We start from the raw sequence: 61,020 nt of genomic DNA, 5'->3' as shown, positions 1-61,020 counted from the left end.
AAGTAGAGGGTTACAGGTAGAGGGTTACAGTTGGTGGGAGAACAACCACACATCTGAAGCATCCAGCTCTGGGACCAGGGACACTCGGAGAAAGGACACAGGGAGTATTCCACCTACAAGGTCCTCACACATCCACCTCCAAGGAACATTCTACCAAAAATCCTTGGACATGCACCTAAAATGTTGGTTTAACCGAGTATTCCATCCAAAATCCTCAAAGTGACCTGAGGGGCTTGTTAAAAGGAATATTCACCTAAAACCTCAAATATAGACCCGAAAGGGTGGTTTAGAAAGGATCCTTCAATCTAGACCAAAAAAGTTAGTATGGAGGAATATTCCACCGGAAATGTAGACGTGAGAAGTTGGTTTGAAAGACTATACCATCCTAAACATCCTTAAATGTAGACTAAAAGATGGTTTGGAAGAAAAGTCCACCTAAAATCCTCCAATGTAGACCTAAAAGGTGAATTTAATGGTATATTCCACATAAAATTCACTACTGTAGACCTTGGAGGTTAGTCTGATGGTATATTCCACCCAACATCCTTCAATGTAGACCAAAAAATCTTGGTGTAAAGGAGTATTCCACCTTAAATGTAGTGCTAAAGGAGGGTTTGGAGTAATATTCTTCCAATGTTGACCTAAAAGGTTTATCTGATGGTATATTCTACCCAACATCTTGGAACATTTACCTAAAAGGTTGGTTTAATGGTATATTCCTAGAAGAACCCTTGAACATTGGGCTTAATGGTATATTCCACCCAAAATACTTGTACATATACCAAGAAGTCAGTGTAAAGGAAATGTAGACCTAAAAGGATTGTTTAAAGGAATATCTAAACGATTATTTTCATTATTTAATAATCTGTTATCAGTCAGAACCCTGGCAAACTTATTTTCATCAGTTTTTTTAGTGGAAGTCACAAATAAAGGAGCTCTTGGTTTTTCCCAGCGTTACTGAGTCCAAAGCTGCTGTTTCAACACAGATACGTTCACATGCATCCACAAACCTCTCAGCACTCAAACACCCACAGACAGGAGGCCGGCTGGACCGAGGCTCGGCGGCGTCCTCAGACCCACGAGTCGGGGAGTCTGTGAACTTGTTGGTCCGGTTTGAAGGCCTCTGTGTGGTCCAGTAGAAGTCCACGTAGTCGGTGTTGCCTTTGAACCGCAGCGACTGGCCGCCATCAGGTGGACCGGCTCGTCCTCGTAGGGCTCCTCCTGTAGCCTTGAGGGAACCACAGGAACATTCAGTAGCTGTTGGAGTTCTTCCTGTCAGGCTCGTGGTAGAACGGCTCTGAAGAATCTTGTACTTGTCTTATCTGGAACAATCTAACAGCCTAAACTGTTAACAGCAGTGTAAAGAAGCAAACACACAGGCATAGATTAGGACTCAAACTAGATTTATTTTAGAAAACAAATCAACTTTGAGGCATTTGTTCACACGTGGCTGAATAGGAGGCCGTCCAATCAGATTTGAGGTCTTCACTCTGTAGGTTGTTTGTTGGGTGAGACTCTTGGACCTCCATCAGCTGACATGGATGTTTGATGGTCTTCTTCTCTAGTGCCAGATGATTCATCCATGAATTCAGCAGCTACAGACTGAAATGAAGCTCATGCTGCCGTTATTGAATTCCTGTTCCAGATCAAATGTTCAGAGCTCACCTTGAATGCAGCCGTCTGCTGTCTGATAGTTTTTCTCATTGTAGTCTTCAATAAAGTCTTTTTCCTCATGTCAGGATGTGGTGAGACTCTTTCTCAGTCTCTGCAGACATCCCTCATTGTGCATCTCCAGAGAAGAAACAGAAAAACTGGTCACTGCTTCAGCATCACAAACGTTCTCCAGCATTTAGAGTGTTTTAGGAATTCATTCATTGTGTTGTGAACTTTGAAGGAGCAGAAACTTTACAGCTGCCAAAGATATGAGCTCCAATTCTGGATGTTTTAGGAAATCAAGTTCATCAAATGAACACTTGATTATTGCTGATAACGCTCATTAAATTACTGAAGAAATCCAACATAAAAACCTATAAACTCTCAGGCAGCTTTTGTTAAAGTTTGTCTGTAATTCTATCATCATGTTCTGGAACCAGGACTCTGCAGAAGTTCCTTCAATCAGATACTTGTGTGTTTCTATTTAAGGCCTCAGGTTTGAACGTACAGCAGAGGATTAGAAAGGAGTGATTTTAATGTTTAAATCAGTCCAGTAAATGTTTGGCGTGAAAATTATTAAAATTTTGATTTAGATAGATTTGTGTCAAATAATATTGTAGAGTCTCACTTAAATATATCCAAATGAGTTCAGTGTATTTACATTTTATAGAATATTTGATTTCTTAATCTCAATACTGGAGGGTCTGACCCTAAATATTATAATAATGATGTCAATTTAAATAATATTTTAGTGCAGAGTCATAAACTTTAATCAGCTAAACTTACATAATAAATATCACTGTACAATCTTAACCTGAACATTCATATTATTGAGGTAAATTTACATAAATCATGATATTCTAGAGTCTGAACTGGAATATTTCTAACACTAATCTTTTTGTATTGTGCTGATAAACAACAATAACCCGACTTTCAGATAATATTTATTGTCTGTGATTGTGAGACTAAATTCCTCCACATTCTGGAACTGGACTGCATTTCCCAAAATGGAAACATGGACAGAATTTAACACTCATGTATCCATGGCAACGCTAACGTTTCTGCTTCTTACCAAAGTTCACAACACAAGTAAAGATTTTAATGTAAAACTTCAGGGATGACTGCTAACCATAAGTATTCTGATCAATACTTCATGATCAATATCAGGACAGATGTTACAACTCCAGCTGTTGCATTAGACTGCATTTATTCACAGAGAAATTAAAACATCACATTCCTCATAAAAACTAGATGGGACTTTTATTAAATAAAGTGTTGGTGAATAAACAGTGTAAAAAGTGCAAAGCAGCTCCATTAAATCAGGAGATGTGAGACTTCCACAGCATGGATCACCATCTGCTGTGTTGATTCATAGCTGAATGTCACAATGAACTGAGATAGAAAAGCTGCTTTGAGCTGCAACATTACGGTCTGACAATCCAACACCATCACAGTTTTCATCTGGTTGTTTTGCTCCAACATGCTGTGAAGTTCAGTTTTTACCTGAATCAATACAGAGATTCTATTTCCAACCTAAGACTGGAATAAAAATTAGAATGTTATGAGGTTATTAATGCAACTAAATCCTTTCAGATGGAAGGATTTACTTCTAAGTTCTAATTCAAGTTTCAGTTGGAGCACATTGCATTCACAAAGAAAAACAGCTAAACCTTCATAGCAACATTTAATAAACCTAAAGCTTCCCTGTTGGCTCATTGGTGGAGTTTGTTACTGAGCATCTGAACCTTAAATCCAGTGAGACGACCATCTTCAGTCGAGGCCAGTCAGAGAACTTCAAGACCTTCCATCAGCTGGACCAGATGTGGCATCATCTCCCTCTGAACATCTGGATGACAGGAGAAAAGACAGAAATCAAACACAGATCACAGAAATACAATTTATTCACTTTCATCATTTTATGAAAGCAGCATGAACTTCATTAAAACTTGACAATATCAGTAATGAAAGTAAATGTTTTTATCTCGTGTTGAATCTAAATTTAAAGTCAATTTTAATGACAGTTTATCCTGAGAGGAGTGAGAATGGAGCTTTTCTTTCCTTTTTAGAATATTCCCTCAAAATATTCTGTTTATTATTGGCTGTAGAAGCATTTTTCTTTACTTATTTTTAAATACCTCAGACTGATGCACTTTGCTGGTTTGCAGATAATTTCATGTACAATGACAATAAAGATCTTCTATTATAACATATTTTGCTAAAACAAGAACTGCAAACCTTCTCAACCATCTCTCAGGCAGCAAAATTCCAACTGCGACCAAGAATTATCTGATGTAGTTATTATTATAATCTTTACTGAACCAGCCCTGGAATTAATAAAAATCTGTATATGGATATGATTTTCTCTGATGGAACCACTATGGAAGCCGTAGTAACAATTAACCATCCTTTGAAGGGAAAGATTAGGTCTTCTTCAGGTGGATAAAAAAAATGCTCTCCCATAAAAAACAAAAAAAAATGCATACAATAAAGTAAATCTCTTCTGCACTGCACACATACTACACTTTTGTATAGCTCTGGATGTCAGAGTAAAGGCAGACAGATCCACCGATCAGCCACAACATTCTGACCACTGACAGCTGAAAAGAACAACATCCATCATCTTGTTCTAATGCAACGTTCTGCTGGGAAATCTTGACATTCATGTGGATGTTTGACATGTACCACCACCTAAACACTGCAGGACAAACAACCCCCTAGTCTCCATGGCAACAGCAGTCCTTGATGCCAGCTGCCACCCTCAGCAGGACAAACTAAACTGCTCAGGAGTGGTCCGAGGAACACGACAGAGCTAAGCTGTTCACCTGGGTTCCACACTCCCCACATCCAGATCTGATTGAGCATCTGTGGGATGGTCCAGGATCAGCCTGGTAGGATCCACCCTGCAACCCACAGGATCCACAGAATCCACAGGACATCCCCAGAGGTTCTGATGAACCACTGGGTCAGAGGAGTTTTAGCAGCATAAAGGGACCAACACAGTATTAGTCAGGTGGTCAGAATGTTATACTGTTATATTGTCATGCTGATTATATGATCAGTAAATGTTACCATCAATTATAACGTCCACATTGATCAGGGAAAAAAACAAACTATCGGTTCATTCAGAAACTGTGGGGTTAAACCTAAAAACACAGACCTCAACAGCAGTTTGTTTCAAAGCAGAACACCAGCTGCTTTTCACTAAAGAAGCTTTCAAAGCAACAATTAAATGACAGTTTTGTTCTCATTAAGTTCAGAGTCAGCCAAAATAATGTACACACATCAGGAAAAGAAAAACTTGCATAAGTACTTCTATACATATAGATACCTCTTTCTAAGTTTGATCAAATCACGATAATAAATCACACTCTGGGGGTCAGGCATATGGGTTCTGTAAAGCGTCTCGAGACAATTTGACTGTAACTGGCGCTATATAAACAAAATTGAATTGAATTGAATTGAATTGTATAACTCTGGGTCCTGTTGTACGATGTTTTCCCAACAGATGGCGCTACCCTCATGAATGGAGCATCAACAAGTGACGTCTACAACACAACAGAAATGTCTGGAAGCCAGTGGTCACCACTTTGAGCACCTCTTGTAATTGTAGAGGCCAAAGATAACTTTTATTAATCTCGTGATGTCTGAATACATTTGGTATTGAAATATTTATGCAAGTTTTTCTTTTCCTGATGTGTGTAAACATTGTTTTGGCTGACTCTGTATAATGGGTTTCTGACAGGTCACCAGGCAACATCTTTTTATAATAATGACAAACATACCTGCATTCTACAGGAGTGATTTTCCTCATGTGCAGGTAAAGATGTGTGAGGAGCTTAGAGATGACAGGAGCAGGAGTCATCCTCACTAATTCAGCTTCCACCTAGAAACAGAAAGACCACAAACAAACACACTGATATACTCTCAAACGTTCAACCTCACAGCCTCAAAATATCTGTTTCGGAAGTGTTGTGTTTCTAAATTATGCAGAAAGCATTGACAGACATTCTCTTACAAGGTTGTGTAAAAAGCAGCCTGTCCTCTGAGCTACTGACACACTGAGCAGCAACTAACACAGGTGTTCAGCGGTAAGTTAGCCACCTGTGTTAATTAGCCCGCTAGCTAACTTAGCCGCTTAGCTAGCTAACGCGTCCGGACCAACTGCTCAAACACGACAAAACACAACTCTTCACAAGTCGCTGACTTAACGTACAACAAAACCACGCTACAGGTTAGAAGTATTTATCTTCTTACCGTGTTTTACTCCAAAAACAAGGTCAACAGCAGCCAGAGATGCTACCAGACGTGCCGACCATAGATATACCCTATACTAGATACGCTAGCGCGCTGTCTTCTATATTATCTGTCTGACCAATCGCTGCTCTCTGGCTCCGCCCTCTGAGAATCTTGTTGTCGTTTGGCTCCACACTTGCTGATGACCACTTCCGGTCTCAGAAAATGAAAAAACGGACCTTTTTTCGTTTCTGTCTCTTACTGATTTTACTTTCTTGTTATTCTAAATATAAAACGAAAATCAAAGCATTTAAAAAAAAATCGTATATCCCTTTTTGATCATGAATAGTAAAAACGCCTTGTATTTAAATTTAAATTTTTGTATTTTAAAACGAAAATCAAATAACCACTCGTTTTTTGTTTTTCAATACCCGTTTCAGAACGGAAAATCCAATTACCAGATCCGTACACGGACCGATCACAAATTTGGAATACAGCTATTAAATTTTAATTAAAGTTAAATAAATAATATTTAAAAGGGCAGATACATTTTTCTTCTTTTATTTCCCTTTATCGTGTCCTGTTTGCCTGTATAACAGCATTTTCTCTATGTTGCAATATGTTGATGTGACGTATAGCTCATATCAGAAGGACTTTAACATTAAAAAATCATGCATGTGCAATACTTAACATACCAAAAGTAAAAGTAGTCTTTTTGAAGAATAACCCATTTCTGAAAATGTACTTTGATTAAAATTCCTGACTAATTTGGACTTTATTGTTTGTGCAGAAGACCCTAATTTTAGTACCTTCATATACTGCTAGGTGAATTGTGTATTTCCCCCAAGAATCAAAACTATATTTTAAAATAATATATAACTCAAAAGTTGATCTAAATGTGCAAAAAAGTAGCATCTAAAATGATCCAATACTTGTAATTGAATCAAAAGTTCAATAATTTGCTGTGAATCACACCAAAATAGAAGTATACAGTATGAATAAGCAGGGAAAGCAGGAAATCTCAAGTGAAGAAATTCTACTTAAGTACAATACTTCAGTAAATGCATTCACTTATTTTGAGCCACTGCTACTCCACAGGTTCCTATGACAAGTTTGATTACAGGAAGCTGTAAAATAACCCTGTTTAAACTGAAAATTATTTTACTGCAGGTTATTAATGGTGAACAGTGCAAAACCTGACAAGTTGACTTTCTAAATGCATGTAATTTATACTTACCTCAGAGGACAAAGACTCTGCGGTCAGCTAATTAGAACAAATGTAACTTCACAAATGTGTGTCCAGGTATGCATAGTGTGGTTCAAGTGTGTTGGTATGCTCATTAAAAAAAAACAAACATCATATGCTGTCAGTCATATCTGTTTCTTTAATTTTGGTTTTGTGTTTGACATTTAGGATTTTTTGCATTGAAACTGAATCTAAACAACATAGGCCACTTATTTCAAAAAGGGGAAAAAAACGAGGTTGAGACTAAAATGAGACACTGACAAAATAAAATAAAAAAATTGCCTGCAGTTACAGCAGCTACTTAAAGAGTCTTGAAATGAAGGGTCACATCCACTAGGCTGATTTTGGTCAGTCTACTTCCCACAAACTCGTATCTCCTCTGTCCTTAGAGCTGAAATCATCAGCTCTCTTTCTCTGCTAAATGGACACAGCGTTCTTCTACATGACTCACCACAAGAGAATAATGAGCACGCAATGCTTTTTGCTTCAGTGACTCATTTCCAGCTCAAACTTTCCAGTGAAAGCCTCCAGTGACATCTCTAAGGGTGAACAAGGCTACGAGATCTACCAGAAACTAGCTTCACTTAAAACAATTCATTCAGAAAACAAATAGAACTTAGAATGCAAAGTAACAGCCTGTCCCTCACCCTGAGTCTATGCACTTAGTCTCCTTGCATTTTCTCTCTCAGTGTAACAAAAAAGAAAACAAAAAACAAAACACAGGGTGTGTTTTTTTTGTCTTGGAGATACATGGAACTGAACTTAGTGCAAAGTGACCTTTATGGGAACCACATACAGCTGACCAGCGCTTCTCTGGCAACTTAATTTAAAAGTGAAATAAAACAAAGATGAATAACCATCAAAGTCATTGCAGGTCTGCACAGGAGTTCACCGCAGTTTACAACAGGGTTTGGGCATCGAAGACTTGCCAAATTGTCATTGTCTCCCACAGTTCTCTTCTTTGTTATAATGTGGCTCTTCCTTTTAGTCCCACTTACTTCAGAGCTGTCTTAGTCACCTGAAACAGTCATCCATCCATCCATCCATTCATCCATCCATCCATCCATCCATCCATGAGTTCTCTTTCAGTTCGCAAATGCTTCTTTGCGCTTTCATGACATCTTCTGCTCCTTTCAGCAGCATCACAGCTCCTAGGTGAAACGAGGCACCCCGTCCTTGCCTTCACCTCAGGGTGCACTAAAAAGGCCACAGACAGTGCATCTGAAGGTCAGGTGCTCCTGGTCGCTTCCTGGTCTCTGACCCCTTGACCTTTAACCCTGGCTCATGGACGCAAAGGTTATCTAACCTTCAGAAAGTAGTAAAGAGAGGGAGGGGATGGAGTGGGAGAGAGGGGAGAAAATGGGATAAAGTAATTTAATTGCATTTGGTTTACTTATTGGATTTAAATGCCAACCACAAAAAGAAAAAGAAAACATGCTGCTGATTCATAAACAGTGACAACAGCACCACGAGTCTGTAAACAAATGCAGAGATGAGGTGAGACTGCCACTGTCATTATGGAGCTTCATGCATTTACTATGCTTTGAATACCTTGACAGGATTAAAAGGTAATCCGGTTCGGAAGATTACTTTATTTTTCCAGCTCTAACAGTTCCATTTGATGTGTTTTGTGTTTTACATGAGGAATTGCTACTCTACCCAAATACTTTGGTTTTGTTTTTCGCTTTGTATTGTGTCTCTTAGGGATTAAAGCTGCAGTAGGCATAAATCTGGAAAAGGTAAAATTTGAAAAAGAAAAAAAACAGCCTTCCTCTTGTTGTTTTCCCTTCCACCAGACGAGCACAGGCATATACAATTATGTGAAACACTCAGTCCGACTGGTTAGTCAAAGTCCACTGTTTTTTCCATTGCAGCTTTATGTCCTGTGCCCACTGAGGACTTTGTCACTCTTTATACACTCTTGTCTGATCTGATCGAAAAGATGAACGATTGGCTGAAGTCTCAAACTAGAATTTCTAAAGCCTGAAAATGAAATCAATAGGAGTTGCAGGAATCCATTTTTTTTTAATCTCAGTCTAATTGGATTATGAATTATGACAGTATGGTTAAGGCTTATTGTGGGAATTTTGCCCAATGATGCCATAGGAATACTGCCTACCCCAGCTTTAAGGGTCCATACCTTTTTGTTTTTTTCATCAAGTCCTTACTACAAATAATAGAGTCACAACATTTTCCCCAAAAGCATCATCAGCTTTTACAATAATTTCTGTGTTCTGAGTGCGTTCTCAATTTGAAGTGGCCACGGCGAAGGTTGAAACATTACACATGTCTGTCCACTGGAGTTTCACAATAGTTTAATCAAATCTAATAACTGTGGGAGTTTTGCGTAAGATTCTAGCATTGTCAGCTAAATATGATTGAACCACACAGATTAAAAATCACTGCATCAGAACAGAACTAGTACTACATGGTTACTATACACTACTGTGCACTACTACCACTACTGGGTCACCCAGACAATTTCATGTTTTCCATGAAAACTCACACTTATATTCATGTGCTAACATAACTGTACAAGGGTTTTCTAATCATCAATTAGCCTTTCAGCACCATTAGCTAACACAATGTAGCATTAGAACACAGGAGTGATGGTTGCTGGAAATGTTCCTCTGTACCCCTATGTAGATATTCCATTAAAAATCAGCTGTTTCCAGCTAGAATAGTCATTTACCACATTAACAATGTCTAGACTGGATTTGTGATTAATTTAATGTTATCTTCATTGGAAAAAAAAAACTGCTTTTCTTTCAAAAATAAGGACATATCTAAGTGACTCCAAACTTTTGAATGGTATTGTATGTTATAACAGTTATACAACAATTCATATAGCATATTTTAGTATATGTGAATAACCCAGACGTAATAGAAAAAAACTACAATAAAGCATTGATGGTTTTCTACTCATGAACTGGACAAAATTAACACAGGATGCAGAGTCCTAATATAGCATATAGAGATTTTGGAAATAATTTTCAAAAAAAAAAAAGAAAGAAGTAAATCAACAAATAAATAAACACACAACTATGACAGAATGTTTTGCTTATTTTAGTAATGAAAATATGTGTTAAAGCGAAATATTGAAGTTTTCAGGAGCCTTAAGAACTAAATATTCCGCCGTTCACTGTAAATTTGTTTGGCGCTTTTAATTAGCATGTATTATGTTGGTGAGATTAGCATTGCTGCTGACCTTCTGCAGCTCCTCTCTTAGCCAAGAAGGAAGAGGCTGTCCGAGGCGATGCAGCAGCTTCGACAGCTCCACATTGTGTTCCCTGTAGTACCTGGAGAGATATGCTCGCGCCTGAAGAGAGCGACAGGGCAGAAGAGATGGAGGAAGTGGAAATATATAAGAAGACACACAGACATATAGGAGGAGTAGCGGAGATGGACGCAAGAAATAAAACAAGTAGGTAAAGAATGCAAGTGTGACAAGTTGTAAATGTGAAACAGAGAAGGTATATAGGGATGTGTAGATAGGTAGGAAGGAAGGAAAAGGGGAGAGGCATGGAGCAAAGGAAGGATTAGAGGAAGGAGAGAATAAGATAAAAACATTTGAGGGATAAACAAAAAAATTCTGAAAGATTAATGATGTGCTGCAATCTTCAGATCAGTTTATTTCGCCTTCGAGCTCTTGGGTCGCTAAGTGTTGAGTGCTCTCAGCAGGGCTAAGGAAGGAGAGGTTAGCGAGAGGAGGAAAATTACACGAAGGATGCATGAGATCCATTATCTCCCATCTCTCCCCCTCTCCTCCCTGGTGTTCCCTCCATCTCCTCCCCTTTCTCTCCTCTCTCTGTCCCATCGGTGGAAACCCAAATACAGTTTAATTATAGGTGACACCGAGGCACAGCCATTAGCCACATGTGAGCACATGTGTGATGATAAATTGTATTTCTGTGTTTGTCTTCATGAGAGAGCAAATGTGTGATTCATTGTCTGCAGTCCTGGTCTTCCCCCGGTGGAATCAGCGGCCAGGACAGAGATTTACGGATTGGATTTTCTCCTTCTACCTTCCCTCCCTCCATCCCCACCTCCCCTATTCTCTCTCATGGGTGCAGTGTCACTATTGAGTCCTCATAATTAGGTTGTAAGTTTCTGGCTCGATCGGATTGGCTGACAGTTTCCAACCCTGTGCTGAGTCCTGTGGGAAATTTTGCCACAGCAATGGCAGGAACTATGGGTTGTCACTGTCAGTCAGACTGCTGCTTCTCCTATTTTTTAAACATTTTACCCAATACGTATATCTATTTTTTCCCCGAGCATACGTCTGTTTTAATTAAAGTAAAATAAGCTTACCTCTGGTTCCATAGGAGGGTATTTTCTTCCTTTGCTTTTCCCCAAACACTTTGTCTTTCCTCCCTCAAGGAGCTGGCACCAAAAACCCTTCTGAGGGTCAAAACTGAAAGAAAAGTACAAAGGAGGGACATAAAGAGAGAGAAAAGAAGGGAGCAAGAAAAATCTTAGCAAAAAATGTGACATAACAAGCTTTGAAAATAAATATCAGTGCATTATCATGTAGAAATTAGACCCGATAAAGAGTAGAAATCTTACATGTACAAACAAAGAAGCATTTTGCCCACTCTTGTTTTGTTTCTCTCTGAATGTGGTGCTGTCTGGCTTCATCTCTATTGCCTTTTCATGTCTGCCATGTCTGTTATGCATCCTCACATTCTCTTTCTTTCTTTATGCAGACACACAGCAGTTATTGTGGTGGAGAATTTTTCCGACTACCATATTCACTGAATCATTATCCAGTTATTATGAGTCTGTTATCTTTGGTCCACAGCAACTAAAGCAACTAAAAATCGTGAAAGAATGCATTAACTTAAAAAAAAAAAAGTGTAATAGGCCAACCAGAGTTTCTTGTCCCAATTCTCTTCTCACGTTCAGAAGTTGCATGTCATGTTTACATCAAAACCTCCTACAATCTCTGTTCAGCCTCTCTTGTGTCCTGAACATTGCAGTTTTGCACAGTGACTTCTGAGCAGGCGAAATGACACAGCAGTGGTTACAAAGGAATCTTATCAAAGCTGTCTCGGACACTCCTCGCTTTAATCTTCCTCGTATGTTATAATGTGATTCACTTGATTATATCTTTCCGACATTACAAGTACAGTAAATAAGCTTCCTGGATGCTTAATAAAGTAATGCATTGGCCGTGGTAGATTTTATGAGATGGCCAAACAGAATTAGAAACATGCGAAGGCTGCAGTTTGTTTTGTTTACTCCATCCTAAGGAGATCTCATTTAAAAAAGTGATTACTGTACTTATTGGCTTGGTTCATTATCTGTAAAAACACCCTGAAGAAAGAAACATGAGACAGTGTGTTTTTATAATGCACTAACCTGTCTTTGTTAAAAAAAAAAAAAATTCAAGCATCCAGTAAATTGCCTGGAATTGGACTGAAAACGCACCTGTTTTATAACAAACAGTATACAGCTAATACGTTATTTGCTGCTCCAGAGAAAAACAAGTGGAAGATTATCTTGAATGCCATGAATGAGAGGTGCGAGCCCAGGTGCACACTAATCGCAATCTTGTTAATGGAAAGAGCAGGCAACAGAAAACATGGCTCCCTAAGCAAGAAAATAAGGTCACTGGGGAGTGGATGTGCCGGGCCTGAGATGAAAGCACATTTTGTGAAAAAGCACACCAATGTGAAGGAGAAATGTTTTCATGAACTGAATGCTTCTGCAATGTCCTGTGAATGGCTCTGTGAGCATCTTTGTAATTCCAAAAGTGTTCTTCCTATTAACAAAGACTGTTGCACCTCTGTAGCATATAATGTGGCGACATGTAACGGGCAAGGTAATGGCGGATGACTTTCAAAACAAACCGGACATTCTTGTCATGTGTATATTCATTGTTATATATGCATGTAATGATTATTTATGCCTGTATATTAATATACATACAGCATATATACTACCATTCAAAAGTCTGGGGTCACTTAGAAATGTCCTTATTTTTGAAAGAACAGTGTCTTTTATCAATGAAGATCACATTAAATGAATCAGAAATCCAGTCTAGACATTGTTAATGTGGTAAATGACTATTCTAGCTGGAAACGGCTGATCTTTAATGGAATATCTACATAGGGGTACAGAGGAACATTTCCAGCAACCATCACTCCTGTGTTCTAATGCTACATTGTGTTAGCTAATGGTGTTGAAAGGCTCATTGATGATTACAAAACCATTGTGCAATTACATTAGCACATGAATAAAAGTGTGAGTTTTCATGGAAAACATGAAATTGCCTGGGTGACGCCAAACTTTTGAATGGTAGTGTATATGCATGTATTGTTTATTTATGTCTGTATATTAAGATACAGTATATATGTGTGTGTAGGTGCAACACATTTTGTATTGATATTACTGCATACTGTAATTTCCATGTACCTTTGCATATCTAGGGCATGTATAATACAGTTTTTTCATCATTTTATCTTTCATATGTAAAATGTGTGGGTTTACATTTCTGAATCTTTTTTGTAGCATAAAGTAGAGCTAAAAGGGAAATGAAACAAAGTGAAACAACACACGTTGCCGAAGATAAAGGCTAATGTGGATGTGATAGAGAGATGCAAGTATTTTTCCTTATCGGCATGCATCAGTGGGCAAGTAAAAGAGAGAAAAAAGGAGTTAAGTGGTTCTTCTTCAGTTTTCCTCTGACAGGACAGCAGGAAGAAAGGAGAAGGGGATTAAATAAATAGGCTCCAGTGTTGAGGATCAGTCAGACCGCAGCCATGTCAAAAGAACGACGAGTCGAAAAGAAAGATTAGGCTTTTGGGTAACTCGGTCTTCAGCCAAAACACACACACACACACACGCACACGCACACGCACACGCACACGCACACGCACACGCACACACACACACACACACACACACACACACACACACACACAGCTTGTTTATCATTCTGTCAAAATGCATCTCTTTACAAATTATTTGTATGCATGTGGGTTTGTGATTCAAGACAGAGGCACTCTCTGTCCCAATCTGCGCTACAAATTCTAGATGTCCCTGTCTGGAGACTTGAGGGCTCGCAGGCAGATTGTATTCTGATGAGTGGTGCTTGAGAAATAAACAGTTTATCAGTCCTCCAAAACGTAAAAGGTCACATGGAACATTCTTAATGGAGAATGAGTTGAAACACAGTGTCAGGAGGCGAAAGCTAAATCTCTCGAATTGCAGTAAAACGCGGGAGAATGTGGTCGACACACGTACGTTTTGCATCAATCCCTGTGAACATATTACACAAAATAAGGTGCATATATGACAGAATGTACACATGATGCTGTTTTTGTATTGTATCATCTGTTAAAAATAAGCATCATCAAGCTTACAACCACATCAGAACATGTAAAGTGAAACTGGAATTTTAAGTATGCTAACAGGGTATACTATATTTATAATTAACATATACTTGGTTACACGTTTGAAGCCATTATCTCTCTCTCACTTGCTGTACATGCCTTTATTTAATCTGCTGTGGAAATTTGCAAAAATGTGTTTGGATTCATTATTCATCATTGTTACTGGCACTTTGTGTCTTTGCTATTTTAGTATTTCCTTTGGATTGACACCACGCAGCAGACTAATCTTTTTATACTTTCATGTTTGCAGACAGCTGAAACACAGACAGGCTTACAGTATATATGTGGGGACAGTCACTGACACTGACACACAAAGAGGCATCAGACAGGCCTTGCAAAAACAGATTTCTGTGCTTGTTGTGTAATGCAAATATCATTCAGAATATATATATATATATATATATATATATATATATATATATATATATATATATATATATATATATATATATATATATATATATATATATGTCTGTGTTTTGTCATGCAACTGCAGACATTGATATTAAATGTTAATATACTTAATGCGATCCCTAGAATATAAGTGAGAGCCAATGTCACTTGTCATGCCTTGTTTTGTTATTTTGCGATTATACTCAATAATTTCCCCCATCATCATATTACCACACCTTTCTTCTGTTATGTTTATATTCTTTCTTTTCTCATGTCCTTCCATACATACCCCTATATAGTCTCTAGTTGTGAGCACACAAGTATAATTTCTCTTTCCTTTTCTTTCGTTCTGAAAATCTGAAAATACATAAATAAGCAAATAAATAAAGAATCATAACTTATAGCCATGATGTGATATCACTGTCACACTTGGTAACAGACTTGAAAACAGTAGATGTCCAGTTCAGTACCTCGCAGTTCACCAGTAGATGTCAGACTTTACACAGTTTTGGCACTGAGGTCTTGTTACAGGTTTCATCTGTACTATTACTTCTACCATCATGCATGTCAAAGTGAAAGGTGCCCTTATCCCAGGACAACAGAGAACAAAAACACAGAGAGAGAGCGAGAAAGAAAGAGACAGAGTCACACTGACATACAATGTGAGACTTACGTAAGGGCCTGGGAGTAGTTGAAGTGAGGAGTGACTCCCAGGAACTTCTGCACCTCATCCATCACTGCTGCTGGGTCAGATCTCAGCTGGTGGCCATCTATGATCATCACCTGCACACAGGTACATTCATACTGTGACAATAGGTACTATAAGCTAAATAACTAGTGCAGGGTAGCGGCAAAGCACAGGGACAGCTGTGAACTTCAGTGCAACATGATCCGCTTTAGTGACAACAAAAGTTGGAAAACTGACAGCAGATTTAATACATCACTTTAATCTTTTTCCTTCTTATTGTGAATAAACAGTAAACAGATTTCTACAGGCAATCTGCAAAGTGTGACTGTATGGATGCAAAATACACTCCGTGGCCTCTTTAAAGTGAATATCTGCGCAGCCTAATGCAATTCAATGCCACAGGCCTGGTGTAATATATACCTCTATGAAGCTTAAAGCATTCAATTTTTGAAAAAAAATGGTGGAAATATGAGAGTTCAATTATATGTTCATCACAAAGATCATATTTAAAAGCAATGCTGTGCTGGATTGCGTTATATTAGGAGGTGTTTCCAATGGTTTTTCCTTACATTTACACATTTTTTTAAGGCACATTAGATTTTTAACCACCACTAAACACCATTAAGTCCAGAAATTTAATCTACACCGTGACAGCTACTCCAAACATACAGTCACAGTCATACAGAACCCTTTTCAACAATCCTCTCCAACACCAATCAAAGAGTTCTGCAACAGATGGTTTGGCTCCCACAGAGCCCTAATCTCAAAATCACAGAGCTGGTTTGGGATTGCAGGAAGAGACAGAAGACAACGAGAAAGCCTAAATCCACAGACGAAGCGTGACAAGTTCAACCAGATGCGTGGAGCAACCTGCCTGTCAAGTAGTTTAAAAACTGTGTGCGAGTGTACCATGGAGAATTAGTGCTGTTTTAAAGGTAAAGTGCGATCGCACAAAATATTGATTCGGTTTTACTGTTTACTGCACTCTGTGTGAAGTTTACTGCCGAAGTAAAAACTACTGGTGTTGTGATTTTTGAAAGCATTCTTAATTTACTTTTAGCACCTAATGCGTCTACTCAGTACTGTACATAAGTGGGGCAGATTATTAGAAGCACCTCTGAATATAATGCAGTCCTGCACAGCACACCCACTGACTACGACCTCAGTGCAAGAAAGCATACTTTAATTTAACAGCATGGGATTTATTCAAGTAGTTTATGACAGAAAAGTTATACTGGATGTGCTTTGGACTGTGCAGGTGTACAATGAGTGTGTATGTACACTACTGTTCAAACGTTTGGGGTCACCCACACAATTTCATGTTTTCCATGAAAACTCACACTTTTATTCATGTGCTAACATAATTGCACAAGGGTTTTCTAATCATCAATTAGTCTTTCAACACCATTAACTAACACAATGTAGCATTAGAACACAGGAGTGATGGTTGCTGGAAATGTTCCTCTGTACCACTATGTAGATATTCTATTAAAAATCAGCTGTTTCCAGCTAGAATAGTCATTTACCACATTAACAATGTCTAGACTGTACTTCTGGTTAATTTAATGTCATCTTTATTGAAAAATTGTTTTTCTTTCAAATATAAGGACATATCTAAATGACTGCAAAATTTGAATGCTTGTGTAAATACTGTGTATTAATATACACACCAGGACAATAAAGTTGAGTTGTGTATCTGTGACTGTGCGTACCTGGTTAGCGGGGTAGTATGTGAGCCACCTCTCTAGGTGTGTAGCGTACAGCCCGGGGATGAGACAGCGACTCTGCAGGGAGCGAAGCTCAGCCGGTGCTCCCTGTCTCGCACTGATGACATCATAAAAGGTGAACCGCAGGGCTGCATGGTCCTCATGAGCTCTTTGATGCTGGAGAGGGTTCACAAGTACCAAATTAGAATTTCAAAGCCCTCACTCTGGGCCATGGGTCTCATTCATTGTCTTACACATTGAGTCATGCATTCACATCCTTGCATGAGAGAAAATGTTTATTGTGGATAATTACATAACATTTAAGCTTACATGTTGTTGACATTTAAATCCCAATAATCGAGCAGACTTAAGTGTAAGATTTCAGGATCTTCCTACAGTGAGATTTATAGATAAATAAATAGATAATCAGCCTCATTAACTCTGCATGCTGCACAAGTGACTCCAATCACAAACTTAGATAAAGAACTCAATTTAAAGCAATACTGAGATGGAGCACGCCTTATGATGAAGCAGGCAGCTCTGAAGAATTAAAAATAATACATGTGCTGTCACAGGTATGTAATGTATTCACTGTGTGTTTGTGCACGGTACTTACCTGATACCAGCTGTAGGCCCTGTCAGAGGGGTTGATGAGCAGGGTGATGATCTTGGCCTTGGGCAGCAGGGCAGCAGCTCGCCGTGGGGACTCCTCTGAGGGGAAATAGTTTGCGCTCTTCTCAAACAGGAAGTCCGTGCTAACATTGGAGGGCACGGGGAAAAACTCCATATACCTGAGGCAAATTGAGAAGGAATATAAGCACACATGCACACACTCGAGATGTACGCCTCATGCACAAGCATCCATCATTACTGTAAACTCAGTCACCCGAAGCCTACACAGCATCTATACACGCTTTTTCAAAGTCAGATACAACTGCTAAAGTCAGAAAGTTACAGTCTTTATCTGTGCCTTAGACAGTGATCCTAAAATAAGCTTGATGATATAATTTAAACAGTGTTTAATGAAGAATTCAGAGTCAAGTCTTTATGGATGACTTTGGAGAATACACCAGCTGTGTCTTTGTCAGTTAAGCAACCCATTTATGGGTCAATTTAGACAACCATATGTCTGTTGGCTTATGTTTACAGGCTTAAAAGATCATTTTGAAGACGCCGTTGAACTCTTTTGAACTGCTTAATGTACCACTGAAGTCTGCAAGACACATGACAGCCTGTAACAGCCTCACGAAATGAAAAAGGGGTTGTTTGCAATCTTTCATTTCACCTTAAGCGCAGACTAATCAAAGGCAAAGACAAAGAATGAAAGACAGAGCTAAGCGCATGTTTGTGTGTGTTCTCACCAGTCAATTCCTTTGTGGTAGTTGTTGGTGTTGAAGAACTGGACCTCCTCATAAGTCTTCGGACTGGGGAAGTTACTGGAGATGGAGGGATGCATGAGCAGGAAGAGATAAAGTGCTGTTGTTCCTGGAAGAAAGGGCATAATTCATAACTGGCTCGTTAATTCAGCTCTGCAGAGAGTAGGCTGTGTATGAAAGTGTGCATCGCTGTGTGCGTTTCAGTGTGTGTGAGGGCTGTCATCCACTGATCCATACTGGATGATTTTTCCATCCGCAAGATTTATATCTTGCTGAGAATTCACTACGTGAATGTGTGTATGTGTGTGTGTGTGTGTGTGCTGATCATAGGTATCCCCATCAAATGAGTCAAAACCATTTGACACCAATCAGCACTGGGGCTCTGGTCATGCCCTCCATCTCACCCTCAACAGTGTTTCTTTCCAACCGGTTCTCCCACACATCCTGTTACATTTCCTCTATAACCTTGTTCCCTATTTGCTCCAGCATTTCTCACATACCCTCTAATAAAATCTGAATTTATAGTACTGTAATTGCTGTTGGGTTGCTAGTGTTGCTCTAATGACTTCTGCTCCCATTCAGAGGATTATCACCTGGTTAATTAGCAGCTGTACGGGACCTCCTCACCTCTCATCCCAAACGACATCAATTACAATTTTGGAAATTGCAAAGAGGCAAAACGAGAGACTCCAGTAATGTATACACATTTTTTTAATAAGCTCATCTTTCTTCTTTCTGACAGAGACAGAAAAGATAGAAGGAGAGGGTGGTAGCTCTGTACTATATCCCTATGCATCTAAAGCAGATAGCATGTGGGTGGAAGAAAGGAGGTAAGAGCCTCCTCCTTTGTCTCCCTCTGACAGGACCAAAGGAGCAAGGGGGATTAAATGAATAGGCTCTGATGTGGAGGATCTAGACACCTGGGCACACAGAAGGAGACTCTTTGTTGCATGTGCATGTCTGAATGTGTGCTCATGTGTACCTTACCTGTTTTTTGTGGCCCTACGACCATGAACTTGGGCAACCTGTCGCAGGTTTTCTCTTTAGACCAGATGTCTTTATGTCGTTTGTCATCACATGGGTTCTACAGACGTACAGAAAAAAAGGATTAGAGGTTAAAGTAGCCATGTACGTATTATACGTAGAAAAGCAAACATGCCCTTAAATCCACATCAGGGAGGATTTACTACATAAAGTGAATGAATTAAGTTTTTCTTTTTGCCTCATGAATAGTATTCCCAACCCGTATTAGCTTACAAGGCACCATGAAGTCATATACGCTGAATATACATCCTCGAGCAACTACTTTAAAGGAGTAGAGAAAGAGCAGAAAAAAAATTCACAAGCAAACCTTTCGACAACAAAATTAATAAAGGTCAACACTACAAAACTGTCCAATCTCGCCTAGTTGTCTTTGTTTTTGATACAAAGTTGATAAATTTAATCACGCCACCATTCCAATTTTGGATCGTTTGTACAGCAGAATATTTTAGTGCCTTGCTTTTCTAATTTCCCCCTGAGTAATTTTGAATCTACATAATAAAAATATCATGTTCAATTTATAAACGTGCAGAAACACACACACAAGCCCATACATGTGGGCAAATACTTGCAAACACACCTGCCAGAGTGGGTTCCTTTGTTCAGGAAAAAGCTGAAAGTATTTGTGCGCGAGCTGGAGGGGCGGGAGTGTGTGGAGTTTCAGGTTTGTCCACGAGCGAAGGAAGGAGGCCAGGTGAACAAATGTGTAAAGACCCAGTCGATCGTTGCCGTAATTAGACAGGTGAGTCATGAATATACTTATCTGGAATGAAGAAACAGAGAAGGCCACAGAGAGGGAAAGAGGGAAGCAAACAGGGAGAGAGAAATACATATTTATTGTATTTTGTAAAATTGTGATAAAGTCAAAATCCCATTTCCCAAGTTCCCATGTTTGTTGATGTGGCTTCAATGAAAAGCAAACAGATTATTCGTGTACGATGGTTTTCAAAGTCACCAGCTGTCCAGTGAATATCAATATTTGCTATCACTTCGCAAAGTGACACACAGTCACTTCTGTGAAGTAAGATTATACATTAACTTTTAGCGCAAAACAGTTTCAAGCACAAAGAGGCAAACAGATAAACCGAAACCGATGTATTCACTAGTCCGGATAGATAAAGCTGAGGAGGCAGCACAATGGTCCTCATAGCCACCGGGTGATGGGAGAGATGCAGCTTCACACGGGAGAGGATTTCAAAGTGTATCAGAGTGTGTTCATGACGGCTAATGTGTGTGAGGAGGAAGGAGAGACTCGGAGGGAGCAAAGGAGCGATAGTGTGTTGGTCTAGGCTATCTGTCCACGCCTCAGTGCTTTTATAGGCTGATCAAAGAGACAAGCTAAGATAGCTGCTGCAGACAAATGCACACACACACACGCACGCACACACACACACACGCACACACACACACACACGCTTCTTTTGTGATTGCAGGAAGCTTGGGAATGTGTCTGGATGAAACGGTAACATCAGCCATTAAGATATGAATTATTTGTTGAATGTGAGCATGTGTGTCTGTACGTGCATGGGTGACTGTGTGTTACTATGTCGGTGCACATGCAGCCATGTTTCCATCACTTTGGAGGACAAAACCTTGGCTTACCTCATGCCCAGACCTAATCTTTACTCAGATTTTTCGAGTCTCTGAGTCTTAATACTAAAATGTTATGATTTATGTGTTTTGTCACCAAAAAGAAAGCAGGTCCGCACAATGTGCCTGTGTAAATAGTTTTCTGTCTGCACAACAAGAGTAATGCAAGTACACGTGCAAACACACAAAGGCTCATCGAAGCATACACGGTGAATTTCCTGGTGACAGAGGACTGTCGGTGCTCCTCTTTAGCGGCGAAGGTTGCTGTAGATACAGAGCGACACAGTGTCAGGGTTTGATGGATCAGCGTCCGGCTGACCTGGAAAGCTGTTCGGAATACTGATCGCCTCCGAATACTGATGGGAGGAGAGTGTCGGTGTGTGAGAGACACCGTGGGAGGGAGAAAGCTGAACAGATGTGTGTGTGGTGTGGTTCTTTTTGTGTCTTTTTGACAGAGAATGCAACAGAGGTAGCGAGGCAAAGGTATGCATGTCAGAGTCGTTTTTTTCTCTCTCTGTGTCTGTGTGTGTGTGTGTGTCTGTGCATGTCAGTGTAAATGTTTATGCATTTCTGCACTTGTGTATGCCAATTGTGTGCATCTGCCACTGCCGTCTTATCTTGTGCTCACTCCAAGCAAACCAGCGGCGCACCATCCGGGCTCGCCTGCCTCATATCAATCTAGCTGATGTTAGAGCAACAATGTGGAACCACTGTCAAGGCACCGCCAAACACCAGAAACAAAAACACATGCCAGTAAAAAGTGTTTGTTTGCCCCTCCTTTTCCAGGCAATTGTAATGTCAAAAAACAAAATAAATCTCCCTCATCGCAGCATGAATGGAGATCCTGAAGTACTACTCCTGGAAAAGTGTAAAATTAAATCTAACCATTTCCTACAGTACATTTAAGGTCTTTTTGAGATGGGGTGTATAAGATGCAAATATTATATTGCATTCACATATAGGGAATGCAGGCAAATCTGACCTGAGTAAATAAGAAACATTTTTGTGTAGTTTTGTGCTTTTTTGAAAGCCGACAGGGTGATCAAAAGCTGATTTATGTTCCCCTCAAACCACTCAATAGTGTATGATGTCTGACTCCGGCTGTGAGGGGATGGCTATGTACTGTATGTGTGTGTGTGTGTGTGTGTGTGTGTGGTGTATGTGCAGGTGTCTGTGCATGAAAGACAAAGAGCGAGAAGTGAGAGAGAGAATCTGAGTGTTACTGAACATGGAAACATTCATTATGGAGCTTAAGCACCGGCTGCCAAATTAAACAAAGAGGGAGAGGGAAGATGATTTGTGTTTGTAATTGGAGAGCTGCAGAAAAAGCAGGAAAAAAACACTACAGAGACGTGAGTAACAAAGGAAAAGACAAAGTGAGTAACCTTGGCAGGTGAGTCTGAATTGAAAAACAAAAAAACAAAAAAGTCACTTGAGAGAATGTTAATCTCTCGACACCGTGCTAACTCTAAACCCTTCTGGTGGAAGGACTCATTGTGGTTAAGAATTCAATTAACTGAACCATAGAAACCTTTTTTTAGCATCTAGTGCCATGTCCCATTTCTTGAATATTGGATTGCTTTGAGTCCCATATGTGCCTTTAATAAAGAATACCGCTCTAATAATTTAACACCAAAACTGGGCTCAAGTCGTACTTGGACAGTGAGAAGAAGTGTAAAAATGGGAGAAACAAACTGAACCATGCAGTCTCCCTTCTTTAATCTCTGTCCCTTGTCTTTTCCTCTCATTGCTCCTGTGCAGCTTCACTTCCTTCACCTTCTCTCATCTGTTTAATGTCTTGTTCTCACTCTCATCTACTCCAAAAAGTCACTTTATGTTGTTGTGGGGTTTCTTTCTCTCCTCATGCTGACCTAGATGCTCTGATGAATCATGTCAGTCCAACGTTGATGTTCTTCAAAATCCATGCAAACATGAACACACAAGCGCACTCACACAAACACAGATGCCGCGTCTTAGAAGATTAGGAGAGCACCCGTCATGTATTTGAGTTTGTGACATTTTTAAATCCCTTCTAACATGATTGCATTTTTGAAGAAATTACTTGTTTTACTGGTCTTTAGTTGAGGCCAGATTTTTCCACCTTTACTATCTATCTGTCTGTCTGTCTGTCTGTCTGTCTGTCTGAGGAGATCTGTTTAAAAGCATCCACAGTAAACTGGAGCTTCCATATTGCACACTTATTCTAAACAGGTTCTACTTACAAAAATTTGTTTTTCTGCCAATGCATTGCAGCGCACTAAGGAAACTTATGAGCTGCTCTAATAATAGTGGGTGGTGAGCTGAAAAAAAATTAAAACTAAGTATTAAAACTGGATAAAAACTAAAGAACTAAAAAAATAGCACTTTCTACTAACACCAACAACATGTATGGTAATTAATTATGGTATGAGATTTCTCGAGCGTGCTGTTGATGAACAATATTGTACCACAATGCATTACACATAGAGAAATAGAGGAGCTACTCACAGCTGGAAATTAAAAATGAGAGGAAAAATGTTCCAGAATCACCTTCAAATGACTCCTTGTTAAGTTTAATTGTTCAGAAGATCTAAGTGACCAACGAGAAGCGTATGGAATTAAAAGATCATAAATGCATTGTGGAGCTTGTCCATGTAATGAAAATACATCCATCCATTATCTGCACACTGCTTAATCCTCATTAGAGTCGCGGGGGAGCTGGAGTCTATCTGACTTGGGGTGGAGGCAGAGGACACCTGGACAGGTCACCTGTCTATCACAGGGCTACATAGAAACAAATAATCACATCTATGGATAATTCAGAATTACCAATTATCCTCAGTATGTTTTTGGACTGTGGGAGGAAGCCGGAGTACCCAGCGAAAACCCACGCATGCACAGGGAGAACATGCAAACTCCATGCAGAAAGATCACGCAGGAAGGCCGGGACGAGAACCAGGGATCTTCTAGCTGCAAGGTACAAGTGCTAACCACCAAGCCACTGTGCAGCCTTAATGAAAATACAGTTAGATGCAAATGTTTGGGAGACAGACAGACACACACAGCAAAAAATGCCATGAATTGAGTTTATATATCGATCAACATAAAACCAAGTTCAGACAGCTGACCCATGACCACTCTTTGTTTTAATAACAGCACTAACATTCCTTTGGGTTTACAACTGAGTTCAGTTTGTCAAAGTACTTAAAAACCCAAGATCTCCCAAGATCCAAGAGGTTGTTACGAGCATCTTGGAGAGCTTGCCCCAGTTCTTCTGTGGATTTAACTTTCCTTCTGTTTCTTCATGTGTTCCCAGATGTTAAGATTGCTGAAGATATTTCTTCATGGCTGTGTGTCATCTCTAGCGCTGCTGTCATGCTGCAGAACTTTTGCACAGTACTCCATGTATCTTACTGCCTCTTGCCCACCCCTCCCACCATCACCACCACCACCGCTCCCTGTCCTTCCCTGCCGCTCTTGCTCTCCTTCAATGTGTAGCTGCAGTCGCCTGTTTCCCATTACAGACCACTTAGTTCCACATACATTCGTCCCTGATTGAACTGTTATTGCTACTAAAAAGAAGTCTACCCTCCCCAACACACACTCACACCCACAAAGTCTTTCTCTTTCTCCGTCATTGGCATCTCTCTCTTCCCCCTCACAGTCCATCTCACTGTCTCCGTCTCATCAGCGGATAATTGAAAATTGAACGACAATACAGCAAATGATTTCGATTCAATTTATTCTGCCTGATCCAGTCAACATCTAACTGGCCCTTTCCATTCTGCCATCTTTCAGTGCTCTTCTCTCACTTTGTAATTTCTTCTCCTGTTTGGATTGTGGCTTATTGTGTGTGTGTGTGTGTGTGTGTGTGTGTGTGTGTGTGTGTGTGTGTGTGTGTGTGTGTGTGTGTGTGTGTGTGTGTGTGTGTGTGTGTGTGTGTGTCAGTGTTTGTTTTTGTTTTTTTGGGGGGGGGGGGTATGTGTTGATGAGCTGCCAAAGCCTTCAGTTGCAATCAGCACGACTCCAGAGAACCAGAAGGAAAGAGTGGAAATGAGACCAAAAAAAAGTGTGGAAAGATTCACATGTGCCAGAAGAGTCAACATGCACAGGTTGAATTTTTTTTTTAAAAAGACAAAGACAGAAAAGATGGAGAAAGATAGGAAGGTGCCCCAGACAGGAGACGACTGGTGAGAGATGTGCGGGTGAGAAAGTGGGTGAAACAGAAGGCTGGGAAGGAGGGAGATTCTGCTGATATTTGGTGTTTGGCTAATAAGCTTAGTGGCAGAGCTAAGCGCTAAATGTCAGCCCTGATATATGTCTATAGCTCTGCTTATGCCAGCGAGACACACATTTATACAAAACCCATACACACACATACGCAGATACTTGGATGCTTGGGGCGCACAAACATATGCATTGCAGAGTGTTTGTGTGCGTGAGGGCCTATATGTGCATCACTTCCTCTCTGTATGTGTCTGGATTCTCAAGTGACAGAAGATGCCGTGACCTGAAAATTAAATCTCAATCTGTCTGCCACCTTCTCACCCCGCTCCCCCACTCCACTCCTCTCCTCTCCCTCTCTCTCTCTCCCTTCTCTCTCACCATCTCTCTGGCCATTTATTGGGGAATGACTTGTGCCCTATTGGCTGTTTGCAAAGTCCAATCAATTGTCGGGTGCACTGTGTACTGTATGTGAGCTTAGTGATTGTTGATGCAGGATGGACCGATGCAAAACTATCCAAACCCACACAGAAGCACGTGCACACACACGTGCACATAAACATACATGGTATGTCCACGTGCGCACACACATGCAGAATATTGGTTGTTGTCAGTGGTAAACTGCTGCTAAAGGCCAAATGTGATTTGAAGTCATTGAGCAGGAAGTGGCAATGTTACCAACATGGAGATCATCAAACAATAGCAACCCCCTGGGGGACTAAAGCAGCGAGCTACAGAACACTATTGATTACACGCACAAAGTGCATACACTAATTAAGCTTTTGCGTCTGCAAATGGAAACATAGCAGTGAGAAGTGAGAATAAATCATCATGTGTGTGTGTGTGTGTATGTGCATGTGTGGACGCAAGTCATGGCAAATGGCTCTCATTTAGTGCTAAAATTGCTTTTATGTTTAATAGGTCTCTTCATTCAGTGGCACAAAAAGAGGGGAGCCTCATCTCTTATTACACTGATTAAGGAAGGGAGAAAGAGAGAGAAGGACAAAAGATAGCGGAAACAGAGGGGAAAAAGAATGTAATTAGCGTCTGTGTGTTTCTGGCTTTCAAGAAGAATTTCAAGCCCTTGTATATACAAGTGTGTGTGAAGTGTGTGTGTGAGTGTCAATGAGACAGCCAGAGAGAGGAAAAGCAAGTGAGCGCATGGCTCCCTTTTGGTTTGTCGAGCTCATGTTGAGACGACATTATTTATTTTTACCCTAATGTTTCCTAATATTCTTCAGAGCTTTCTTTACTTTACACATTATATTATTGTCACTATTGCTGCATAATGCTATTGCAATAATACATTTATGAAGAGCATTAACATAATTTACATTATAATAGCTGCATGTCAGGTTGCTGTCGTCATTACCAAAGTCACCATTAGAACAATCACAGTGCTGTATTATGTGTCTTTTGCTGAATTGTGTGAGACAAGGGTTGCTGCATCATTATTATTGTGCTGCATTGGGCTTCCTAAATTCATTAACCTTTCAATGTAAGTCCCATCAGTAGGTTTGGCTCACCAGTTGTAAAATATTCCGACTTCATATATTATATAAATGTTTTGTGCTAATGGTTTTTATTCTCAAATGGTACTTCCTTGGTTGTGTTTATACTTCCCCCGAACACAAATGTAACGTAGGGTTAGACAACATCCCTACAATGTTGTAAATGCCTTTCAACCTTTTAGGGATGTCAGGGGAAAGCAGAAAATATAACATTTATACTCTGAGAAACATGGGGAATATGAGGAATACAGGATGTTTACTACATGAAACTGGAGCTTTCGCTCTGTCCAGCAAACACTGGAGAATCTATAATTTCAATACTTTTAATCAATTTTAGGAACCAAAGACAATTATATTTGTGAATAGAAATGGTATAAACACAGGATTGGTTAACATGGATCAAAATAACTGATCAAAATGGCCATATTAGTTATTATTGTAGATTCTATGCTACCAAGTGAACAAAAATTCAGGAATCCGTTCTAGTAATAACTCTCTAATAAAAAAATGCAAATGGAAACTTGTCACTTCCTTTTCATAAGGCAGTCAAGGAAGTTTTTACTTCTGTTATTCTATCCCATCCTTCTACTAGCATCACTGCACTGGCGACCTGTATCTTTGAATAGATTTTAAAATCAGTTTACTTGTCTGTAAAGCCATACACAACCTAACTTTTTCCCATATAAGTAGATGCTTTCATTATATGTTTCAGTTAGTCCTCTCAGATTTTAATTTCCCTTCCTTTAAAACGTTCCTAAGCTTTGTCACAAGAAGACCACTGAGGCTGCTTTCTGTTTTAATGGCCAAAGCTGTAGAACATGTCCCCTGTTCATCTAAGAACACCAATCTCCCTTGGTATTCTTTTTTAAAAAAGGGAATTAAAAAAAGATCGCTTTACTTTGGAGCAGTTTTATCCATTTCATTGGCAATCGTTTTATTGTATTATTGTCAGGGTTGGCAAGTGCTTGCTCAAGAGGATTGGTAAAAATGGTAAATGGTCTGTGTTTATATAGCGCTTTACTATACCTGAAACGATACCCAAAGTGCTTTACATCATACATTACATTCACCCATTTACACACATATTCACACACTGATGGCGGAAGCTGCCATGCAAGGCGCTAACCACGACCCATCTGGAGCAGTTAGGGGTTCGGTGTCTTGCTCAGGGACACCTGGACATGAACTCTCCAGGCCAGGATCGAACCGGTAACCCTCCGGTTACAAGACGGCCACTCTACCCACTGAGCTGGATTCTCTATAATATTATACGGTCTTCAATTGAGTTGAAGGTGATGATGTTATATTTTTCTCTTTTAATGCTTCTTTGTTTAAAAGCGTGTCTCTGAAATAGTCTAAAACTCTAGGTTGCATCTTTGACAGGTGTTTTTAAAAAATAAGTTCTTATTATCATTACTACTATTAGCAGTAGTAATGGTATGTATTGCACTACTGATCTTCCTCGAATGTTACTTTGGTATTAAGTTATTTCAGAAAACCATCATAGCTTCAGTCATGTTGACTTGTACTGTTTGTGCCAACCGCACCAGAGTTGTGCTAAAGGCCTCATAGTTATTAAGCTACACCTTATTATTCATTCAGTGGAGCGTGTTGAAAATGACTGAGGGTAAGGATTTCATAGAAACTGGTGATACACTTTTCTCACTGACTCATTTTATTCATGCAATTTGTATCCCTTACTGTAGCAACACATGACAAGCGGTGTCTCTAATCACTGTGCTGGTTAGACAGAAAAAGGTAAATTGCACTCCCTCTAGTTTTTGCTCCATCCCAACCACCTAGTTCTTTGTCTATTATTAGAAAAGCATTGTTGCTGCTGAAGGGAAATGTAAAACACTTCATGTGCACTGGAGACTTCTAACTCCAGGAAGGATTTACCTGATACAGAGCAATTATAGAAGTTCTACAGAACTGAATGTGAACTAATTCCTATTTTGTTACATCAAGTGCGAATTGAGAATGAAACAACAAGCACAGTGCTTCCATGCAAATGTCATGTATTATTATGCTTCAAAAAAAAGAAATGCGAGACCTTGCTGCTCAAAAAGAGAAACAGCGATGCACTGACATTCTGAGACACGGAAGACAGACAGAACAAAAGAAGGAAAAAAAAGATCTAATAAATAAATAAAACGGAATGGAAGACAAAAGAAAGACACAGAGAAAGAGAGAAACAAACAAAAGAGAAAATATGAAACGGAACAGAAATGAAAATGAAAAACAAAAAGAAGAGACAAAGTGGTGCAGAGACAGAAGAAAAGAGCCAGATTGGGTTGCTGTACAAAGCTGCACTTGACGCTGTGATGTTCGGTGAGTCCTGACAGCTCCTCTAGTTCAGCACTCCCCTACCTGACACTTCAATACGGCCTACTGCTGGTCTGCGAGCAGCTCTTTGTGCATGTGCATGTGCACGTGCACGTGCATGTGTGTGGTTGGAGGCAGAGAGAGAGAGAAAGAGATTGTTTGGGGACAGCTCCTGTGAAATGATACGTCTATCTTTAACTGTGTGCGTGCACGCCCTTGCGAGCATGTTCTCGTGGATGAGCATTTTAACTGCCACCTAAACCTAATTCTGTTCCTTAATTCAAAGCAGAATCGAGTTGAGCTGACATACACAGCAGGAGTAAGTGAGAGGGGGAGGATGTGTGTGTCAGCGCGTGTGCGTGCGTGTGCGTGTGTGTGTGTGTGTGTGTGTGTGTGTGTGTGTGTGTGTGTGTGTGTGTGTGTCCGTGTGCGTGTGTGTGTGTGTGTGACAGCAACCCCCCTGTGGTGAGACCTAATTTAAAGTGGTGAGATGAACACAGCTCCACAGTGAGAAGCAGCCCCTGACAGGAAAAGAGACAGACAGACACACACAGCAAAAATAAAAAAGAACGAAGCAGACAGAGAGGAAGTTACCTTTAGAGGAGTGAGGGTGGAAAACCCTGTTGGTGTCTCTTTATGGTGCAAAAAAAAATCAAGTATAACAGTCCTCCCTGTTTCTCACTCTCTGTATCTGTTTGCATGTGCAAGGGTGTGTTTGATTGTTTGACCATGTGTGTGTGTGTGTGTGTGTGTGTGTGTGTGTGTGTGTGCTTTCTCTGACTCACTGGATTGAGCAGCACAGTGAGAAACAGCTCTCCCCCACGGATGCTTTTGTCCAGTTCCTTAGGTCCGCCGGGGTATTCCTTATAGTAGATGGTGTGAGTAAACAAGCCACACGTCTGGCGAGGCAGCACCTACACATACACACATTCAGTGAAAGAAAGAAGGATGTCTTTCATATCTTCAGTTTAAGCCGAAAGTGCAAAGAAGCAAACTGTTTGACCGAGCAAAGTCATGAAAACAGGCCCTGATTGCTCAGACACAAGTGCAAAAAACACAAAAAAAGCATCATAATGGCACTGGTTCATTGAAAACGACAGTCAGACTTGTGATGGACAGTTAAAATACAGTATTAAAACCACAGCCAGATATTTTTTGTTTTTTCATTCCACACTTTGTTCTTGCTTGTCAATTTCTGTCGTCTATTTCTCATAGTACAGCGTGGCTGCAGGCAGTTTAGTTAGAGATGTGTTTGTGTTTAGCCAATAATGTCTAATGTGGCCTTGAGCCACTAACCTCAAGCAGTGATGAGGCTACACAGGCAGGGTGACCTCACTTCTATTTCCAAGTCCAGTCTGTCAGAGTTTCACTTTCAAATTTGTAGTCGTCAGCTGTCAAAGCTTCAGGCAATTTATCAAATTTGGCACAGCTCACTCTGGAACCACAAAAGGCTTTCTATTTTTTTTTTTTTTTTTTAACTATTTTTACACTTATGCAGTTGCACTCATGTAGACCTGTAAACACACTTTGATGTGCAAAACTGATGGAGTTCCCATTTAAGTAGCATACGAAACCACCATGATGCAATGATTTGAGATTAAAACGGAAACCACAACAAGTGGGGAGGTTTTTGAAAGTGCTGATCACTCGTCTGTGTCAAGCCCAAAGTACAAACAAACCGAGTACAAAGTTGGCTTGAAATAACAAAAATAATTCCGATGACAGATGTATGGATGAAATGATGACGATGATGAGATGAAATGTGCAGCTATCGAGTCGAGCCTGTCTGCGCTGCAGCTTTGTAATACAAAAAACCGGCAGCAGAGCAGGTCAGGAATATTCTGATGCGTTGTGTCACACAGCATATGGCAGTGTTACCTTCATCTACAGATGGTTCAAGTCTTGTAGAGTGTAACAGACTTTTCTTACATGACTGGCGTTTTGACTTGATGGAAAGCTGGTGTATTTAATAACGTAAATGACGGCTCTGTTCCATTTAGGTGCTCCAGTTCCTGGAGGTCAGTACTGTGCGCGCTGGCTCAGTGACACTTAAATAGAATGGAGTCATTAGTAAATGGTATAAGTTCTACCTGCGCTTTCCCTGTAATGACAAGCCAACACATCTGCTGTGAAAAAGGTTTATTAGAGTTAAATTAATGGTGTCAAAAGACACACCGGTTGCTGCCCCCACTGTGCTCAGGCCATCGCTCCCAAAGAGCCGCCCAGCCATGACTTCACTACAGCGGCAGAGACTCGATTTTTATGCAGGTGCAGGGCACAAGGCATTGATTTGTCCTGGTGATTGGTTAAATCTTCCGGAGGCTCTGTTCATTTTTTTCCCCCTCACCTGCACCTGTTTTGTATTTTGGTGACTTGCTGTTTACCAAAGTGGGAGGAGATGATAACAGATTACTTTTAATCCCACCTCGAACAGCTGCACCGTGCACCTTTCCCCCACAAAAATACTGAGAAAAATACACCATGACCTGTGTGAGCTGCATACTCAGCCCCTTGGGATTGACAAAAATGGGGGTCCAAAATGTCGATTTCTTAGATTCTCTTTATCGCAGCTGATTCAACAGCAGTGAGACTGGATTTAATTTTAACATCTAAAGTGTACAGTAATACCAACATCTGCCAGCAAAGCATTTGTCCAAGTAATGAGTCTTTAGCCAACTGTAAATATACATTTTAATGAATTTATTCTCTAAAAAAAAAAAAAACAACATTATGTGCTCAAAACATATAAATAACCATGAAAGACTAATAAAGAGCTGGATCAAGTGTTTAACAGCGAAGGAATTAAAATGCCTTTTCATTAGTTCATCAAACGAAGAGAAGAGAAGAGAAGAGAAGAGAAGAGAAGAGAAGAGAAGAGAAGAGAAGAGAAGAGAAGAGAAGAGAAGAGAAGAGAAGAGAAGAGAAGAGAAGAGAAGAGAAGAGAAGAGAAGGAGGTCTTTATAGCAAACTCCTTGTGGAGCACTTCTCTGTGTGAAATAGAGAGTAAAGGCTGGAAGCGCAGATATTGGTTTATCTATAAAACACTGCAGACTCGTTCACACTCACACACGAGAGAGAGAGAGAGAGAGAGAGAGATGGAGGGAGTGAAAGTGAGAGAGAAGGCCACCAGAGCCACAGACACTCAGCACTATTTCACCAAACCAATTATCCACAGAGCTATAGCTCAAACTGATATAGTACATTTTAAAAAGAAATACACACATACACACACACACACACAAGCATGCATGTTTGCGTGAGCGCACACACACAGCACAAGCCCATATCTCAGTCTGATTTGTTCTGATACTGTGGGTCCAGTGGGTGGCTCTCAATCTGCTGACAGAGACACACAAACACCAATTTTACAGCCTTAAGACAACTTCCTGTCCTCCTCTGAACAAACAAAGATGGAGCAAGTGGCACAGGAGGAAGAGATTAATAGACAGAAATTGCGAGAAAAATTGGAAGTGAAAAATGTGAAGGGCAAAGGAAAGGGGAAGGATGTCCCAAAGTAACTTTATGAGAGGTCAGAAGGCGAGATGAATTATCAGAAGCTAAAGACCGGCTGGTTTGGTGGAGTGATTAGCGTTTACCATGCGCTGAGGTGCACACACACACCTAAACCACCCCCGAAACTGCCTCTCAGAAAAATGTTCCGCCTCCATGAGCTACGTTTTGATTTTGTTTTCTCTTTTTCCATGCCTCCCTAGCCTCCCTTTGCTATTTAGTCAGTGTAGCATGCAATGTCTTGGAGCAGGAGATGGGACTTTTCAATATTTCCCTGCACTGGTTACACTTTCTGCAGTTGCTTTAAATGGAATTTGACTGTGCAATGTCACCTCAAGGTCCTCTAAATAGCTGTTGCTTTCAGTCATATCGCATGACACATACTTTACATCTTCATTAGCGAACGGCGCTGCATGTCTCGCAAACTGGACATTTCAATGCAGGAAACGTTGCTCAGCCAAGGCATCTATTGATAGCAATTTTCTTTAATCAAATTTAGAGAAGCCTGTTGTTCCTTCGTGTGCTGATGTGGGCGTGAATTTGATGTAGCATGTACAAGACACCTCAGAGACCATCAGTGGCAGATAAATCAGAGGTCCTGCTGAGTTTTTCCACATGTAAAATCAACATACTATTATCCATCCCATTTTCCTCAACATCTAAACTAGCCAGCAGCAGAGCAGGGCAGTGTCTCCAGAGAGTCTTTCCACTAGTAGCGCTGGGTGTTTTCCCTCAGCAGTCTAGAGTAAGCAAATGATCAGCAAGCCACTGTAAGTCCCTTCATTTCCCAAAAAGGCGGAGAGACCAGGAAAGCTCAACTGAATGAATCTGATTTGCATACGTCCTTGCTCCCCTGCCAATGTGAACAAAATTTCTAAATGAAAAAAAAAAAGAAGTTTTTTAAAAGCTTATGGATAGCCTTTAGTTGTATTTGAAAAGACAACAGGAGCAAAAAGTTTCAAAAGCCCAGAGAACATCTATCATTGGTGTCAATTGTTGAGGGGCAGTTATTTAATTTTATCCTGTCTGTATTTCTTCTGCAATTATTCTTTTTTTTTGTTGGCATAAAACCATTTTTTGTTCATTTCTGACAGATTGTTCTTTCTCTTGTTTTCTTTGTCTTTTATTTGTGGTGTATTCTAAATTGTTGAGCATGCGTCTTTGTTCAGTGGCTTGTTATTTTATTGAATCTGGTGATTCACTGATGTTTCTCAATACCTTACTATTGATAATGTATAATAGCACATTATGGCCTGTCAAAAAATGAGCTTGTTATTGTACTGGGAGGAAGTAGGATTAAGTGGCTCTCTTTTATGAAGCTGTGACAAGTCGTCAAGAAATAGAAAGCAGACTTTTAGGACTGATTAGAAAATTACCCCAGCTGTCTGTTCAAATTGTTTTTCTCAAGGCCCAAATATGGTAGAACAACATGGACTGGTAATTTCAATGTCAGATGTGATTGGTTCTTTTGTCAATAAGGGAACAGTTGTGCATACTGACAAAGAGCCCGACTGACAAGTGAATGAAGCAGAGGAGGAGGGGAGACCGAGGGAGGGATGAAGGCAACTTTCTTAGGTGAAATGGGTGTCAAAAGATTTATTCTATGGCTGTCTCAAACACTGACTGATGAATTATTTATCGGAGCATAAATGTCTAAAAAATGCTCTCATTACTAGATCTTTACTCTATGCCATGCACCCTTCACATATACAAATACACATGCGCGGAAAAGTTTGATCCCTCAGCTGCATTGGGAAACCATTAAATATTGAATCAGCGTGGAACTGAGCATGCTGTGGTGAGACAAGGTCAAAGAATTCATATCACATGCATATGCGTACGCACAGAGGTTACACACCATGCGCAGCATCATTGATTTTTGGTTTAAGACCGCAAGAAACAATCAGCACACAATTTACTATTCAGCAAACACTTATTTGAACAGAGAGGCAGCAGTCAAACAGTTTTTCAAAGCCAGATAAAAGAGTAGAGCAGCAGTACACCATGTGCAAACACAGTCTTGTAAGTAAATTATTCTGAATTTGTGCTTACTTTGACTTAGCTGCTCCGAAAATTATATAATTCCTTGTTTTCATTTCAGTCACAAGAATTAAGCAAATCATTTGTTTTTTTTTCCTGGAAGGCAAAGACACTGCATTAAGTGTCTTGATTTTGATTTAGGACCTCAGCATGAATCAGAAGCGAGATGAGAACAAACTTGGTTGCGACATTTATTATTTTTATCTCAAACATTTATGCCAGGCAACACCCATCTGTGCTTTGTCCAATAGGCCAACATATTTTATAAAATATATCTGCACGTAGCACCAACTCTGACTTCTATCAAGAGATATCTGCAACAAACTGCTGTGTAACAACAACTTTCATGAATAGTACTTTTAGCCTGCCAGAAAATGAAAATAGTGGAGGGTTAAAAAAAAAAAAAACAAAAACAGGAGGGAAACATAAAATAATCATAAAAATATTGCAGGTAAAATATGCATCTGAATGAGACCCTTGGCAGTCTTTTTGGTATAAAGCTGCACACAAAACAGAGATGTGCACTTATGAATATCTAGCAGGTAGATGCAAAAAGGCTAATTTATTTTTATGTATGTGCTGAAACATGCCAATTAATCAAAGTGCATTTATGCTGGTGATGACGGGGACATTTTCATGTGTTTGCTTGAAATTAAGCCAATGCACCTCTGTGGTTTTTCATAAATGACTGATTAACAATGTTTTCTCACCATTATGTTGTTGTGGATGAAGCCCTTACGGTAGCGGGCCGGTTTGAGGTGGGGGTACTCCTCAGTACTGGTGACTCGGATACTCCACACCCTTCTCCAGGCCTCGTACAGCTGCAGGTGGACCGGGTAGACCCCGGAGTGGTGAGGGGCCACGGCGTAGCCCATGTCCACAGGGATGTTGTGTTCCTAGAGGACGGAGGCATACATAAACACAGACACGTACATGAGGGTTATATACATAAAGACAGAAATGATGGCACATTTACAACTCACAGACAAAGGATTTTGTTCCACATAAACACACAGCGGCCGACATCCTGACCTTGTAGGAGAAGCTTTGTGTTGTGTTTGTTATGACGCTGGCCTTCGGGTTGGAAATTAAAAAAATATATAGTGTGTGTGAGCATGTCTATGTGCGTGAGGGTGGGTGGCTGCTGGGTGCGTCCCGAAGACTGATGGTGTTGTCCTTTGCTCTGACACACACCTACACACTGTCAAAGCTGAGCATCAGCGGTCGGGGGATGAGGGAGTGAAGAATGTATGGATGTGTGTGTGTGTGTGCAACAGAGTTTAGTGATCATGCTTTATGTTCACGCTCACCTTCAGCACCGTGAACCAGCCTACTTTGCTCTATTGTATGTGTGGCTTCACAATCCAATATGGTCAACAAATCATCTTCACTCACTCCCACACACGCACACACGTACCAACAAAGCACAGCAAACTAAAGCAGAGCAGAGCAACAAAAGCACTCAACCTTGTGGACTGCAGATTAACCAGGAGACCTTAAATAGGGCACAGGTGTGCCTGTCAAAATAAGTGCATCACTCCTAATTGAGATATTACATTTTGTTTGTTTTTCAGAAGTAATTCTTTTTCCCCCCAACATCTCATATTGTTCCAATATTGCCACATTCAACATACTTATATTGTACAAATGTGCATTTCAATGCCATTATCCTAGTGGTACTTTACCTACAGTTTTGGCTTATGGAAACACAAGGCAAGAAATCTGGTGTATAATGTGTGTGTCTATGTGGTGTAGGAACCCAACACTTGCCAGGCTGGAAAAAAAAACAAAAACTTTTCAAATACAGCTGAAAACATGTTTTGAAGTACATTGTGTTGTTATCAAGCTGGATTATTTTCCTGACATTCCCAGCAGCTGAATAAAGTCAGTTTGAACAGATCCAGCACATTCACCTGAGAACATCATGTCTGTAATCGACTGTGGCAAAGAAATAACAAATACGTACAGCGACAGACGTCCTTGAAGAAAACGCAATCATGGGAGACAAGCATGATTAAAAGGACACACAAAGAGAAAGCGGCGCTGAAAGAGACAGCTGCAAGAAGTGCACAAGCGCATGCCTGTGCATGTATCTCACCAGAGCGAACTCCTTGTTGAGGACCATCTGCTCCAGCAGTGAGGACTCGTTGTGGAAGAGGTGAGGCTGCATGTGGCTCCACATGTGGGGGAACCACCAGAACTCATCGACATACTTCAGTAGCAGATCGTCTCCCTCATCCTCCTCCATCGTGCCTGAACACAGACACGAAACACACACACACACATGCACAAAGACAAAAGGACAAATAGTAAAACATGTGCAAAAGCAAGCAGGCACACAAGGTTAGAGAATATCATCAACAACGTTTGTCTTAAGATCGTGTTGCTAAATAAAGTGGTCAGAAACCATGGTGACGACAAGTGATGGCATAGCTATAACAGATGCTATGGTAATGTGTTGTACTCTGTATTAGATTTCTTCTAATTATAATCATGTTCAGTCTCACCCCTATTTTTCTTTCCAAGTGTATCCTACACCTTTGTTCTTTTACTGCAGATTTAGACACTTTAACTAGAAAGTCAATAAAATCTGTCCTTGGAGCCACAAAGCAGCCGACAATGCTCCACAGTAGATCATGACCCTTATAAATATGCCTGAATAAATATTACTTTATAACTCTAAATTTAGAATTTTTTTTTTTTTAATGAAAGGAATCTTGACACAAATGAGTGTTCACATTATACGCTCTTTAACCAATTGCCACTTAGTCCACCTAAGACATTTGTGCAGCAATTGTTTTCTTTGTAAATTCTATTTTAAGATGTAGTTATGTGTGTAATATGTACTGCACACTTTGATGCATAACAGATAGAAATATACATAAACATAACTACCAGACTGTGAATGGTATATTTTGTCTGATTGCTTATAGAACAAGCAAACATGTTTCAACTGCAAATATGGTATTTACAGCACATGTTAGGAGAACTGTGATACTTACACCTCCACGTAACTGTAAGCTGCACTTTATGAATTACATACTGCACTTTATGATTAGCTTGAACTGCATGGAGATTTTGAGTGTCTACATAACGGCGAGTGCAATGAAAAAAAAGGAAATGTATAAATCGTTCATACAAAACATTAACCTACATCATTAAAAAAAAGGAAAAAAAACATATAATGTCTGTGCTGATTCTGGCAGTGATGGAAAACAAACAGAACACACCTGTGTGGTAGAACTTCCCAGAGAAGCCCAGATTGAAGGTAAAATTGGAGATTTGAGAACGCAGCTGTTTCTGAGTATCAAGGAGAGCCTGTAGACAGATAGATAGATAGATAGATAGATAGATAGATAGATAGATAGATAGATAGATAGATAGATAGATAGATAGATAGATAGATAGATAGATAGATAGATAGATAGATAGATAGATAGATAGATAGAGAGATAGATAGATAGATAGATTAGAGACACAATTTCCAATTTCAACTGCAGATTACATTATATAAAGTTCATCTCTCCCCAGCCTGCACTTGTATAGATAAAAAGCTGATCTGTCTGATTTAAATCCTATATCTCTCTGTTGTACAGATAAAGCTCCTTTCAAACATACACCACTTTCCATAAATCTGATGGCATTTGAACATTTCCCCTTCATGTCTGAATGGGCACCTGGTCACTTTTATATAAAAGTCACAACAGCAATCTCAATAGGTCGGACCTAGGAATGTTTCAACATGGCAGGAGTTAGAAGCCTATACTGTGATGACATACATGATGTTATGTATAGCAGCCAGCGCTATGTGACTGAATCCCAGCAGAAGCTATCGGTGTCACTCTATGTACTCTCTTTGTCTCTCCTCCTGCACCAAATTATTCTGTCAGCACTTCTGTTCATAACTTCATGATAGTATTTCTATTTGTTCTGGAAATATATTCAGTTTGGTTCCTTTCCAAAATAACAAAAATATGAGCACTCTCAAATTTGTAATCAATTTGTAAATCTCAAGATGCCAGGAATAATAACATAAAAGTAGCCAGTGTCTGAATGCCAGAATGTCGCCACTTTAACTGACTGATCAAGCCTGCAATGTGTCCTGTGTCTGCAAAAGGTTTAAGTGAACTCTGATTCTTCAGAGAACTAGTACGATGGCTGTATGTACTCGTCAGTGCTCTACACTACGGCGAGACGATGGCGTGTGTCATTATTTAGGGCTGTTGTTTTGCTTCCTATGCGCCCAATTTGGTTCCTGTCCCTAAAGTTACAGCAATCTCTGGTTTCAATACTTGAATCAGGATTTTCTTCACTTATTTAATGACTTCATTAGTTTACTGGCCTTTAAACAAAGAGTCTGTAATGAGTGTTAACTAAAGAGTGTTGCACACTCTGCACACACACCGATAGTAATGTGAGTTAATGAAGGTCAGTGCATTAGTAGCCTCTGGGGGGTGGACTAATAACCCCCACACACACTCCTCCCTCCTCATCATTCTCTCCATCCATCCCTAACATTACCAAGTGAAACCCTGTACACTCCCCCTCTCTTCCCTCCTCCACTCTTTCTGGTTCTCCCTCTATTCTTCCATCATCCTGCTTCTGAGAACCTGCAGTCGCCTCTCTCGGTCCCCCCTTCCCCATTCGTCTTCCACTCCTCCCACCGTTCTCTGAACCTCCATCTCTCCCTCGCTTGCTCCGTGAAAATGTCACATTCTCAGGAGACAGGGCTGTACTAATTTGAAATGAAGGCTGAAGCAGCATGGAGGAAAGATCGCTCTCTCCCTCTTTCTATAACTCTCTGCCCCAGCTCTTTCTCTTGCACCCTCCCATCCCATGTTCTCACAGTTTGCTCCTGCAAATATTTTGTTTATCTATAAAACTCTTTGAATTCTCTTTCTATTTCAGTCCGCAGGGTCTTTCTGTTGGGCTACGCACCACATCTCAGCGACCAATCTTTGTCATGCTGCTTTTAATCGATCCCTAGGAACCTTTCCTGATTTACGAGACCTGAGCAGCTGAAGTCAGAGCTAGGAGTTGGTTCCAGGCACTGCTCCCCCCTACCCTCTGCCTCTCGTTTTTTTCACCCTCTCTCCTCCTGAGCGTGTGCCTTCCAAACTAACAAATATCCAGACACATGCATGGAGTGTCTTCATTAGCTCTAATCTAATGGTGTTGAAGATGGCTGCATGCTGACAGATGTGCACAATTCCCTAATCTGATCCCCTGTCTCCTCTTCTATGACATCCTCTACATCTTACACACACACACACACACACACACACACACACACACACACACACACACACACTCTGAGGCAAACGTGTGGATACAAAGACTTAAGATTTAAATTAAGTTTGTAGCTGAGTGCTTTGCATTGTAACTCAATATACACTCCCCGATGCACTTGGTCGAAATGCATTATTAACGTGTGTGTTGGTATCTGCGAGAGCTGGCGTAGGTGTGTGTCCAAGTGTGCAGCATATTAGTTTAAACATCTCATTTGTATTCTGCTACCTAACATCCAAAGCAGAAAACAGAAAGAACCATGAAGGAAATGTTGGTGCTGTCAGTGAGTCTCAGAGCAACAAACAACCCAACAGCTGCTTTTTGCATGTTTTCACCCCATCGCTCTGACACTCAACATTTTATCTCCTCTATTTCTGACTTGGTAAAGGTGTGTTTTTATTGTGTGTTGATGCCACTTTGAGCGGAAAACCATTTTCCAAACGCTTCCAGTTGCTACATTTATGGATGCTTTCTAATTTGAGAGCTCCTGCAAAAGATTGCACTGACAAGTCAGGTCGTCGCAAATTTTACCACTGAAAAGCGAACGTGGATGTTTTGAAAGGGACATCGGGGAACTTGGCAATTTATTGTATCAAAGAGATTGTTGTTCAGCAGCCAGCTCTCAAATCTTACACATCAGAGGACTAACATGCAAGGAGACTTTTCAAAACACTCCCTACCTACAACAGCGGCGCACGTTATGAAGCGTTCATGCACAACAAATTACTCAGTGAGATAGGTCAGCCTTCTCCACCAGGTTTCAGTTCTCAAGCGATTTTCAAACCATTTGGAGGGTACATTTAATAGTAAATAAAGAGAGCGGAGAGAGAAGGTCAACTCTGCTTCCTTTTTCACCTTCACAGAGCTGACCAAATTATTGTATGGAGTGAGTATGAACGTTGGAGTGTAAGTTTCTGAAAACTGCATAACTGCTCGGACACAGGCCTCACTAATCTGATTTCAGAAGGCGCTCCCTGAGGTTATATGGCCACACGATATGGATGCAGGCAGTTTAATGGCCTTTCTAATTTGCATAGCAGCCTAACTTTCCTGCATTTTATATTGGCGACTCGGTGTTTGTGCTATATCCAGTGGTTTGTATGCCTGCTGTGCATTACAGGAAGTGAGTTGTCAAACCTGCAGAATATCACAAAACTACTCAAAAGACAGCAAATCAGGATACCATAACCACATCAATAGAGACATATTGTTGTGTTAACGCCTGAGAGTTAACAAAACCAAACCAAATGAGTAAACTGTGGCAGTTTACAACCCCAAAACTAATCCTGAGCGTCATTCTTTGAAGCCTGACTGTTAGGAGTGGAGAGCGTATGGAAGGACTGCTGTATGAAGAGACTGCAGAATTGTGATGAGAAACTACAGCCAACAAAAAAAGTACACTTCTTGGACAGAAACTTTCACACTGAGCATATGACAAAACCCTCAGTCTGCCTTGGAGGGACAATGAAGTCCCATCCTGCTGTTTTTCTGAGGGTAACAGCAGCAGATCTGGGAGAATTGTGGGCTTTATGCAATACGGAGCCAATCTATCCAGTGGATACTGAGCTCAAAGCTGAGAATGGTTTTAAAATGGGCCATAAGAGATGCTTCAAAAAAAAAAAGAAGGGGAGATTTGGATTAGCAGGAGGTGGGACTATGTTGCATGTGAGAGATCTTGACAATCCTAGTGATGAAGGTAAACACACACTGGGATTAGCGGTGAGCGATAGCCCTCATTTCCGTGCCCAATCCCACAGCTTCCCAGCACTGTGAGTGTCAGAAGCAATGCCAGTTTGCTTCTGTGTATGTGAGACTGACAGCGGGTGTGTGTTTCAGCGTGTTCTTGCATGTGTGTGTGGTAAGCACTGGAAGAGGTGCCAGCTAGATGTTGGGGTTCAAACAGATGGGAGACAGGCATCTGGACAGCTGGCATTCACTGCCTTTCAAAAACCCTTTACACCAACCACCTCTTCACCATATCCCCATTCTGTCATTTCTCGCCTTTGCACTGTTCCCCCCAGCCCCCCATTTTTCTTTTCTTCTCACAGCCTTAAGCCTGTCTGCGAGATCTAAAATAATAAAAGCAATTATGAAATAACACTAAGTGGGATTTTATGCGCAAACAGATTTGGAAGCAAGTATAGACGAGCAAGAAAATTGATCCCATTTATGAGGTTTAATTCTAGAGCAAAAAGCGGGTCAAAGTTCTCGATTCATCTACATGAGCGCTTTGTCTCTGCATGTGTATGTCAGCGTGTGCAATGTGAACACTAGACCAGCAAATTTAACTGGGTCAGGCATCTCTATTTGATGAGCAGAAAGCGCACCTTACCAGTTAATGCCAGTCTTCCTTTTGCTTACTCTTTCTTTCCCCACATCACACTTCCAGTCTCGCTTGTCAGATTCAAGTCAGCGTAGCTTATTATACTGGGGCATTTTACAAAATCATCTATTCACTTGCATTTACGTATTCAAGGTATTTGTGATTGCTTGGCATCGCTATACTAACACTAAAATCTACTTGGCAGCCCCTCAAGGATTTTGAGTTTCAGTGATTGCTGTGATAGCAAAAACCTGCCTCATTTTGTGGGAGAAAATGCATGGCATGCGGCCACTTCCTCCAAGTTTATTTGGAGTAAAAACAAGAGCACCAACAAAAAATGTTAATTAAACAGAACAAGTTATTAAGATGATATTTAGTCGACAAATGCTTTCTTTAGAGTATTCTTTACAGTGACACTGTGAAGGCTGTTTCTTTTGTGCTATCTGTCAATAAAAAAACAGAAAGAAAAGCCCTCATACACAATCATACTTTTTTTTCTCCTTCAAAAGAAAATAACTGTAAAACTTCTAGTTCCCTGCAGGGCTAACTGTGATCATTTGACTTGTCCTGATCAGGAGGATGAATGAGAGCAGATGTCAGGATACATCACGCTGGAAGCATTATCCTGTTCTCCGCTGTCATCCTGAGTGTCATCTCTTTTTTGCCTTTTTCCACCTGCTACTTTGTCATTTATAAAGCATTAGGTCCTAACACTTAAGATTTCTTATCAAGGTAAATGAGTATCACCTGGCATTAAGGGGGGGGCTTGTGTGCGTCCTGTAACACAAACACCAAACTCAATCTCTTTTCTCAAATTTCCTTGTCTCTCCTCTGATTTTTAAATCCTTCATTCATTGTTTATGCCTTTCTTCATTACTTATGTAACAGCATTGGGCAAAGTAGTAAACAGATATGGAAGGAGCTTAGTTTGATTGACTCAAGCGGTAAATATGCATCATACTTAATTAGGTCCAAAGACTAACTCAAAATAGGACTGCACAATAAACTACTGCTATGCCAAAAACCTTTATTAAAATCTGAATAGTGCCCATTTTTTGTTCTATTTTCAATTTTAGCTCAGACGAAAGTGATCACAAGAACACGAAAAACACTCCTGTCCAAACATCTATACTCATTCGGTTGAAACATCCAGAAAATACATCCTTTTCAGTCTTGTGTCCCTCAGCGTGATGCAGCAATACAGTATAAAACGAGAGAGCAAAGCATTGAGCAGTATCACTTCAGTGTCAAATGATTCACAATTGTATCATCTTACAGTAACTGCATTACTTCTGCGTTGAACAGCAGGTTATTTCCTCTTGTGCAACACTGAAACAAGCAGTTTAGATTTACTATGATAAAAATACAGGACTTACAGTAGTAGCTCAGTGCAGCAAAAGTCCTCTCATTAATGAAATTCAAACCTTTTTTTTCCAATACTTCATTCGCCCACCGTTATTTTTAATGAATCAATCCTCCCAGCACTGGGGGTACAGTTTTTTCTTCTTTAGAAACATCAGAAACTTGTGTGCAGTATTCCTCTCCTGCCAAGCTTCGTGGTTGACGAGGAGTCATCTCGTCAACCACTATTTTTGTATATCTACATGCATCCATGGTGCCATCTATAAATGTCATCTCGCCAACACCTTTTGCTGCTCTATATGATCACACTCCCACCTCCGTGCTCCACTGTCATAACTATACATTCACTGTGGTGGTTCTGGCCAGGTTCACCCCAAACATGCTGGACCCCGTCTGCACGGGACAAATTTATCTTGGTCTCATCCGATCACAGAATGTGCTCCCAGCATTCATAGTTTTTTTTTTCTTATTCCTGAACCAAGTTTCATGTTGCAATTTTGTGCCAACGAGCAAGTGTATTTTCTCCTTGGGTGCCGTTCATAAAGGTTGATGCTATGCAGTGCTCTTCACACTGTCACAGAAACTCTGATTTCCACTGATGACTTCTGTGCCAAGTCTGAAGCATGTGTTTCTGTAATTTTCAGAAATAGATTGTTTAGTAGCACACTGTATGGTGTGATATTTTGAGAAAGTTCTGGCATTCATAGGTCTTTTTTATTACCATGTTCACACAGTTAGGATAATTGGAAATTGCGGGTGTACTCAATTTGCCTTCAGTGATCACGTTTTCTGACTTTTGTCTTAATGATCACACATGTATTCATTTTTATCGCATTAAGTATCTACTTTTGGGCCTGTACTTTCAATATAGTCTTTTTAAAGTATTGTTTTTAAATTGTTCATAAGAGAGAATACTCTACTTTTCAACTTTTAATACAATTTTGAATCATTTGACATTTCTGTGACATTACACAACAAACTGCTATTGCATTCTGTATATAGGATAATTAGTTTCTAATTGGGTAAGATGTTGAAACAGGCTGTATGGTTTTTTTATACCACATTAAAGTATTAAATATCCCGCTCAAGGAAAGTAGAAAGACTTCCTGTGTCTATGGAAACATATTTTAATCTTATTTAGTCAATTCCTCCTTTTCAAGAGTACGAGATATAGACCTTCACAACATAAAGTTGGTGAAATGAAAGAGATTTTATCGGGTATGGTGGCAATCTATCACTGGAGGCTCTTATGTACACCCATACAAATGTTGGAAGAGTTTGCATACAACACAGAAAGTTCTGAGTGGATGTGAGGCAACGGTGCAGATCACTGAGCTACTACTTGCCTTTAGATACAAAACAGTCCAAAATATCGAGCTCAAGTGAATGCAACCCCCATGTACCGAGAGAGTGCTTGTGTCTTGACTTCTAAATCCGCGTACAAGATACGTCTTCACATATGCCTTGTCTAAACTGGGATGACACCACGGCAGAAAACACCTCGGGGAGGAAAAGAGCAAGAACGAGTTGAGAGGTAGGTTTAGCGGAGAATACAAATATGCTGGAGATAGTGATCAATGGCTCAGGCAAGGAGGGAGTGAGGAAGAAGTTGAGTGGAGGAGGATGAGGAGGTGGCAAGACAGAAAGGTGGAGGTGATAAAAAGGGATCTGAAGATGAGGATCTGACACCTCCCTAACGACCACTCTGAAGGAGAGAAGAGGAGAAAACCTACATGCATGAATAAAAAAAAAAAAAAAAAAAAAAAAAAAAACAACACAAGCACTGGTCCGAGCATCATTGATGGGAGTTTTTGACTGGCATCATCCCTCATTTTGAGAAATGTCATCTGTGGGGTGCCTCCCTGTGAATCATTTTAATAGAGGAAATACAGCTGTGTGTGTGAGTGTGTGTGCAGACAGAAGGGGGTGTAGGTATTGTTTGTCACCAGATGAACTCGTGGGGTGAGACTAATGAAGAGTGCAGAGAGAAGGAGGGTGGCATTTTAATTGGACTCTCTCTCTGTCTCACTCCTCTCTCTTCTTCTTTCAGAGAGAACAGAAGATTGAATGTTGGCTGTATGGAGTTAGGAAGGGATTTCTAACATTGGCCCTGCAAACACCTTGCTCTGCTAATTGGTCAATATCATCCCCTGTTACATACTTAGATGTAATGTTCAAGATAGGTAGAAACAGAATTTCCATTTTCACATTATTTCTCTGCCGCTTATCCACAGTGACATATTTCACCGTAGGCGGGTTTTTGCTTCAGCAGTCCTAGAATACTATTTTGAATATTTAGGACATAATATTCAAAGATGTTTTGATGAACCCACCAAACAACAATTCCCAGATGTTGATTCTGGGGCTCAGCTGTGGCCTGTAATGTCATTGTGGCTTCAGTCAGTCTGTTCTGACCCAAATTAAATCTAAAACAGTTTAAAATGTTTTGCTCCACAAAGCTAACACCAGACCCAAGGCAATTTTCCACAACCTCGATATCAGTGTGCAAACACTTTGCTTTCATGATTAAATAATCCCCCTGAATTCCACAAGCCTTCGTCTTTTTAATGAAATGAAGAGGCATCTTTTCAGCTGTCACCTTCACCCAAAGCTAGATGTATGTTTGACATGTGGTCATCTAACATGAGTCATCCTTTCAGCAGCTATTCAGTGACATTTCGCTTGAAGGGAAAGACTTTCTTTTATGAGCTCATCTGAAAACTAAGCAACAGGATTTACTATTCAAAAAATCCCTGCATTATGACAAAGATGGAGGGGGAAAAAAGTCAAATGAATCTGTTCATCGCATGATTAGGAATATACGCTGTTTACTCCTGCATACACACTAAGAAACACCTTGCTCAAACTGTAATTTGACAACTCTACCTGAGGCTCTCCATCTCTGAAGGGAGGGCTGCTACAAATCATCATATTCCTGCTCCCCCGCCTCCCCTCTTCTGCTTCTCCGTTTCCCTTCAGCATTTTGTTTGTCTGAAATCGCAAAGTTAGCTGCTAGCTCTTCCCTTAGGCACCATGCTCCACCTTCACTCTCTCTCTCTCCAACTATTTTCCTTCTTTTTTCCTCAAGTCTTTCTGGCGGTGATTGCCAACTATCCTGAAGGAGAGAGAAGAGTAGAAATGTGGAAGAAGTGTGAGTGTTTCGAATGGCATCCCTCCCTCTTTTTATGACCCCCTCTCTCTCTATCTGTCTCTCCATCCCCCTCCTCCTTTCTCTCTCTCTCTCTCTCTCTCTCTCTCCACATCTTCCTACATCCCCATCTCCCTGCCCTTCTGTTATGGCACTGGTTCATCCTCATGTATATTTATGCTACAAAGCTGAAGAGTCAGGCAGACTTAAAATGAAAACTCCAACTAGACAGCGCTTGTGTGCTCATTTTGTGAATGTGGATGTGCACAGGAATGTGTGCACTGTGTGTGTGTGTGTGTGTGTGTGTGTGTGTGTGTGTGTGTGTGTGTGTGTGTGTGTGTGTGTGTGAGTGAATATGTACTCTTTTATCCTTTTTGGATACAAGCATCTTTTTTATATTCAAGGCTGGAATTCCTCTCCACTTCACCACTCACTGCATTCTGTTTTTTTTTTTTTTTTTTGAGGGGGGGGGTGGTTTCAGTCTCCCCATTCCTCTCATCTCCTGCCCAACGTTCAGCCATGAACAGGTGGCTCTTTTTTTGTCAGTGGTTGACAGGACAGTTGAAAGTGACATTCTAATCTAAAGCAGTGATTCAGAAAACAATCACACACACACACATTTGCCTATCATGTATATCCTGTGGTTGCAGTGAGACTGGAAGACTCCTCTGTTCTTAGCTCACGCACATGTCCACAGAGCAGTATAAATCTCCCCTTTCTAAGAGTCCCCCACACTCATTCAGATGCACACGCTCCTTTTATGAAAACCCACCAAAACACGATTTATTTCCCTTGAACATCTCTTGAGTGTGAACACAGTGGGAGAATGTGACCATAGATTTCAAACAAAATTCCTCCCGCTGAGGACTTTTATCCAACCCCCCAGCAAACGCAAAATGCTTTTTTTGTCTCTTATAAATATTACATTCCTACAGAAAGTGTTTGCAAATACTGTATTTCTGTATGTATACATGTGCAGAGGTGCACGGCTGCCTGCAAATGTGTGTTTGCTCATGCAAGCGTGTGTGTTGAAACAATAGCTGTCTTGAGAGGCGGGCTGCATGGCTGACTCTCCTTTAGTTTCCCTAAGAGGAGGAACGTGGGAAAAGAGGAATAAGTGCCATTCATCTTTTCACTGGCTCATTCACTACCTCTCTTTCTCTCACCCCTCCTCTTTTCCTCTTTCACACCACATCTTTGTTCCCTTAAATGGCCTCTTCTGGCTAAACCTCCATTTGAGAATACCCTCTCGTTGTACCCTGACACATATGCACTTGATACACAAACACAGAAAGCCATTGCACACATGCACAAGCCTTTCCAAATATCTCCCCAATGCACCCATGCCTGAGCTAAAATCCTCTGAAATACACTCCCGGAGCTATCTTTTGCCGAGGTTACTTAGACAGCAACAAGCGAACCTTCCTTATCTCTACCACGGCACTGGCATCATTACTGTTGTTAGAAGTACATACCAGAATGAAATATCTAATCCAACACAATTGGCCTGACATCCCACACTTTATCTCTCTAATGCACAATGTCACATCCCCGTCATCCCCAGTACCTTCACATCCTTGGCGTTCATGCGTGTCCCTTCTTTTCCCACAAAAATGTCATCTATATCCACCAGTATGTGCCGGTCCAGCCCCAGAGTAAGCTTCCTGTCTGTGAGGTAGGAAATGGCGTCCACCAGGATGAGTCTGTGGAGCCAGTAGCCCAGTCCCTGGCCAAAGAGGACTCTCCTCACCCCATCATAGAGTCCCAAGTCCTGCACCACTGTGGCCTGGTGGCCTTGACTGAAGCCAGGCCCTGGATTATCTCCGCTGCCTGCCCCTGCTCCCTCCTTAGCCCGTGCATGCAGCACAGCCTGGTATGTGGAGTGATTAGAGGAGAATGAGGTCCAGTCCTCCCCAGGTAAGGCCCCTCGATCTGTGCCGGCTTTGGTCAGGTGGAGGAGAGGCGAGCTGGACACCACGCAGCAGTCCCAAAGCGCTTGGTTGGTCCGAAGCACCAGCGGTAGGCCTCGCAGTTTGAGGACAGATGGGGAGTTCTCAGTGGAGCGGTAGAAGCCGATGATGCCAACTCTGTACTCAGTACAATACTGATGCAACAGCTGTCTGTTCCATGTGTCTGCATGTGCATACTTTAACAGGTTCTCGTAAATGATGAGCGAATATCGTCCGCGGCCTTTTTCTGTCAGCGGCGGCAGGTCGCCCTTTCCTGAGGCTATCTCCATGCGGAACTGGAAATGTGCTGACTCCAATATAGCCACAATGTCCTGACCCAGCTGGGAGTACTGGGACTCCACCAGCACCAGCACCACTGGGTCAGTGTGGACGTGTGTGTGCGGTGGGTTCGGAGGGTACGGGTACGGGAGCTGTCGGTACGGGGACATGGAGAGCGGTTGGGAGCAGGCAGGCTCTGCAGATTGTCCAAGTTGCATGGAAGGGGAGGAGTTCGTAAAGAGGAAATAGGCAGAGAGGAGGAGGGAGAGGAGACAGCAGGAGGCCAGTAAGAGCAGGAGCCTACGCAAGTGGCGACGGAACCGCACAGCCACTGTCATCGCGAAGAAGCAGACGTCTTTTTTTTTTTTAGTTTGCTGGAGTTTAAAGAGTGCGTGCAGGAGTTTGGGGGCTTTGAGGAACCCTAGAGATTGTCTATGTGTGTGAGACACGAGCAAAAAAGCCACTCAGGTGTGTGTCATGTCACCATGGCAGGTGAGAAAGGGAGCTGCACCGGATGTCGGAGAGCAAAGGTCTTGATTGAGGATGTGCAGTCGGGGCGCTCTCCCTCCAATCCTCATGGAAGAATCGCACGCACAGATGGAGCGAGTGATGATTAATTTCTGCAGAAAAGAGGACAAGGAGAAAGGAAGAAAGAGTAAATTTGTTGGGCAAGGTTGAATAGTATGCATTAGCTCGATGTGTGCATGCTCGCGGGTGTGTGTGCGCGCCTAGGTTGTGCCACCCTGGAGAGTGTGAGGGCACAGCTGGTAACTACAGAGCTGATTGAAAACAAGTTGCATCCTTAGGGCTTAGCCAACCTCTGGCGCACACACACACACACACACACACACACACAGGCAAAGTGACATCACAGTTAAAAGCATAAACACAACACTGAAGCCAATCCCCACAAATAAACAACAGCTGGTTGTGTGTTAATATGGCAGTGTGGGGAGGTGGATGGGATCTCAACTAATAAGTCCCATAAAGCTCCACAGAGAATTCCTCTAATTGTGCCAAAACTCTGTGCACCTCTGTCCTATTTCTGAACCTAATCATCTGAAATATCACAAAATTAGAGCTGGAATCCTTTTGCCAGGAGCAGTAATCTGGGGGGAGTCCGTGACAGTACAGAGGAAATGAGGAACGAGAGAAAGTGCAAGAATAAGAGAAACGGCGAGAGAGAGAGAGCAGAGAGAGGAACAAAATGCAATGAATTATAGAAAGAGACAAAAAAGACCAGGATTAGCATCTTAATGTATGTGCCGGGAGCCAGGGAGAAGAAAAGATCCCACAGCATCTCTTTCTCTCTCTTTTCTCTCCACCCCCATTATACCCCTCTTCTCTCCTTCTGTCTGTTTGAATATCAGTAGTCTTTCCTCACGTTCTCCATCCTTTCTTCCTCACTCCTTTGCCTTCAGAACACGCGCAAGGAGAAGGTCATAGAGGAGGAACTACAGTCATATTCCCTACATATGATACCAGAAAATCCAAAAGAGGCGGGAAAAGGTTTGTTTCCTGTATAGCTGTGCCAACTCCACGAGGAAAGTTGTATTAGTTGCTTTAATAAAATGTGTGTCATCCAAACTGGCACTTGGATTATAGATGTGGTGCTCTGTGGCATCAAGAGTTTTAACACAAACCAAAACCGCGAAGGAATCTGAGTGAAGGCGTGCAGTCATACTCATCCTTAGTAGTGGTTAATTCAAACTTGTGTTCTGGAATTTTGTAGGAGAATTTGCAACTAAGACAGCTAAGTTTGTCAGGTGATCTAACCTGTTACTATAGGTATGTATTTGTTTCACTGTCAGGAGCCACAGGAGGGCGCTGGAATTGGATTAACACAGATAGTTTACTTAGAAGTTATTATAATAACTCATAGTGGTCTTCTAAGTCATCTGATATGCAAGAATTAAAAAAAACAATACATACAATTCTGATGAATTTTAGGCCTGCATGAAAAATAAAAACTTTTGAATCATTTTAAAATTCAAATTTAAAGCAAAAATGAGAATTTAAGAATTTTTTTCCCCGTGTGCTTTTGTCATAATAATGTTTTTAAAAATTAATTTACGGTCATTTGATTTGTCATAAATATTGAAAGACCCGTACAAAAACATACAATTTCAAATAGATTAAATAAAATAAAATAAAAACTGCAGAAAAAGACAAAAGCAGTGATAAATCACCCGTCTCGTCAATCTCTAGTAAAAAATAAAATAAAAAGAAATGCAACCAGCAGCACAAACATCAGTGGCTGTTAGCCGGCAGACAAATGACAAAACTCCAACTAACAGCAGCCAATTCCACAGAGTTTTTCCATCCCGCTTCCCTCCGCTGAAGTTTATGTCACCGACTCGCCCACTTACCTCTGACCGAGTCCGAGGCGCTGCCGCACGGCGAGAGGCGAGACGGCGGCTCGGCGAGTGCGGTGCTTCTGCTGCTGCTTCGGGTGAGTCCGGGGCTCCGCTCTCGGTGGCGCACCACTCCCGTGTCTTTTGGATGCTGAGGCGTTGTGCCATCTCTCCCCTCTCCTCGCCTCGCCTCTCTCCCTCGCTCTCCCCTCTCCACTAGAGCAGCAGGGGCGGCCAGCCGGAATGATCCGCTCTCCTCCCCCCTTTCATCATTCTTCGCTTTCTCTTACTCTCGTCTCCCCCCGCTGTTTCCTCCCTCCCTCTCTATCTCTTCCCCCCAGTGCGCTCACTTCTTTTTCCCCTTTTGGCTCAGCTTTTTATTTAAGGAGGAGATGAAGCAGCGACAAGATGCGGGAGCACCGATGTCTGGGCTGCCCGTTAACGACTGAGTGCCGCGCGTAAAATGCTCCGGTTTAAGAGCGCCTACACAAGTGGAGGCGATCGAGAGAGAGAGAGAGAGGGAGGGAGGGAGGGAGGGAGGGAGGTAGAGGCGAAAGAAGGGGAGGGGGCTCGGTTTGATTGACACAAACAGCCTTTTTTTTCTCGGGCATCAGCGATCACGGGCCCGGTAAAAGCTCACGGCCCGTTAGTCGGTGTTAGTTGGATGAGGGATGTCACACACCTTTATACGCACTGGTGCAAGTTAATGACGAGCTGTAGTGTTTCTCACTCCCGCTCCTTGCACAAGTTAGTATTAAAGGCGAGAATAAATACGGAAAGGCAGAAACAGTGCAAATTCACATAATCAAGAACTGGATCAGTGGGAATACGCAGACGTTTCTGAGCAAACGGCCACAGTCATACATGTTGGTGTGCATCAGCCCCATTAGGCCTCCTCCTGCAGAATGTCAATCAGCAAACCGCAGCCTGTCAATCACAGTGTTTTTAAACTTGATTAGGTGTTCCCTTTTCACTCCCCACTAGTTCATCAATCTCTCTAACCCATTTGCACTGACACACTCTTACTCACACAAATCTCAGTGGAGCTGGTGGGCCCCTCATTCACATTGTAATGGCCTTACAATGGAGCTTACTCAGTGATTGTGCATGTGCTGTGCATTTGAGAGAGAGGACACAAGTCGGACGCGCGAAGGAAATGTGTCAACTTAAAGAGAGGCACACGATTGTGCTAGCTGAGAAAGCGACTCACGGAGAGGAATCTGGATCTACGTATGACTTTAAACATGTAGGTTCCTTACCAACACACGAAATGCACATTATCAACCCGGAGAAAGGAGGAAAAACATGATTTCACGTCTCTCTCACTTACCCTTTCCCCAAGCTCCTTTCATACATGCACTCCTTTCTATTAATCTAATGTCATCTGAACGTGTCGGCTTCATGTCTGAATGAGTATCTTGGTCACTTATCCATAGAAACCGCAATAAAAATCTTGCTAGTATCATTTATGAAACACTGTCAACAAGGCACAAATGTGAACTGCGTTCAGTTGCACAATATTCCAATGTACTGACTGTCCAATCTATTCAGATATTGCTCTCTCTTTCACCGCTGTAGGTATGTCTGAATGAAGCCATGATGAATATTATTACTCTGCCAAGGAACACGGCGGAGTTATGTGGAAATCGGCATACTTTTGTCCATCTGTCTGTCTGTCTGTTAGCAACATAACTCAATGAATGGATGAAATTTTCAGGGAAGGTCAGAAATGACACAAGGACCAAGTCATTATATTTTGGCAGTGATTCGGCTTATAGTCTGGATCCATGGATTTGTAAAAGATTTCTGTATCATCGTGAGATAGCGGCAAGGCATCACTGTAACTATGACAACAAGTGAACACTACGTCAGCTGCCTGCTGACTATCATATGATTGTGATCCTACTACAAATCCACCGCTGCGGGCTTATGGGGACTTATCTGTCAGAAATGATACGAGGAACAATTGATTAAATTGTGGGGGTGTTTCTGAGTCCCAAAAATTCCCGCTGCCCGCTACATATTTAGATCACGCGATTTGGTATCTGTAGGTAAAGTAATGTTTTATTAAAGATTTCATCGTTGGAAATGATACAATGAATGAGCTTCCCTGGTGGAGTACTGCGTTCTCCGAGTGCTTTTCTAGTTATAAAAGTGGCCTACCCACTTCAAACAGTTCTCGGACTCACCAGAAAATGTCACAGGAGAAAGCTTGTTCTTGCACTGTTTTTCAACGTAGTCTCCTTTAATTTCAATGCACTTGGTCCACCGATGTTCAGGCTTTGCTGTCTCTTTGCAATAAAGGTCACATCCTGAGCCTCTGGATCCTCCTCAGCAGCATGGGTGACCTCATCATCGCTCTAAAATGGCAACTAGATTTTAGTTTGGTAAACAGAAGTGAGATGCTACCAGGTAGGGTGAGTAGGGTTCATGGAGCAATAGTTCAAAGCCACATTTGGCTGCTTTTTCCATCCGTACTGTGTGGATGGTTCTGGAGCAAGAGCAGCCCCCTCGAAGCTTTCCTCACCTTTTTTCTTTGATTGCTTCAAACATTACAGCCTTTGTGGGCAGTGATTTAAGACTTTTTGTTATACAATTGCCCCCCAAAATGTAGGTCTCCAGGTGAGGCAGACAACTTTTTGAACTGTCCTCGTTTGTCTGAATGATGCTGTCACTTTGGCAGATTGATGAAGCCAGCAAAGTCATGTCTGAAAAGAACTTGATTTTGAGAAATTTACAGGTGTTTCCTTCCCATTCTTACTCAGAACATCCCTATAACTGGTTCTTACTTAAGGCTCTTTAAAGCATGCACTGCATTCTATTATACTGCATTTTCAGGCTGCATGTTTTCCACAAAAGTCACAACAGCAGTCTAATTAGGTCAAACATTTACATTTCACTTTCAACACGACACAAGTCTGGACGGCATGCAGCTGCATTAACAGATAGGTACGCACAAGACTGCCATGTACTGACTGTCCAATCTTGGTTCTGTTGTGAGTATGTCTGAATGGAACCACGAGATAACATAAAAGTGACCTATGTCTGAATGACAGAATGCCATCAGTTGAACAGATTGATGAAGACGGCAATGTTACATATCCCATGTCTGACAAGGGCTTTAGTGTAATGACTAAGCGGCGGTGGTGAGAAACAGAGCTTGAATGAAATATAACAGCCAAAATATAATGCCCTACAGAATGGAATCCGGAGATAATGAAGGTTTGGATTGGAGTGCGATTGTGTTTGTATGTAAATTAGTGTCAGTGGGTGAAGTGTAATTAGAGAGGCTGTTCACCCATTTCCTCCACATTGCAAGCAGAGAACTACTTCTGCTGTGGTGCTGGTTGGAGACAATAAGCCAGAAATGAGAACTAGACAGCTGCACAGAGGGTACGGTGTAAGCTACAGCGTTTCCATACATGAGTGTGTGTGTTAACCCTAAAGGTAATTACAGAGGCCTTCATGGTAACACACCACAAAAGCGCAACTGCTGAGAAAGCTCCGAACGAAAAGGCACCAACATGCACGAGTGAACACATGCTGCCTCCAACTCACTACGGTGCGCACGAGGATGCAGTCACTCACACAAGCCCATGTGAGAGCACGCACAACAAAGGAATATGTGAAAAGTGTCAGAGCTGCCATGTTCAACTAGCACTCTGACTGTTAAACAGAGGAGAGCCCAGAGATAAATGAGAGAGAGCAAGAGGGAGACAGAGAGCGGGAGGGAGAATGCTTGTTGTCTTCATCAGAGGCTTTTGTTAAGTGAGAGATAAGAGAGGAGGCACGACTGATTCCCTCTCTTCTCTCTCCCCGCTGAGAGCTAAATGGTGGCTCTGCGAGGCTCTCGTCCTGTGTGAGGCCTGAAGAGAGCAAATGGAGCTCAAGTGTAAAAACAGGGAAAGACATAATCATCACAATGCATCACATCATCGCCAGGAGTCAGGACAGCACGCATCCACGCAGCTCAACATTCACGCTATGCCCTGCTAATTAGAAACCCAACAAAACACTGGGCAGATTGCTGCGTGCTTTCGCCGAACACGTACTGGAACCTGTGCCCTGGCACTAATAATGATACTCTCCTCTCTTGGCTGTTTCCACAAAGCACAGGATCTATTGCTCAAACTAGCAGCTCTCGGAGATGTATCAGCTCTTTTTCCTCCCACAGTGTAAACAACAACATGCTCGCTTTGCTAAGGTGTGTTGGCTGCTTGATGCTGTTGCTATTTCAATGATTCCTGCTCCTTCTTCTTCTTCTTCGTGTGTGTGTACGTGCGCGTGATCGAACCACCTACCCGCTCCTGACCCCTCCCCATGCCTGGAAACATTGATAGATAGCTGTTCTCTTAAGAGCTCAAGTGAAAGCTGCCCCCCTCCAACCCCCCTCGTCATCCCCGAGCACATTAGAGGAAATATCTTTTGGCCAATCAATACAGCTCTTACAGATTGATAAGCCAAAGATACACATGTACACGTGCACACACACACACACACACACACACACACACACACACACATTGAGGGGGGGGACAACATTTCTTCTTCCATCTTTGTGTATAGTGTATACAATAACCAGACCTGAATCAATCTTTTACTGGAATTCTGCCAGTTGCAGGATTACCATAGCAACATACACCAGAAAACTATACTCGGCAATGAATAATATCAAATGTTGTTTTTTTTTTCATTTTACAGACCCAGATAAGTTGCTAATTTTAATCTAATCCATCCCACAGTATAACAAGATACTCCGATGGCAGACCTTAATGCAGTGCTTTAATGGAAAGGAGAGTAAAAGCCTCTACAGTTAAAGTAGGGCTTGATGCTACTATATTGCACCATCTCACAATAAAATGCATGCAAAGAGAAAGGATAGGGGGTGCAGCTATGTCTTCTGCACGTTTTCTTCATGCATGCTCACTCTCACAATTTATTGTGACGAAAGTGTTCATCAACTTTCATCAGTCAAGATCATTTAGGCCAGAAGTGCGACCTAATTACAAAACTCTAAACAATCACGGGGGGGGGGGGTTTAAAAAAAAATAACCACGATCACAGCAGGGTGTTTTGGTACGAGCGTGTTTGTCTGTGTGACTCATTGAGAGACAGGATGTGGCTCGCCAATGAGAACATAGTATTTTGACAAAATCAGGAACAATATTGCCTTCACACAAAGAGAAACACACATGAATGCTCACACATACCCGCAAGATCATACTTGACGCCCACACATCTCTGTAAACAACCCAGCACTCCCACACTTTCGACAAGCCACAAAACACCGGCGTGCTTGTTGCTTGTTAGGAGTGACAGAGCACACCTTCATTTCAGATCATATCAACACGTCGTCACAGCACTGATTACAAGTGATGCATCTGACACAGCAAAGAAAGAGCACTGGAAGACTAAATGTTGAAGAAAACAAAGTCCGCTCGTGCTATGTGCAATCAGCATCATATGTTCACGAGAGGATTTAAAAAATAGAAAGTAAGAGTGTGGAGAGAGAGAGCGAAAAGACGGGGGAGGTTGTCAGAAAGCACAACAGTGATCAGATCGCACAGCACTCAGGGAAAGGAGGGGTAAAGTGATCCATCTCTGTCTCTCTCTGACCTTGTTCACTCTCGCCAAAAACCTGACTTACAACCCCAAACTAAATATGATACCTCCTCTTTCTGTCTTCCCATCTTTCCCCCTCTTTCTCTGGTAATAAATCGTGCTGTAATTACCAGGCAGGATCAATAACAGTCACATCACTCCTCTCCTCTGCCCGTCTGCCGCCGTCTGCAACTGACACTAACGTGTTCATCCCTCTCCGTGACCACTGCTATAGATCTGTGAGTGATAGATCGCATCCTGTTTCGTCTGTGTACACACAAACACACCTGCAAAAACACAGGCAAACACACAGACACACACACACACACACACAGGGGGAAACAAACATAAGGTAGACATGGACACTCACAAGTATGAGAGCTGGATGCCACAAGGGGGAGGCCATAGGTCTCAGTTGCTATTGGAGACGTCTCTTCAGCTGAGCAACCAACAAAGAGTTACCTTTCTCTCCCAGAATAGATCAGTCGGCCCCCTGTCTAATGAAATGGAGGACAAGGATGAGAATCACATGGTCAGTCACGGAGTGTGAACTTGGTGAGTTTGTCTTTGACAGAAAGAGAGATACAGAGAGGGTGTGTGTGTGTAGCGTGCATGTGTGTGTGTGTGTGTGTGTGTGTGTGTGTGTGTGTGTGTGTGTGTGTGTGTGTGTGTGTGTGCATATTCATGGGTGCGCTTTCCATGCACAATCATGCGAGTGTAATGATGTTTAATAGGAAATTAAAAATATCCTGGAGAGCAAGTGCAATTTTCACACCCCAAAATTGCTGACTTGTAATATTCAGTCACACCCACACTTCCACGTACGCGTGATGGATGTGTGTGTGTGTGTGAGAGAGAGTATGTGTGTGTCCCTGAGAATATCATATCAGTGTGAGGGAGAAAAGGGATGGATGGACTTACACATCCATTTATCTGCAGCCTTCAGCATAAGCGTTAGAGGAGAATGTGAACAGAAGGTGTTTCAGAAAAGTGTTGTGTTCGTCTCCATTAACAAATGGTAACCAACTCTCTTCAACACGTTATACACTGTAAATAAATGTATTTTTCTCCACATGAGCAAACTCTGTTCACACAAAAATGAAAAAAAATCCCATTTGTAAACAGTCAGATCTGTTTGCTCTTGCTGGACTAATGCTGTAATTCATTTAAGATATTTAATATGTCCATAAACTGCCCACACATTTTGTAACAAAGACGTATAAAGAAAAAATGCCAGCAAAAAGTCAAATATTAAGTTTTAATAGCTAAAAGTGCAAATTTGTGTCAACTCCTGTAACTGACAAAAATGGATGCCAGACAGAATTATGGCTTGTTACAATTTTGTCTGCTGATTTAAAATCTGTCAAACACACCAGGTTTTTCTTTTTTTATCATTCTGACATTTACTTGAAGTTATATGAAGTTGCCCTTAAATATGGTGTTGATTGGACTAGCTGTCTCTATATTGAACATAACAAGAATGCTAAAAGTTCAAAAGTAATTACAGATGACAGACATGTTTCTTAGCAAAACGTTGGTTACTTCAAGAAGAAATGGGATGTTGTTTAAGAACTGCTGCTTTATCTCAGTTTATTCTCTGAGATAAATGTGTTTTAAACCATGACTCTGTTGCCAGATCACTAGTTGTCCTTCCCTGGACAACTTTATGAGCGACTCCATACTGGAAAATCCCCACAAGATCTGAATCCCCTCTCCTCACTTTACAATTGGGCTCTTGTCAAAGTGACTCAGATCTATACATTTGCCCATTTTTATTGCTTCAAACCCATCACACTTCAAGAACTGACTGCGCTCTGGCTGCCTAATGTATCCCCACCCGTTGACAGGTGACAATGCAACAAGATAATCAGTGTATTTCACTTCACCTGTCAGTGGTTTTAATATTATGGCAATGTATAAAATACCTACGTCAGCAGATTAACTGTGGATGGAAATTCTGCTCAGTTAATCAGACAGTCGTGACTTGTCAGGCAGCTCTTGTGGTGGCTCACAGTGCCAGTAAAGTCCGCTAGTAACTGAACCAGCATATTGGAAGCGACACATTTCATACTATACTTGTAGTTTTACGTGCCTGAATCAAGCATAAGCCCAGTAGGTTCACACTTCACTAGCTGAGATATTTTCCAAGTATTGCAAGAACTGATTCAAATATAACACAGGCTTCCTGACAACCCTTTATAACACCTTGGTCAACGTTGTTAGAGATGTGTCACTAAAGGCAAAGGCAACAATGTGTAGAAAGTTACACATTTCAGCTTTAAACAGGGATTCTTATTGGACTCACAAGAGTCACTGAAAGGCATATCCACCAAGCAGATATGGAACTGTAAGCTCACTCAATAAAAGCAGCGTCCATGTACCACAGTTAAAGGCATTTCACTCTGGATTAAAGGGGCACTCAACACACAGATGGCTACAGATTCTTAAGAAATCCGCTGTGCAACTACAGTTTTTTTTTTTTTGCATGTTAATTTAAAATGCAACTCCTGAGTCCCTCAACTTTTTGGAGATGCTGTAGGAAAGGTTCACAATGTTCCAGCTCTGTTTTCAAACAATAATGAAGTGCATATTTAAACAGTGAAACAGGCTTTGTCAGCTGAAATGCTTCCTTTTGTTCATACAGGTCAGTCCCTTACAGTGATGATAGACAAAATCCACTGACCTCATTCTGTGTAAAAATGTGCAGCTTCATTAGTCCGAGTGAATAAAATCAAGCAGATAGCTTCCAGTACAAAATTCCCAACATTCAAATTACAGGGGAGCCAAAGGGGCTTAGCTTCCCTAGAAGAGATGTGAGCTTCCCCAGAGGCTACCAAATGTGAGTTTGAGAAGGTCTTCAGAATCTGAAAAATAATCATTAACATTTCTAATGTCAAAATGAATGATTGATAGAAGAAATACATGCTGTCTAATTAAAAATGATGTCTTGCCATCAGTGAGTTAAATACATGTGCACAGCTCTGTCTGGGTAATGAACCTAACTGATCAGCAAAATATGTAGGGTGTTTTTTCATATATATAATTTATCATGGCTCATGGGCTGCTTTCACATGTTACTGTTCATAGATTTGGTGTCAGATCAGCAATTCCCAATAATCAGCTGGAGCGCATTCAGTTCAACAGCTTCTTTTGTCTCACCAGCACCTTCGTATAGTGATTTCTTTCCACACAGTGATAAAAGAATTAAATAAAAAAGTTCTCTTCCTTAACAACTTTACTACAGTCTCAATTATGTTTTGAAGGAAACCTTATTTTCTCCCGGATTACATTTGACTGCGACATACCGCAAATACATTTCTAATCATCACCGTCCTTTCTGTTGCTTCTTTTCTCAGGCAAATCACACCAAGTACTTTCGTTGATTAAAGCTCACCAAACAGACTGAAAACATACCTTAAGTAAAGTAATGGTCACAGAGAAGAGAAACCCCAATCTCCTGCATTAAAGTTATGTATTTTACGTATTCCACCACAATGCTTCTTCTTCGTGGAAGTAGAAATGTGTCTTGCTTTGTCACAGTGTCATCTTGCCAAGATAGAAGTGATTTCTTTTGAAGCACAACTGAGAATTGCTTAAATTTGTCAGTATGTAATGAGCTATAGTACTCCTTTGCAATTTTTGTGTTAGGGGCAGCAATTACTCTAAAAAGTCTTGAAGTGTAGCTGTTTTCACACATATACTGCAGGCCAAACTTATCTTGTCCAATATGTATCAGAATATACTTGAATACATATTGTCTCATATTAACTGTTAAAATCAGTTGCACTGGATAGGAAACTTTA

General features: G+C 41.1%; 1 protein-coding gene and 1 long non-coding RNA gene across 6 annotated transcripts; both read right to left on the bottom strand.

The window, feature by feature from the left end:
• Positions 1–1,386: 1,386 nt before the first annotated feature.
• Positions 1,387–6,767, bottom strand: LOC129348671 (uncharacterized). 4 transcript variants are annotated; one of them, XR_008601294.1, is made up of 5 exons: positions 5,908–6,767; positions 5,436–5,536; positions 4,476–4,611; positions 3,399–3,499; positions 1,387–1,789 (listed from the first exon to the last, which is right to left on the bottom strand). It is a non-coding gene; the product is annotated as an uncharacterized LOC129348671 (long non-coding RNA). The 4 variants fall into 4 exon arrangements; XR_008601296.1 differs by lacking the exon at positions 4,476–4,611; XR_008601293.1 differs by having other exon boundaries at positions 1,387–3,499; positions 5,908–6,765.
• A 481-nt stretch (positions 6,768–7,248) lies between these two features.
• Positions 7,249–52,072, bottom strand: ndst3 (N-deacetylase/N-sulfotransferase (heparan glucosaminyl) 3). Of its 2 annotated transcripts, none has more exons than XM_023270274.3 (15): positions 51,632–52,072; positions 48,602–49,882; positions 38,143–38,230; positions 37,011–37,165; positions 35,623–35,808; positions 30,148–30,276; positions 20,314–20,496; positions 19,680–19,776; positions 18,678–18,801; positions 17,933–18,107; positions 17,323–17,493; positions 15,596–15,705; positions 11,444–11,546; positions 10,341–10,451; positions 7,249–8,438 (listed from the first exon to the last, which is right to left on the bottom strand). In XM_023270274.3, the coding sequence occupies exons 2-15, from the start codon at positions 49,598–49,600 to the stop codon at positions 8,430–8,432; spliced, it is 2,640 nt and encodes an 879-aa protein (XP_023126042.1). In that variant the 5' UTR covers positions 49,601–49,882; positions 51,632–52,072; the 3' UTR covers positions 7,249–8,429. The 2 variants fall into 2 exon arrangements, with proteins under 2 accessions (XP_023126042.1, XP_023126041.1); XM_023270273.3 differs by having other exon boundaries at positions 7,249–8,433.
• Positions 52,073–61,020: the final 8,948 nt, after the last annotated feature.

Source organism: Amphiprion ocellaris, chromosome 4, assembly GCF_022539595.1.
Source record: "Amphiprion ocellaris isolate individual 3 ecotype Okinawa chromosome 4, ASM2253959v1, whole genome shotgun sequence".
NCBI lineage: Eukaryota > Metazoa > Chordata > Actinopteri > Pomacentridae > Amphiprion > Amphiprion ocellaris.
Note: the sequence above shows the minus strand (reverse complement) of the source record. Positions and strands in the feature narration are given on the sequence as shown.

Excerpts from the sequence above, each read along its gene's own strand:
- ndst3 (XM_023270273.3), bottom strand. The coding sequence starts at position 49,600 with ATGACAGTGGCTGTGCGGTTCCGTCGCCACTTGCGTAGGCTCCTGCTC. Across the intron at positions 37,166-38,142 it reads TGGGAAGTTCTACCACACAG|GCACGATGGAGGAGGATGAG; the intron begins GTGTGTTCTGTT and ends GTCTGTGTTCAG. Across the intron at positions 17,494-17,932 it reads GGGCCTACAGCTGGTATCAG|CATCAAAGAGCTCATGAGGA; the intron begins GTAAGTACCGTG and ends AACCCTCTCCAG.